We start from the raw sequence: 51665 nt of genomic DNA, 5'->3' as shown, positions 1-51665 counted from the left end.
ACAAACCTTGTCTAAATTCACTTGTTCGGATATCAAAGCTCCGCGTTCGCTTTATGAATTGATATCTGTGATGATGAATTAACCATTATCAAACCCTCCGCGTTCGCTTCCACAATTTGATAATAATTAATTCATGTTAAAACGGTGAATTTAGATTAGGAATTAAGGTAACATATAATTAGGGTTTAAGGCTTGGCTTGATCCGGATTACGTCATTAGACTTATCCAACGATCCCAAGACAAAGAAGTCTACTCACTCATGTTCATCGTAGACATGGGGGAAGTAGAGAGAATGCGATAAAGTAAATTGCGAGAAAAGAAAGTAAAAGGAAATAAAGACTTTATTGAAAATAATACTTAAAATATTCAAAGGAAAGGTGAATGTTTATGGTGGAGAGCTACTCTATTTATAGCTTTACAATCGACTTAGAAACTAAGCAACTAAAAGGGTAAAACAGTAAAGCTGCAACAGGGTAACTTGGGCCCGAAGAAAAAAATAGCAAAACAGGTTTCTGGAACGGGCACGGCCGTGCCACATGTTGGCACGGGCCGTGCCAAGCTTCTGGTAAGGGGGGAATGTATTTTTGCCCCGTATCTTCGTATTCTCGCACTGTATTTGCTCCAGTCCTCTTTCTTTTGCTCCAAGGCACCTTCCACCATATATTCGTTCCTAAAATATAATAAAAAGCAATTTAAAGTAAAATATTCTAAAAGGAAATAAAATGCAATAAAATCAAATCAAATCTTAAATAAAACTAAACTAAATAAAGCATTAAAATAGACTATTCTATGACTCATCAATATGCTATAATTATGTGCTTATATTGCTATGAACCTTTTTCTATGTTTTTCTCATCTCTTCTTTTTGGTTATTTCTTTTTGTTAATGACAAAAGGGGGAGTATATGTGATAGTATTTAAAGGCTCTGAGCCCCATTAATGTTATTTGAAAATTAATTTTGAAAAACTTCTATCATCTTTACCTGAAAGGTATAAGCTTTGAACGAAAGAAGGAGTATCAAATTTCAAATAAAATTAATTGAACCATTCTTCTTATCTATAATCTACTTTTCATTTTAAAGCTCTAATATTATTTCGCGCTAAATGAATTTAATTAACCTGGATAGAACTTAGGGGGAGCTTACAAACCTCACCTTAAAGACTATCAGACTCAGGGGGAGTTAGAGCTTACAAACCTCAGACTCTGAGCTTACAAACCTCAGAACCCCAAAGTCAACTTGTTAATTAGATTAACAACAATTGATCAAGTTTTAAATACTATTGTTTGTCATCATCAAAAAGGGGGAGATTGTTGGAACAAAATGTGTTTAACAATAAACCTTTAGAGTTTTGATGATAACAAGGTATTAAAAATTAACAATTGGAATTGCTAATATTTGTTCAACTGTACAGGACCATAGACAAAAAATTATATCATACAAAGGTTCTGAACGAGCAAATAAAGAGCAAAGGAATCAACAAAATAGAAGCTTAGAAGCTCCTGAAGGCAAAGCGCTCCTGAAGACGAGTGCTCCTGAACACTAGAAGCTCCTGAAGGCAAAGCGCTCCTGAAGACGAGTGCTCCTGAAGAAGCTCCTGAAGAGTAGTGCTCCTGAAGACTAGAGGTCCTGAAGTGCCACGTCATCAGAAGCTGCCTCATCAGAAGCTGCCTTATCAGAAGCTATTTTCACTAGAAGCTGAAGATCAACTGGATTTGCAGAATTCAAGAATTCAAGAGTTGTTTCATGGATTACAACAGTCTAAAGATGGCAGAAGACTAGTGGAAGTTTGCAACGGTCATTTCAAGAGTATTTGAAGGCATTTGTTTGCAAAAGGAACAAGAGCATTGACATTGTACTATGTATGAACTGTACAACCACCTTCTCCACAACTCTGTTTTGTGTCGCCACTACAAGACAAGACAGCAGCTCTGAATATACAACCAAGCCTGCAGAAATATTCCCTCTCAACTGGAATGGATTTCAAATTGGTTCTTCATAGGACAACAACCAAATCAGGCAAAAGATCATTGGTGAAAGATCAAGCTTCAACAACGACTCTTTTTGATGTGCTGGCAATTTCACAACGTCTCTTTCACACCTCTATATAAAGGAGTGAAGACTTAGAGTTTTACATACGACTCAACTACAATTTACAAGCGCCAAAACTCTGCTGAAATTGTTCTGCTTTCAAAGTCACTTAGAATTTATGTTTTCAAGTTCACATCTTAGAAATTCTTAAGTCTTAGAGTCTGTATCTGATTTGTATTGTGAGCACCTCTGATTGTATATAAAGTGTTCAACCTTAAACAATTCAACCCCCCCTTCTTGTGTTTTTCTCACCTTCACAGCCTGTAGATTTTTAGTGTTGAAAAGTGATGTGTTAGAAATGAATATTATTATTGAATCAAAAAATGTTGAGGTCTTTGAAAGTGTTTCCCTTGAAATCTAAACTAGAAAAATCAATAGTTGGACCTTTATGTGAATCTGATCCTTGTTCTAATGATTTTGAACTTGAACCTAGAAGGAGCACAAGAATTAGAAAAGAAACTAATTTAGGAGATGATTTTTTTTCCCTTTCTTAGTAGATGGAGATCCCTGACATATAGTGATGTTATTTCTTCCCCTGATGGTCCTCTTTGGAAAGAAGCTATTAACAATGAAATACAATCAATTATGAGTAATCATACATGGGAGATAGTAGACTTGCCCCAAGGAGCAAAACCAATAGGGTGTAAGTGGATCTTTAAAAGTAAGTTGAAACCTGATGGTTCAGTGGAAAAATATAAAGCTAGGTTGGTAGCTAAAGGGTACACACAGAAAAAGGATTTAGATTATTTTGATACATATTCACCCGTAGCTAGAATGACTTCAGTTAGAGTATTGATAGCTATTGCTTCAATTCATAATTTAGTGGTACATCAAATGGATGTAAAGACCGCTTTCTTAAATGGAGATTTAGAGGAAGAAATTTACATGGATCAACCTGAAGGTTTTGTAGTTCATGGTAATGAGAATAAGGTTTGTAGATTAGTTAAATCTCTTTATGGTCTTAAGCAAGCACCTAAGCAATGGCATGAGAAGTTTGATAAAGTTATGTTGCTAGATGGCTATAAGGTGAATGGTTCAGATAAGTGTGTTTATACTAAATTTGATGATAATTTATGTGGTGTTATTGTTTGTTTATATGTGGATGATATGCTTATATTGGGAACTAACATAGATGTGGTTAATGACACTAAACAATTTTTTCATCAAAATTTGATATGAAAGATTTGGGTGAGGCTGACTTGATTTTGGGAATTAAGTTAACAAAATTGAAAAAATGGTTTTAGAATGTCTCAAGAACATTTTGTTGAGAAAATTTTGAGAAAATTTGATTTTTATGACTCTAAACCAGTTAGTACTCCTTACGATGGTAATTTACATTTGAAAAGGAATAATGGGAGTAGTGTATCTCAAACTCAATATGCCCAAATAATTGGCAGCCTTATGTATTTAATGAATTGTTCAAGACCTGATATTGCATATGCTGTAAATAGGTTGAGTAGATATACTCATAATCCTGATAAGGATCATTGGAATGCTTTATGTAGAGTCTTGAAATATCTTCGAGGAACCATGAATCTTGGTTTATGCTATGTGGGATACCCCAGTGTACTTGAAGGGTACATTGATGCTAATTGGATATCAGATTCTGATGAAACTAAATCCACAAGTGGATTTATTTTTTCTCTTGGTGGGGCTGCCGTCACTTGGAAGTCATCCAAGCAGACCTGTATAGCCAGATCCACCATGGAGGCTGAGTTTATTGCTCTAGACTAGGCAAGCTCTGAGGCCTAGTGGCTAAGAAATCTCTTAGCAGATATTCCTTTATGGAAGAGACCAGTTCCTTCCATATCTAAAAATTGTGATTGCCAAGCGGCAATAGCAAGAGCAAATAATAATGTTTATAATGGGAAAATAAGACATATACGTATACGTCATAATTCTGTGAAGTAGCTGCTAAATGATGGGGTTATATCCCTAACCTTTGTGAGGTCAGAAATGAACCTAGCAGATCCGTTTACAAAACCACTAAATTGAAAGATAGTGGAAAGTACATCGAGGGGGATGGGATTTATGCCTACTACAAAAATTGAGAGTGATGGTAACCCAACATAGATTGTGAGAATTCACAAGGCTATGTTCATATGGGTAATAACAAGTCGCTTGTCAATTTGATGAGACTTTGTCCATTTTATTTTTGAAAGTTCATCCCTATGGTGTAGGATAGTGTATACTACAACGTTGAAGGTTGAGTTTTTACTCTTAATGAATCTATAGCTCATATATATGAGTGGTGTATTTGACTGTAGTGTACACCTGATAAAGTCACCTATATGAGTGTTGGAGGTGAGGCCGCCTCTATAAAAGCTTAGGCAGACTTTCTGGAGCCACTCATGAAATCCATGCATAGGTGCAAGGCCAAAATGCACCACACTGCGTTGAACAAACTTTGGACGAGAGATCAATGTGAGTGATGAGATCACTGATTCACAAACGATTTTTTTTTTTAACTATTATATGTTTTGCTCGAACATAATAGATGAAAACAAACAAGGAAAAATTTAATGTTGTTTTCTTGTACTTTTCGTCCTTTAAATTCTTCTTATTTTGAACCCAAAATACTAAAGTGGAGTGGCAATAACAGGCCAGCTAAGTCCAATTATGATGACTTTGTCTTAGAATTTCTTAATTTGATTCTATTAATGCCTAGTTAGTCAGTTTAGTTATTTATATTAAGCTACGTATCAGAAACTGTCCTGCCATTAATTTGATTCCAGAATTTTTCTGGATTTTTTCTTTGAAGGTGATGAATGAGGGGAAGGAAGAAGATGAAGAATGAGATATAAAGTTAGATGTTGTTCACAGTAAAATACAAAATACAGTAGACATGCACATCAAACGATTTATATTAAAAAAAGGATATATGGTGGATCACTCTTAAGATTGATCCACCGTAGACATTTGATGTTAAACTTAACTGTCATAATTTATTTGGCAAACCAAAGAAAAAGTAAGGAACCAAAACGTGAGTTTTATTAATTGTGGGACAAAAATAAAAACTTGAAATTATTTAGGGGACTAATAATTTCACACTTTAGGTGCAGTAAAAAAGCGAATAGATGTCCCTCCGCACGTTTTAGGTTGGAAACCAAGATCAGCGTGTCCTTGCATTCTTACCTAAACTGTGTTTAATGGGTGGCAGATCACTGATGGGTTTTCCGAAAGATGATTCAGACAACAATATTTAATCTCTTCTTTGTTTACCCTTATCCCTAAATGATTTGACATGAAGCTTTTGTTGGAATTTATAGGCTTATCAAATTCTCTGACATGAAGCTTGAATATAGACTCAAGTTTCATCTCGTTGTTGAAATATAGGGTCAAACTTCATATGGTTGTTGCTTCCAATCTCAAAGCTTACCAGATTCACACTCAAGAAGGTATAGGGTGCTTGACACTTGTCTGTAGTATTTTGTTCGAGACCTATTAGCAATTTTTCAAAGTGTAATTTGTCAAAATGTGGTGTGTTTTCCAAATTTTAAACATACGTCTACAAATATCGAAGTTGGAGAACACATGCATTCAGGTCAGATGGATGATTATCAAAGTAAGGGCAAAGTTCATGACTATCTACCGCATCAACTTCGCCTTTAACTTTATTGCAATTGTGGTGGCTAGACTAGTCATCACAAGGACAATTGAATCATTTTTTCTTGTCATGGTTGAAATTAATTGAAAAACAGAACAGAAACAAGTAAATAAAACACACACAAAGGAAATCATATTTGACATAGGCCAAACAAGAAAGCAAAAACAATAATTTTTTCGGCAACGAGAAATTGCATATTAACCAACAGCATGATATTACAAACTAATTAAATAGATGGTTCATTAACTCTTTGCAAGGAGCACACAAAGACAATCAAGGCAAATTGGATTGACGAAAGACATAGATTAAAAAATCATAATGAAATAATCATTGTTTTTTTTTAACCAAAATAAGAACTAAGAAACATAAAAAATACTAAAAAAATCAACATTTTTTCCAAGAAATAAAAACAAGCAAATTTATAGCTTGTGATTTAGCATAACCCATCCTTCATCAAGGCAGCAACAAAGGAGAATGGACACTTGTTCACTCATCTATCAAATCTTCATTTTCTTCAAGCAATTTAAAATTTGCACACATAAATAAAATAATATCAATATTCCGTAACAAATATATTCGGCGGACTCTTCCCCATCAGATGAAGAGGAAGATCTATTTTTCAAGTCATCGTAAATGTGAAGAACTTTTTCCAAGTCTCAGACAATCAGTTGAAATAAGGAAAGAACTTCATTTTCAAACCTACAAAAGTTAAAACAAAATTATAGATCAATGGTTAAATAATATTAGCTAAAACTGCAATTTGTAGGGCAAGAAGTATTCTTGAGAAACTATTTACAACTCAACAACTAAGGAATATCCAAAAACCGACATTACAACAACTATCCATTTTCTCATTCTCCATCTACAAACTGGTTTTGTGAGATTATTACCCAACCACATTTCTAATAGAAATTTATAAGATGTAGTTATTAACAAACAATTGTGTCAAAATGTATTTTTAAATTAATTGTCAGAGTCTAGATGTAATTAAAGGCAGTAGAAATTAGATATCGAAATGAACTAAATTATAACAAATTAAAACACCACAAAAATAGATTAGTTGCAAAAGCAATTGATGATAATAAATCACAACCTTAAGTGAGAAGAAGCATAGGTAACAACAAACATTCATTTCATCATTTTACCAAATAAAATGCCAAAAATGAAAATCAGCAACATACGAAATTCACACATGTCCATTTGAGTATTCGTCTTATGATTCAAATTAATTGTGATTTCAAAATAACATAAAATTTATTTATCCAATCAAAATAAAATATTAAAAGCAACATTCGTACCTTTCGAACCTTGAATATTTCAACACCTCAACATTATTTCCTTTCACAATATCTTTGAGTGATATTAAACTTGGAATATGTGGAATTATTTCATATTCTTTATATAACCAATGAATTCGAAAAACTTTGAACCCATAATTCTCTGGTTCAGGGTGTTTAACCAACCAACACAAACCACAACACCACGGATCTACAGGGCCCATAAGACCCAAAGGAGCGACTGAAGCATCAATGGTGTAAACCTTAGTCCATGATTCTCCAATGCCATATTCCTTCATAACCCACATTGTAACATTCTCGAAAGACGATCCATCACAAATGTAAAGAAATCCCTTCAATTCTCCCAATCTAATAGACATGTTAGCTTCCAACCTAGTAGACATGTTATCAGGAATTCTATTATCATGATTTCCAAACACATGTGGAGGAGAAGGAAATGACCGCAACCTCTCACTTTCAAAACAAAAACACAATATTGACTTTTGTTGAAGACCTTCATATATGATCCAATGAAGTGCACCGTTAACACATGTTGGATACATAAGACTCGAAAAAGAAATTTGAGGATCCACTTCAACATTTCTCCATGATGGTATTCCAAGCGTATGTATCTCAAGGACCACACGCTCAAACACCCAATAATTGGTCCGTTTAACATGTTTTTTCCACAATATTATCACCTTATATTCATTAGTTTTGGGTTGGAAACCAAAACCAGCTTGTACCTTACGTTGTACCCGAGGCGTGTTTAACCAGTCATAAGAACCTTCAGGAAGTCTTATGAACTCCCTCATTGCAGGGTTGCAGATCACTAAAGGGTTTTTGGAGTATGGTTCAGATAAACAAAGCAAGCCATTGCAAGAATTCACAATACTAAACTTGTGACGATCTGTGGTGCAATCAATATTGTCTGATCTTACGCCATTTATCTCCAAATATGATTTGGCACCACGGAGAGGAAACTTGAATGTAGGCTCAAGCTTCACATGATTGTTGCTTCCAAACTCAAACTTTTCAGGATCGCACTCAAGAAGGTATAGGTTTCTTGACATGCATAAGTTTCGAATCATGAGACTAATTGGTGCTCGCTCAAATTGCAATTTAGCAAAAGTTGGTTCTGTAATTAGTCTATTCCAAATTTTGCACACACATCTACATATGAGAAGAGATTTAATGGGAAGTTTAAGGAGAATGTGAGTAGTTAAGTGAGATGGAAGATTATCAAAGTAACGGCAAAGTTTATGACTTTCTGCATCATCGAATTTTGCATTCCCTTTTCCTTTATTGCATCTTTGGATAGTAGCACTTGCGGGGGTAATTGAATCCTTATTTCTTTTCATGGCTAAACTATATTGCAAAAAAGAATTAAAGCAAAATTAATAAATGAAAACACACAGAACACAAAAAAAACAAAAAAGGATTTATATTTGATAGTATCATACGAGCCAAACGACGAGAAAAAACAAGAACAAAACATATCCGACTAAAAAAACAGTTAAAGTATAAATAAAGTTTCATCTTATTAAAAACTACCTACAAAAGGTGGACAATAGTTTCGAACGGCCATAAACATGCTTTGGCCGAACCATGCCAAACAAAAATTAGGCGCGTGAAGAGCGAGTTAACGGGCTATCGGTTTCGTTTAATGGTTAAGGGCGCTTTACAACAGGTTCGGTCCATGAAAACTGGGACGACGGTGTCCTAGGACTAGTTCTTTGTTTTGTTTTTGTAATATAGTGTCTAAGCCCACTCTTCTGTCTCAGCCCAAGCATCAACCCACTTAACTAAGACTTCATCTCTGTCTTCTAAGCTGCCAGGCGAGTTAATTTTCCCCATCTCACTGATCCCATCAAATCCCTTTCGCACAAGAAATTAACCAAACTTAACATCGCCGTTACAGCCGTGAAACGCCGTTACGGCCGCGAAACGCCGTTACGGATTCAGTAATTTGAACACTTGATCACTCCTCTTGATCATTTCCACCGAGTCAATCAAATTTCGTGAACGCTGATCACTCCTCTTCCATAGCTTCGCGCAGACAGGGTGTGAGAAGAAGAAATGAAGAAGAAAGACATAACTGTGAGAAGAAGCAGGGAAGAAGATGCATTTGAGTTGAAAACACAGAAAGAAATGGAGTAAACATACAGCCGCCGCGGCTTCAATTTGAGAGAATATTGATAGAGATCTAGGGTTATGTAATGGAGGGAACGATGGGCTTAGGCCCATGTTTTTCATAACTTGTAGCCCACTTAGGTCTATTTTAATTTATATTATATTATATACTTTTTTTTTACAAATTGTATTTATATACTTTCTATTTTAAAGGATCAGTATTATGTCACTTTTAAATGCTTGCATACTACCATTTAAATTGTATTATATGCCTTTTTGCGGGGATTATATTAAATACTTAAATATATTAGTAATATGTTATTCTTTATACATGCGTTTATAAAAATATAATTTAGAAAAACCAATTAGGTAAAATATAATTTAGAAAATTGGGAATTTTAGAGATTGAGTCATCCGGTTCAATCCAATTTAATACCTACAAATTCAAAATAGAGACCGGGTTATTTAACCGAGTCATCCGATGACTCAATGCCCTTGCCGAGTCGATCACCGGTCCGGTTTTTAAAACTATGAAAAAAGTATTAATCTAAGTTATTATACATTATATGATAATATAAATAGTTTTAATACGTTTTGTGAAACGTTTTGATTAACTCACACCGCGAAGACCGTTACTTGTATCGCAACGTCCGTTACAGCCGAAATCGCGACAACCTTAACGCGACCGCTATTTAGAACCTTGGTTCTAACTTTATATATTTTTATTATTAAAAAAATAAACAATCATAAAAAACTGACAATCAAGATATAAACTTAAAACGAAGCATAATATAGTATTTTGGTCAGGGTCGAGTGATCGGCGGAGTGGGTACTTACCCGATCGCCAATCAAAGATCTGGCTGCAACGGATTTTTCATATATGTTGAAGTAACCGATGTAGATCTGTTAATCAATGGTTGTTTCAAGCCTTATCGTTGACTCAAATCCGATGTAACCCACCCGCTGGAACCGACATTTGCCGAAACCAAGCCTCAAAATGGTCGGAAACGGGCTAATGAGCCCTTTGGTTTCATTCGGTGGCCCGTTGGTGCCCAACCCAACCCATCCACCCCCAAGCTAAATCGTAAAAAAACTGACAATTAACAAGAAAGAAATCAATCGGAACAGTAATAGAGAAACGAGGAAAGTACCTTGAGTCGGAATTGAGAATCGCAAAAGCAGGGAGCGTGCGACGGTAGAACAAAGATTGAAATTAAAAAGTAGGGAGTGTGCGATAGTTATATTAAAAAGCAGGGACGTGCGATAGGTTTTATAAGCGAAAAATCATACTTAAAACATTTAACAAAAAGAAATACTATTTACACAAATATTTTGTAACAACTTTTGTTTTTATTTTTTCTTCAAAAAAATTTATGCTTTTTAGAACTCGAGTAGAGATTGGAGCTCAGACTCGATGTTGATATCGTTTTGCAGAAGAGGAACAGTAAAAAGTTTTTATTTTAGTCTTTTTAATCTCAGCCGTTCAATTTTATTTCGCCACGTGTCACTGAAACAGATCCAAACATCCCTAATTCATGGGTAGAAAATAAAAACAAGTTTTTTTGAAGAAAAAATAAAAACAAAAGTTGTTACAAAATATTTGTGTAAATAGTATTTCTTTTTGTTAAATGTTTTTAGTATGATTTTTCACTTATAAAACCTATCGCACGTCCCTGCTTTTTAATATAATTATCGCACGCTCCCTGCTTTTTAATTTCAATCTTTGTTCTACCGTCGCAGCTCCCTACTTTTGCGATTCTCAATTCCGACTCAAGGTACTTTCCTCGTTTCTCTATTACTGTTCCGATTGATTTCTTTCTTGTTAATTGTCAGTTTTTTTACGTTTTAGCTTGGGGGTGGATGGGTTGGGCACCAACGGGCCACCGAATGAAACCAAAGGGCTCATTAGCCCCGTTTCCGACCATTTTGAGGCTTGGTTCCGGCAGATGTCGGTTCCAGCGGGTGGGTTACATCGGATCTGAGTCAACGATAAGGCTTGAAACAACCATTGATAAACAGATCTACATCGGTTACTTCAACATATATGAAAAATCCGTTGCAGCCAGATCTTTGATTGGCGATCGGGTAAGTACCCACGCCGCCGATCACTCGACCCTGATCAAAATACTATATTATGCTTCGTTTTAAGTTTATATCTTGATTGTCAGTTTTTTATGATTGTTTATTTTTTTAATAATAAAAATATATAAAGTTAGAACTAAGGTTCTAAATAGCGGTCGCGGTCGCGTTAAGGTTGTCGCAATTTCGGCTGTAACGGACGTTGCGATACAAATAACGGTCTTCGCGGTGTGAATTAATCAAAACGTTTCACAAAACGTATTAAAACTATTTATATTATCATATAATGTATAATAACTTAGATTAATACTTTTTTCCATAGTTTTAAAAACCGGACCGGTGATCGACTCGGAAGGGCACTGGGTCATTGAGTCATTGGTTGAACCACCGAGTCATGAAACCGGATTAAATTGGATGACTCGGTTAAATAACTCGGTCTCTATTTTGAATTTGTAGGTATTAAATTGGATTGAACCGGATGACTCAATCTCTAAAATTCCCAATTTTCTAAATTATATTTTACCTAATTGGTTTTTCTAAATTATTTTTCTAGGACCATTTGCATTAGCCTTTCTCTTTTTTGATGGTTGAGTATTAGTTAGTTCAGGTCCAGCAACCTGAGTTGATGGTGCTGCACCAGCTTCATTATTCATAGTTTGAGTTGATGCTGCTGCACCAGCTTCATTATTTAAAAATTTATTAGGTGACTATAAAATATTTAAGGGTGTGTATTAATAGATATAAAGTGTGTTTATTAGATTTAAAGTGTGTTTATTAATCATTTACCCCAACTTTAGGACTGTAATAATGTTTAAGGGTGTGTAATAAAGTTTTACGTGTGTATAGTAATCATTTAGCCTGTCCTCGAGCATAAAAAACTCAGCAGCCATAGGCATTAAAAGTCATGCATAAATTCAACAAAGTGTGCATAAAGACATGTATAAAATCAGCAAACATGAGCATAAAACACTCAACAGTCATAGGCACTAAAAATCATTCATAAATTCAACAAAGTGACGATCAAAGACATTAATAAACAAAGCAAACATGAGCATAAAAAACTCAGCAGACATAGGATTTAAAAGTCATGAATAAATTCAACTAAGTGTTCATAGAGACATGGATAAAGTCAACAAACATGAGCATAAACGACTCAGCAGCCATAGGCATTAAAAATCATGCATAAATTTAACAAAGTGTGCATCAAAGTCATGAATAAACTCAACAAGCATGAGCATCAACAATTCAGCAGCCATACAATATACACAAATGACAAGGCAACATAATATACTTACAATGCTCTCCTTGCTCATTAACTCCTCCACTTGCTACAGTCCTTGCACCTGGGCTTTGAATGCTATTAGCCTTTTGATTCATCTTTTCTAGACATAATATCAAAAGATAAGTTAGCGGTGAAATAGAAGATACATAGAGATATCTTTATTAAGGACAAAAACTCAACAAAATATGCATCAAACCAATAATCATAAGCATCAACAAGTTAGAAGCCAAAGCAATTAATAATCATGCATAAACTCAACAAAATATGCATCAAACCAATAACTAAAAAGATTAGTAAGGACAAAAACTGAGAGAAAATGGAATTGAGTAGTAGATTAAAACTAAAGAATTCTATACCAAAATACTTGAATTCAAAAGTAATAAACGATAAGACCAATGAACTTCAGTTTAATCTCTTTATGTCATTGGAAATGTAGCAACACCAAGTAGGTTCACCCTGCGAACAGGATCTTGGGTTAACTACAACCTCAGACAAGCTGAATTGTTAAAAAACATCATGTACAAACAAAACCAGAACCACAATAGAACTATATGAGACAATTGATGCAAAACTATCAAGATCTTAACCATTCTAATCCAAATTACATTTTCCAAAAACAGTTTTCATAGTAAAACAGATAAATATAATAGCTTCAACATTCAAAGCCTCGTTCAAATATAATAATGTCACATGAATGTCCCTGCACCAGGTAGGTTCTCCCTAGTAAACAAGGGCTTGGATTAAAAACACCTCAAATAATACAAACGTAATATAATCATGGGTCAATCTGAAGCATAAAATTAAAATATGTCAAGAATGAAGATTACCTCAGATCTGGAAAAATATGCAGAGATGTGTAAGTTTCCCAAGCAAACAGAGAAAATGAACAAAAAAAAATTATGTTAGTATTCCTTTCAAAAAAAAAAAATTATGTTAGTAAGAAATCGACAACAGTAAACTGAGAATGAAGAAAAAAAACTATGTTGCCTTACCCTTGAAAGAGAAAGTCGCGAGAAGCGGCGGCGGTGAGGTGGTATGAGGATTTGAGTCGAGAGATTTATGTTATCAAGGTGATTCATGTTGCCATGAGGATTTGACGGTGAGGTGGTGGTTGTGAGAAGCGGCGGCGGCTCTGGGGTTTGTGGAGGAAGGTGGAAGAGTGTGAGTCGAGAGAGAGAAATTTTTAGAAGAGAAGAAATGTGAATGAGTGAGTGAGATAGATAGATCTAGGGTTAACGAGTCTTTCCTTCATACTGTCTAAAACGACGCCGTTTTGAAAAGTCCTGCACGGGCGGGTTCGGGTACCCGCGGGTCAAGCTCCTATACCCGCTTTAACCCATTCTGCCTGATCTCCTTCATCGCTTCACTCACGTGAACACTTGTCCCTCCCCCATTGAAGGTGCTTCTTGTCTTTAATCTTTTGGTGTCAATAATCTCTCAATTTAGCTCCTATCACTTCTAATATCAATTTTTTGTTTACTACAAAAGTTCAAGTTCCTCCTTTTTTTTTCTTGAAATTTCATGAAGCTTTATTGTGATTGTGTTAAGGTTAAGGGAGCATAAAAGAGATGATCTACACATCAATTGACACATTTTACCTCACGGATGAGCAACTAACAAATTCACCCTCCAGAAAAGATGGTATAGATGAAGCCACTGAAACAACCCTTAGAATCTATGGCTGTGATCTCATACAAGAAAGTGGAATTTTGCTTAGATTGTATCCTTTTTATTATCAGTATTATTTTCATTTTCAATTTAATCATCTGCAATTTATTCATTTTAGTTTGTTATGGCAGACTACAAGCGGTCATGGCCACTGGTCAGGTTCTATTTCATCGATTCTATTGCAAGAAGTCATTTGCGCGGTTCAATGTCAAGGTCTTGTGATATATTTATTATTTGCTCCTTTTCCTCTCGTGCATGGCAAATCAAAATACTCATTGAATCTCTTTCTGCAGAAAGTTGCTGCAAGCTGTGTGTGGCTGGCTTCAAAACTGGAGGAAAACACAAGAAAAGCCAGACAAGTACTCACTATTTTTCACAGGATGGAATGCAGGAGGGAGAACTTGCCCATCGATCATTTAGACTTGTATTCCAAGGTTTGAAGCTCCTGTTTTGCCCCTTTAATTTTTCTAGCACACATACTGATAGAATCATGGATTTAGGCTCAATCTATGAGAGTATGAAGCAGATGGCATGCCCATCATATGAAAGGTGTGTATGAACATAAGAAAAAGAAAAAAGCAGAAGGGAGAGAATTAGAAATCTGCTGACCCGGCAGTTAGTCTCGATGTTCCAATGAACTAATTAGGGGTAGTGGGATTGGCATTATTCAACCATTTTCTGTTGGGACCCTTGCAATTAGGCAGAGATAGTGTGTTTCCCCTTCTTTGAGGAGCTTGTATGAGAGTTCAGTCTCTTTTGGATAATCAATATTATCGTTTTCTGAATTTTTCCCATTAGTCATTTTGCTGTTCTGTGAGTTGGATAGAAATATGGTATATGATAAAACATTATAGCATCGTTTGATCCATGTAGCCGGCCCTACTTAGTGGGATAAGGCTTGGTTGTTGTTGTTATCATTTTGCTGCTCTATCACATACATGCAATGAGTATTATTTCTATAAATTTGTCATTTGTATGATTTTGTTTTCTTTTTTAATGAACAGAAATACGTTGATTTAAAAATGGAGCTGAGTAGAACTGAGAGACATATTTTGAAAGAAATGGGATTCATTTGTCATGTTGAACATCCTCACAAGTTTATTTCGAATTACCTTGCTACCCTTGAAACACCTCCAGAGTTGAGGCAAGAAGCTTGGAATCTGGCTAACGATAGGTACATACATAATTGTAGATATTATTATTATCATTATTGTGTATATTCGTGTGTTCCAGTTGACACTTTACGTACCCAGAGTCCCAAGAGATCCCTGAATTAGATTGTATCTTTTGTTTTGTTAGATTTTTAAGGTTTGCTTCTATAGAAATTTTAGTCTCCTGTTTGGATAGTTATCAACTGTTTGGATAGTTATCAACTGTTTGGATAGTTATCAAGGTCATTTATATTTGGAAGTCGGATGCAACATACAATGTCAAGTGATAGACTGATCCCCTTAGCACATTTAATGAAGTAAAAAAAATATTGACAAGTCTTTCCATGATATTTTTGTTCACAACCTGATAATGTAATATTGTCCTTTGTGGGCAGTGTTCAACTTTAAGTGAAAATCCTAAGAATCTTAGGCTAAGATACAAAACAAATGAATTGATGTTTTGAAGAATATTGCACAGGCTAGGCAGCAAGTATGATTGTATTATGGTACTAAGCTTTTACATTTTTGTGATATTGTTGATCTTGTGTTTGTTATCAAATGAGTGGATATTTTGAATATTTTACCTGCATAACAGCTCTAAAGCACCGGTACTTAAAATGCAAAATTTACCCGAGGTACCGGGTACTCCGCTGGTACGCGTACTGTACGCACCCATGATGCACCCTATTTTTTATTTTTTTTATGGTTGGTACAGTTACGGTGCGGCTCTGGTACTTGAGGGGGTACGCATATGCGTTTTGTTGGGAAAATGAGGCATGTATTTTTTTATAAAACTCAAACATTTCTAGAGCCAGACAACAACAATTATTATACTGTGGGACTGCTGCTGCCTGCTAAGTGCTCACCTTTTCCTGTCAGCCTTGTCAAACTTTTTGTTCTCACTTGATTATAATATAGTATACATGCATAGATGGGGAAGGAAATAGTGGTATTGACACTGTTAGAGTGTGATTTTTCCTATTCATGCATAGATATCAAGTTTTATCCAGTACCCTAGTTTTTCAATTTGGATGTTTTAGCATTGTAATTTTTTTTGGTTGAATTTTTGTAGTCATTTGAGCAATATAATTTCCTCATGCTATGTTATTTTAAATTACAAAAAATATTATCTTGATGTACCCGTACCTTAGTTTTTTAAGAAATGCCGTATCCTGTACCCGTACCGGGTACCGTACCCGTACCTATGCAACGTAGCATAACGGTATATTTATGCTGATTTGATATCGTAGTTATTATGTAATTTATGTTGTGATTCTATGTTGATTATTTCAGAGCCTATATAATAGTCTCCGTGTGTTGTGTAAACGCGTGTTTCACCATCTCTCATTCAACAACTTGTTACGATGTTGGACCTGTTTTACCTGTTGCTATAAGCAAACACTCGATGCTTCCTATAATCTTGTGTGACAAACATCTGATCATATCACAGCGTAGTGGAGTATACAATTTATCTACTCATTTAATTGCCGACCAAAAGTTGTGCTTGGATTTTTTACTACAACTTATATTCAATGTTTTTACTAGAACACCGCGCTTACTGTTTCTTAGTTATATGCCTACCTAACTATATTCTTATGCAGTTTGCGCACTACATTGTGTGTTAGATTTAAGAGCGAGGTTGTGGCTTGTGGCGTTGTATATGCTGCAGCCCGTAGATTTCAAGTACCCCTTCCTGAGAACCCACCACGGTGGAAGGCATTTGATGCAGAAAAGTCTGGGATTGATGAAGTCTGCAGGGTTTTGGCTCACCTTTATAGCCTTCCCAAGGCACAATAGTTACCAATTTGCAAGGAGTGGGACTCATTTACATTCTCCAACAGATCATTGGAATCAAAGTCTCAGTCAACTGCAAAGGTAATGGTCAATCTTGTTTTTATAAACCTGTATTATTGACAATTAAGATATGGTTTTGATCAAACAAATTTGAAATCATTGCCACTCTGTAGGATGCTGCACAAAGTAGCTCCCCGATGAATACTGAAACGTCAGCGCTAAAGGGAGCTCATGGAGAAGCTAATATTGACTTGACTGGTAGCAAGGGTGCTTTGGTAAAGCAAGCTAGCGATAAGCTGAACGATGCTAGGAAATCTGATGATGATTCCAAAGGCATGGCTGCTGAGAGAGATGTAAAAGATGAACCCACACTGAAGTCTAAACCAGACCGTAAAATGGATGCCAGTGGGGAGTTACACAGGGACCGGGACAGAGAGAGGGACAGATTAAAATCAAGGGACCGTGATCGGGGAAGGGATTCTGATAAAGAACGTGAGCGCGACGAAGCTGAGAGGGTCAGACTCAAGGATTGTGGTCATCGTTCTAGGGAGAGAGCAAAGGATTCAGGTACTTTTATAGATTTTATTTGTGATTATTGTTTTGTTGTTTGTTATTCAGGTTAAGATTTAGTTTTTGTATTGGATGCAGGACATTCAGATAAGTCAAAGCGCCATTCATCGCATGGTATGAATCTATTTGTCTTTGTGAGTTTGCAGTTTTTTCCTTTCCCCTTTTACTATGTCTTAACTCTTAACACGTTTTCATATTTCAGACCGTGGCCGTGATTACTACAGTTCGTCTTGCTCGTCAAGAGAGAAAGATCGGCATAGATATCATTGACGTAACTTAGAAGAGCTAAGATATACCCACATCGTTTCCATGATGCTTGTCAGAGTCAGTTATTTATATATTTTCTGTTGTGCCTTAATTGTTACCTCTATAGGTCAAATGTATGAACAAGTTTTTATGTATTTCTATATCCCTGTATCCCTGATATGAAATATTCATCCTTTTGTATTATTAATAGCTTATATATTTTTCCTATTATTTTATGTTAAATGTTCATTTTTGTGTAGTATGTTTTATATAATCAGTATTAGCTAATATGAAGATGCTAAATTATATAAGAAAATTCTTATTTGCTCCTGTAGAAAAATGAATAAGTTATTTAGGTGAGAGGATATAATGTGTAGGACTTTGTTGCACACAAATATAATGCAGTATAATATATCATTATAACAAAAATATATAATTTATGAGAATAATGATTTCTATCACTTAAAATCGTTGAATTGAAAACAACAATCGGTCTTTGTTATGACGAGAATGCCTGTGTTTGTTTTTTCGCTTTTTCGAATGAAGACTACAATCGGTCTTTGTTATGACCAAGTAACAGAGCCACCCCGAACATTCTCTTATGGTTGTTTAATTTGACAAATCTGAGTCATGCTGATTGCATATGAAAGAGCTTAGTTCCTGGGCAACAGCATGTGCAAAATGGAATCCAAGGGCCACCCCGAATGAACCAATAGTAGAAACTAATTTTAAATTTTGATGATGTTTATATCAACCATAAATTGTTAATAGTAAGATATATTACTTTTTCTTTTTGGCGGTATCAAATCAATATTTCTATAGTCTGCTTTTGAAGAAATAAAGAAGAAAAACTCAAAAGAAGTAGGTATATAAGAAGCATAATAAATAACAACATGAAAGAATCTCCACACTCCACAGACCATTCAATGTGTTCAGTTCACGAACATGAAGTAGTAACATACAGTAGTTCATAATTTACACATACATATGAATATATGATTTGGCCAAAATAGACACACACACACACAAAAAAAAAAAACAAGCACACATGCCGATGATGATGGATTAATTACTCCCTTGCCTTGAAAGGAATTGCTCGGATCACTATCTGGTGATATAATGCAGCAAGTGCAGCTCCAATGAAAGGTCCAACCCAGAAAATCCACTGTTTAATTTGCCACAAAATTCAAACATTAAATAAGTCACTTAAGCAGAACAAAAAATAAATTGAAGGCCACAACAGCATAACAAAGTGAAAGGACATACATGGTCATCCCAAGCATGGTCTCTGTTGTATATTATGGCAGCACCAAGAGTCCTAGCTGGGTTAATGCCAGTTCCAGTAATGGGAATTGTAGCCAAGTGAACCAAAAACACAGCAAACCCAATTGGAAGAGGTGCCAAAATCTACAATTACAAACATCACATTACTACTTAGTCCACAAAAATGAAGCATATATCATAGAGATGCTAGAAATACAACTCTTTAACACACTTTTTATTATAAACAAATATTCATCTTACGACACTATTTTATTAGTTGAAATTCATTTACACGTACCGGAACGTGAGAGTCTCTTGCATTTCTCTTGGCATCAGTGGCAGAGAAGACAGTGTAGACAAGAACAAAAGTACCAACAATCTCAGCTCCAAGACCATCACCCTTGGTGTAACCAGGAGTCACAACATTTGCTCCACCTTTATACAACTCATAACGAGCATTAGCCTCAAAACCTTTCACTACACCAGCACCACAGATAGCTCCAAGACACTGCATTATTATGTAGAATACTGCTCTTGTCAAGGACAGCTTCCTAGCCAAAAACAGACCGAATGTCACACCTGTTCCCAACCCAACATATTGTTAGTTTTTGTTAAAGCAAAATAATTAGTCCATCCCTATGAGTGTCATTTTAGCCAAAAAAAAATTGTTTCGAGATGAATGTCACTCTACATTTTCAATACACCTTTAATTTTTTTCTCCCAACTTTACCCTTAATAAATACTCCAACTTTTCTCTCACACAGTTTTCAATGCAACTTTAAGTTTGTCTGATTCTTATAAAATAAGGGCAGTTTCGTAAAATTGCTATGTCTAATGATTATTTCATTCAATTTCTTAATTTGTTTGCAATTGGCTAAAACGACACTCATTTTAAAACGGAAGGAGTAATTTATAGTGCATCACCATCTTGAAATTGTGGAGTCCCTAATTTAGTCCCTCACATCATATTAATCTCTTATTTTGACAAGTCATCATATTAATCTCTTAAATTTACAAAATATCATATACTATTTATAATATTTTATGATGAATCTACATACCAAACCAACATTTCAGATTAAAGACTTGGCAGGTGTTTATGTGACACATTAAAACATGTGATTACATTCAATTATTCAATCATTGTCCGAAGTTTTAGCTATAATGAATCAAAGATTTATTTGTTATGAGTATAAAAATGGTAAATACTATGGGTATTATTTTTTTGTAAGAAATAAAATTGAATTGCGAGAAAATTATGAGAAACTAAATTTGATCTTTTCTTGGCTAATAAAATAATTTTTTGTTTTTTTATCTTTTATCAAATATTACTTTTTCTTTCACTTTATTTTATACATTTTTTTATTCGTTTTGATCTATGTTTCACGATGTTATACACGTCCATCCTTTTACATATTTCGGTTAAATGAAAGTTGAGTAGTTAGCTTTCGCAAGTGGTGAACGTGACATTAAATCCCATGAATATTTATCTTTTTCCAAAACTCATAATTTTCTGATGAAACTCAGAATCCTACAAATTCTATCATTACCCATGAGAAAAGTCGTTTGTAACTAATAAAAGCCGTGGGTAGGTAATACTGAATATCATCGCATGGCTTCTATAATTTTCTCGAAAAACAAAGCAATGCTTAGCATCTAATTTTCTAGGAAAACAAAGTGACAAATGTGAAATTTCTAATGGGTCAGATTCAGTTTATGCAGAAAAATATGGAATTGGCTTTGGATATGTATCAACAATTAGCCATAGAGGATGTAATGACTTCAGACCTTAAGTTTGCAAGGGAATGGATTATACATCTCCTGACAAGTAGGGTGAGGCTAAGAAACAGTTTGCAAAGTACAATAAATTGTCTGTCAAACAATATCTTTTGAGCTCGGGTTCATCAAGCACCTTTAGTAAGATGCATTCTTGGAGCTATGCCCATAGCCATAAGCTCTTGGAAGAGCAGCTTACAAGCATAAGGAATAAGAACCTGCAAAGACAATCAAAAGCCAAAACAATAACAGAAGAATTCAGCACAAGGAGGAGAGAATAACTTGGACTTCAATAACGTCAGTTCTGTTCTTGCAGCACCTACATTCTAAAGAATGCCTATTCAAATTTGCAATAGCAATCAATCGACAATGCTCACAAACATGGATCCTATACTTATCACTCAGTTCGAACAACCTTTCTTTTAATATGCCCGCAGTTCCATGACCTATCAAACAATCACGTTCCATCTCTCCAAAACGAAGACCGCCATGCCGTGAGCGACCTTCAGTCGGTTGCCGTGTAAGTATCTGCACAGGACCTCGTCCTCGAGAATGAATCTTGTCCGCGACCATGTGTTTATGTCGTTGATAGTAGGTAGGGCCAATGAAAATCATTTCTTTGAGACGCCTCCCGGTATGACCACTGTACAGTCTCAAAACCATGCTTCTGGTAACCACATTTATGGAGAGCTTTGCTGATATTATCAACCTGGATTAAAATAGTAAATTTTTTATAAGAATCAATAATCTTAACAAGGGTAAAAAGTCCCCACTGTTGACTGGTGAATATTATACATTATTTTATTCAATTTATTTTGATTAAAAGAAATGCTGAATTTCCAAAAGCCATGAAAGGTGGGATAGCAACCAGATTTGCGGTGCCACCCTATATATGGTAGACTTTTGACTTTAGTAGAACAATGACAAAAGAAAGCTGCTTAATTACCCCCTGCTCTCACTCTGTTTTCTTCACTTCACAAATCTCACTCTCAATTCTCAGACGGTCAATTTCTTAAGTTGTTCAAAACAAAGAAAGTTTTAAAGTTGTAATTTACTTCACTTAGATGCCTTTGTTGATAAAAGAATTAAATGTGTTATTAAGAGAATTAGTTAAATGTGTGTTTAGAGAATTAATTAACATGTTACCTTCGTTGCAATTTTGTTTTTAAGAATTTTTGTATTCTCTTTCTGCCAATTTTTTGTGCTAAGACTAAATTTACTAAAAATTTGCATCTAATGCTTTGGTAAAAAAAAAAATATTAATAATAGATAACATATTGGAACTACAGGTGGTACATGTGCTCTCACACACACCATTCAATCAGTGTTCACAAGATGTTTAAAACCATGCTCAATGCAACACATTAGGACACATTTATGCAGTGTTCACAATTTTTTCTCTCCTTGATATAATAGGAAATATATTTTAATAGCTCAAAAGTAGAAACAATTGAGGTACTCTAATTAGATTAGTTTGAGGTAAGATGCTTCTATTGCATTCCATGTATAATTACTAGGCATTCTACTTAGTTATGTTCTAAAATAACTCTATCAATCCCAGTTTGTTGTATCGTTTTTCTAGGTTCAAGTTTGCTTCTCATATCGTTTTTCTGGTGCTCACCTCTTCTCTTTCAACTTCTTTTTCAATTTTCTGCATGATTTTACCACATCAAATTTATGAGTTTCAGTTTCTTTTTCTTTGTAGGAGAAGTATCTCAGATATGTTAGTGATCAACTATATATGTTTCATTCATTCATTGTTTCATTCTTTTAAAAACCATGCATAAATTTTGACATGTATATAAAATTAGAATTAGAATGCATATACCTGAAGATTTTTTCAAAAAAATTGAAACTGAAAAATATAAACTTGAAGTTGCTAAACAAAAGTGTGATTTAACCACTTCACTGCCTAAAGGAAAATTATCCAAAAATAGTTTTTTGAAAAGTAAAGTGTATATAGCTTTCTATTAAATTTTTTATACGTGTCTGATATCTTCATGCGGGTTTACCATCTATAATCTTCACAACTAAGGATAAAAAATTCCACTGTAGTTACCCTCAAATTGGTGTTTTCGATTTTTTAATTAACGGATTGATTTTCTAATAAGTATGTTAAACAGTAAAGTTGACGAATGAATGCTACTTACATTAACATTTGTAAAAGGAGTAGCATCTCCTTCTTTTCCTGTGAGGGCTGCTACCTTCCCCATTACACATTCAAACATCTGGCCCACTGTCATTCGAGAAGGTATAGCGTGTGGATTGATAATAATATCAGGGGTGATGCCTTCGTCAGTCCAGGGCATGTCTTCTATATAAGTCATGCCAACTGTCCCTTTCTGACCATGTCGGCTACTGAATTTATCACCAATCTCAGGTGTTTGAACAGATCTCACCCTTACTTTCACGAATCTCAACCCATCACCGTTGGTTGTCAACAAAACCTACAAAACATGAAAAACATAAATCCGGCAGAAAAATAAGTAATGCGAGGAAGAGGACTGTTAAGGGCAGTCGCTCAAACAAATGTTTTTGGCTACTTTCTCAACCATTGGTCCACGTCACTATTAAATATATATGACAGCTTACTTTATCAATAACTCCAGTCTCATTGTGGCGTAAACTTCTGCTCTGATCACACCTTGTGTAGGTAGGTAGATCCTTGAGTCTCCTGTGACAAGTGAGCTGTCTTTCCAATTATCACATCATCACCGGACACACTTGTCCCCTGTTTAATAAGAACAAATAACATTTTTAGTACATCATTTTACTCCGGAACATGTTATTCAGTATGTTGTCGAAGTATATACTTACAGGTGGAGCAAAACCATCAACGTCTAACTTGTCATACGAACCGTGTCTCATACCCTATAAAACAAAACTCAGTTATAAACTAATAGATTGCAAAACAACTTCAATAAAAACGAGCCTCACCATGGTATTAGCTCTATCCGGCCGACCAAAAGTCTCTTTGACAAGGGTGCCTTTTTTCTTCTCTTGATCTCTGCAGAAGTTAAAAAATGATATATGTCACGCAAAATTTATAAGCACAACAATAAAATTGTGTGAACTTACCTATAAGTTCGGAAAGATAACAACCGAAAAAGGCCACGGTCAATGGATGATTGGTTCATGATGACAGAATCTTCTTGATTATAACCAGAATAACATGCAATGGCCACAATGGCATTCTACGGCACAAGGGGTAAATATATTAGAGCATTTAATTATCAATATAATGACAAATATAATAAATAATGGAAACAGAAATTTACAATTCCAGCAGGGAGATCACGGAAATGAAGATGCTTCATGGCTCTTGTAGTCACCAGTGGCTTTTGAGGATAATCCAAAACATAAGCTAAAGAATCCTAAACAAATAAGCAAAAGTATCAAGTGTAATCTAGAATGGCACATTAGACACTTTGAATCATATAAACAGGTGAGTAACAATACCATTCTAGACTGGTAGTTGGTAACATATATTCCCATCGCTTGTTTTCCCATAGCGGACTGATACGTATTTCGAGGGGACTGATTGCACCACCATAGGTAAGATAGAGATTAATTGCATATATTAATCAAAATGAGTATACATACACCCAAAATACCATATTTACCTGATTGTGGTTTGGAAATGGTATGATGGACGCACATACACCCAAAATCAGCGATGGATGGATTTCACAATGAGTGTAAGTGTTAGAATATGCTTCTTCTGGATTGAGCCTTGCTTTTACAAGATCCTGTTATACACATTCATATTCATGTTCATAATTGCTTTACATATTCATGATTTTCATTTATCCACTAATAAAGGGCGTGAACTTCAGCAAATCTATAATTATAGTACTAACATTGATTGTCATGGAAATCATGGTAGTCTCTTCCTCTTCTGTGTCGATATATTCAATGAGGTTCTTGGAAATCAGATAATCCCATCTGCACATTCCCTCCAACTCCTGAAAGATGGAAAACAAGTTAAGCAATTGCAAACAACAATAACTCCTAAAGCTACTGCTTGCTACTTACCCCTTCTTGCAAAGAATGAATGTGCTTCTTCTTTATGAGAAGCCTTTGTTCCTTGACAGTGAATAAAGGACGGCTGCAGCGCCCATGATCTATATTTATGCGCACTTCATTAAGACCGATATCTCTGACAATCCCGATTTCATTAATACGACGAATAGCATCACGAGTAGCCTGCATGACATGATAGCCATCAGAAATGAACTACAATTAAAACATACCATGACATAACAAATCAATATATCAAGATGTGGGTGGCGCAATGAAGTCAGTAAAATCAACAAATAATGACTAGGATGGCGCAATAAAAATGTGATCAATATAGCAACTATTTGAAAATATTATGCTCTCCTAAAAATATAATGTGACAGATACTTCTATAAAAATATAATGTGATCAATTTAGCAACTTTTGCACATAATATTATGCTCTCCTCTTATACAAGTTACAAAGTCAAGCTCTTACAATGATCTGACACCTCTCCAAATATCTCACCCAAAATGATTTAAACAAAATTGCAATAAGAAAAGTAAAATTTAGTTACCTTAAGTCTCAGTTTTTTCAATGATCGTACCAATGCATCAAGGTTACAATGAATGCCAATCCAAATACCATTAAAAAAAACTTTTGTAGTTTGGTGAATCATATCTGAGCTGAGTTCCTACATGGGTGAAAATATGAAAATTTATACACAAGCCATACCGAGAAATAAACAGTTTAATTTTATGCAAGAAATCACAAGCACCTCAAAATTTAGAATTCCTTGGTCTTCTAAAAACTCTCTAACAGGATGTGCTTCTGTTCCAACTGTTATGTAGACCATCAAGGCCAGATTTTTCACAAGTCCACAGGCCTGAATAATAGCCCAGCCAATTCCATAAATACCACAGAAAAATGAATTTTATATAAAGTTGTAGTGATATAGGAAGCTTGAAAAAAATACTAACTTGTCCTGCTGGTGTCTCTACCGGACACATCATTCCCCATTGTGAATTATGCAGTTGTCTTGGTTTGGCCAGCTTCCCTTAAATAAAAGGAGAAGAAAAACAATAAAAACAATACAACTTATTTATTCCTAAAAAACTGAATCTATACAAAGAAAATAATCGAGAATATGTTACCATATTTAATTGATTGTTATTAATTTATACAAAAAATACACAAAGGGGGTGGAAAGATTGAAGGTAAGGTCAATCTTGAGTAGCCTTAGCCAAGCAATTACCTTCATGTTCCAAGGAGGAACTTACTCTTCGCAAATGAGATAGAGTGGACACATAAGCTAAACGATTTAGCACCTAAAAAAAGACAAAAAAAAAAGTGTAACTGCTCATTTCTTCTTTAGAAAACAAACAGCAGGACAGTAAAAGAATATAAATATTTCGTAACCATACTTGTGAAACTCCAACTCTAGTACCCGCGACATTTGCTTGCCCCCAGTTACCGGTGGAAAGTGAGTATTTCAATCCTTCGGTGATTATGTTTGCAGGGATAGCAAACTGTAGGTTGACCTCCTTCCCCTTACCAACACGCTGCACCAGTCATGGGGCAGGAGGGTATAGTCAATGCAAAAATATGTGGCAACAAATATGAATAATAGTAGAACAGACCTTTTCTGCATAACGCCTGACACTTTTAATCACCTTGCTTAAGAGCTGCATCACATATTTAGGAAAAGGAAATTACAAAATAAAAAAAAAATACCAAATAACAAGAGCAGTAAAGTAAAATCATAAATTAGTGAGAGGCTAACATGTCTGAAGAGACCGCCAAGTAATGGACCGGCAAGGTCTAGCCTCTTATTTTTATAATGATCCCTATCATCTTCAGCCACCCGCCCAAGTGCACGAAGAAGGAGCCGGTGTGTGATATATCTGTGGGGACATGATAAGCATAATTAATACTTAACATGGAAAAAACAAAATCAGACATGTAAATATCTCACCCAAGATAGTAGGCTTTCCTTGTCTCCAGATTCTCTTCAACACCAACATGTGGGAACATCTCATTTTTAAGGATGTCCTTAGCATATCTGCAGATTAGGATACAAGCGTCTAGTTGCTTAATAATGGATGCAAAAAAATAATGCTTGGGCTTTACATAAAAAAACTACTTAAAACTCACTTAATTCTCACCAACTGTTGCTCTTTTACCTATAAAGTCTAGTGCAACCTGGAGTGAAATAATAATATTAATAATAATAAGAAGAAGAAGAACAACAGCAACAACATCATCAACAACAACAACAATAATAGTTAAATCCACCTCTTGATTTTGGAATACAAAGGCTTCTTCTTGAGAGGGACGAAGTAACTCTATCATTTCAGTGTCTGATAAGCCATAGCAAATAAGTCCTAGAATCTCCCTCTCAGTGATGAATCCCAATGCCCGAAATATAATGAAAATAGGTATCTCCGTTTTTACGTATGGCAGAGTAGCCCTTATACATTGTCCTAAACCCTGGTAAGGAAAAAAAATATATAACCTTCAGCATTGCACAACACATAAAAGTATCTGCAAAATATGATTTGCATTTACCTTGGTTGGAGACAGCATGCGCACAAACATAGTGCTAGGTGGTCTGTTTTGTGACTCTGCCTCCGACTGAACTTCAGCAACAAAAGCGTACTTGTCGGGCTGCCTCTAGGAAAATATGTACATTGTTGGTCCTCTTCCGCTCTTGAGCAATATGAACTTTCTCACATCCATTCACAATAAAGTATCCCCCTTCGTCAAAGGGACACTCCTAGCTCGGTCCTTTCCTTCTCATTTTTATCAAATAAAGCGCAAGAACTAGATCGAACCATAATTGGAACCTAAACACAAGAAAATAATTTAAAATCTTATTTGCACCGTGACAATGCAGCAAAATAAGTGCAATAAAATAAGCTGAATTAAAAAGATGAAGGGCACCTTGCCAAAGGTAACCAAGGCGTGTTTCTCATAAACATCATCACCATTTTCTCCTTTCTCAGTGATTGTCATATAGACATCAACCTTCAACTGAGATGCATAGGTAAGATCTCTTGTCCTAGTATAATTAGGATACACATCATGTTCATCTCCATCAGCTTCTATCATCAAAGATTTACTCAAATGAACTTCACCAAACCGTATGTTGTGAATCGTCTGCAACAACAACAACAACAAAAAAAAAAAAAAAAAAAAAAAAAAAACAATATCAGGTTAAGTAAGGGCCTGTGCATCTATAAAAACACACTTTTGGTGTAGCCTTTTTATCATTCCAAGTTTACCCTTCAAAATACACAGTAGTTTTTTAAAGGAAAAAAGATACGGTTAATTCCTTTAATAAAAGGTACAGTTAGTCAAACAAAAGGAACAATGCATAACCGCATTTTTACGAACAAACGTCCATAACACATGTTTAAGTAACTGCATAAATTAGAGAACAGCGTGTGAATGCCAACTATGAATGATTCAGGAAAGAAGATAAAAACAATTAGTTGTTAATGATGCATTATAAGATATAGTAAAACTGCAAGATCAAATGTATCAATAGTTAAAATTAGAAATTAACGATTAGTTCAGGTACAAAATTGAATATGCAGATTCAGAAATAGCTATACAACTAGAAAACGGTAGTTCACTGTCTAGAACTGAGAAAATGAAGTGAAACCTTAATATTTTTCTGAGCAAAATTAGCTCATTAATCTTGGTCTTCTTGACATGAGTGCAAACCGAACTATCAATTTCCTTTCTCGGTTGTTTACGTAAAGATATGCATCCTTCTGAAATGACATATAGTTTGAGTCTAGTATATAAAACTATATGTCATTTAAGGCTTCATTTACTCTTGACGTGTAGAAGGTTCACATTCACACATTTAGGAGAATAGAGGTCTTCCGATCAAGATCAAACAACCAAAAAAGTTACAAATTTAAAATTTATTTTAAACTTCAAAACACCGATATTTGTACTTGAATCGGACGGCCACCAATGACCTGAATATGTTCCTAATTTGTACCAACAGGTTATCATACAGTAAACATATATATTTACATCAATTGGTTTATCAATTTTTTAGCCCTATAAATTGTGTAATCTATAAATAGTTAAATTGAAACCTATGAAGCATGGATACGGTCACCGTACACGACATGGATACGCCGACACTGCTAATATACATATGTCTGCATGCTAGTAATAAGTAAGTAAGGCATGTGCAAAAGTTTGAATGATATTGGTGGGGTGGAAGATGTTCATTTCTGATTATAATATCTGGAGTTTCCTCAAAAATGGCAGGTATAGTGATTTGTGTAAAACGATTGAAGGACTCAATTTGTTGGCTTACCAAGCCCCTTTTATCAAAGTAATCTGATATTACTTTCCAAGTGTCTTCTTCCGATATTTCTTCCTGTTCCATGATTCCAATACCTAATCACAAAATTCAAAATCTAAATCATACAACATATCCAAGTAAAACAAACACGACTAAAACACGATTGATTTAAAAATTAGGGTAAAAATTAATCCCAAAAATCGAAATCCAAGTGATAAAGAAAATTCACCAAAACCTAATCCCAAAAATAGAAATAGAAATCAAGTTCCAAATATGATTCTTGAATACCTATCCAAAATTTGAAATCTAAATCATACAGATACAAGTAAAACAACTACTATTAAAACACGATTGATTCAACAAATTAGGGTAAAAATTAATCCCAAAAATCGAAATCCAAATGATAAAAAACGCTATTAATGGTTGGATTTACGAAATTAGAGTAAACGATAGGAGTGGAAGAACTTACGATCACTGCGAGGCCTTGAGATTGGAACGAGTCGGCGAGATTTGGAACGAGTCGGTGAGATCAGAAAATATGTTGAAACAAGAGCGCGCGAATGGGTTTAGGAAGAAATGAATCTAAGATCGGTTGCGTTTAAAGAGGGAAAAGGAAAAATTTTGAACAATGAAAGGAAATGAATCTAATATCCTCTATCTTCATCCACAAAAAATATAATTTTAATTGATTCATTTAAAAAACAATTTTCCTAATACATATCTAAAATTGAATCATATACATCTCAATTGAAATTTCTCAACATTGTCTCACTTTTATACCCTTCATCTTTTATAAAATAATATATATCTAATAATTTATTATGTTATTTTTTACGGGACCCATTCTTGATCGCATTAAGTTGAAGTTGTCTAGTTGGAAAAGTAAACATCTTTCTCTCGGTGGTCGTCTGATCCTTCTGAAATATGTCATGTTCTCTCTTTCGGTCTACTTTCTTTCCTTCTTCAAGGCTCCATCACGTATAACCTCTTCTATTGAATCTATTTTTAAAAGATTTTTTTTGGGTTGGGGGGGGGGGGGGGGGGGGGGTGAGGGTCTTAGGAAAATTTCTTAGGAGAATAAGGAGGATGGAGGGCTAAGCGTTAGAAGGTTGAGGGAATTTAACTTATCATTACTAGGATAATGGTGTTGGAGGACGTTGGTTCATAAAGATGGGTTATGGTATAGAGTCCTTAAGGCTCGATACATGGAAGAAGGTGGGCACATTAAGGGGGAGGGAGGACAGGTTCAGCTTGGTGGAAGAGTATGGTGGGTATTCTTGATGGGATAGGCTTGGGAGTAGGGAGTTGTTTTGACGATAACATCCTTAAGAAGGTTGGAGATGGTAGTAGTACTTTTTTCTGGTCGCAGGTAAATGGATTGGGGATGTTCCTTTGAGTGTTAGGTTTAGCCGCCTTTTTAATATGGCGGAAAATCCATTGTGTACAGTGGCAGAGATGCATCTTTTAGGGTGGGATAAGGGAGGAGAGGCGTGGAAGTGGCAAAGAAGGTTGTTTGCGTGGGAGGAATACCTTCTTAGAAGCTTTTGTTTTTTCTTACATAACATTGTTTTGCAGGATGACATCCATGACCGTTGGATATGGTTACTTGACCCAATCAAAGGCTTCTCGGTTAGGGATGTTTAAAATTTGTTCACTACATCAGATCACATCAGTGAGAGGGTTTCTACGACCATTATTTGGCTCAAACATGTTCCTTTCAAAGTTACTCTATTTGCGTGGTGCCTCTTTCGCAACCGTCTTCCAACAAAGGATAGCCTTCTCTTGCGAAGCATCATTCCAGAAGAAACAACCATCTGTGTTGGCGGTTGTGGGGTTCAGGAGTCAGCAGATCATCTTCTCATCACTTGTAGTCATTTCAGTCAGCTTTGGATGCAAATTCGATGTTGGCTTGGCCTCTCATCGATAGATACTTACTGTGCTCAGGATCATTTTTATCAGTTTGCTTACTTATGAGGGTTTCCTTAACAAACTCACCCGTTTCTAAAACTTATTTGGCTCTCTTGTGGTTGGACGATTTGAAAAGAAAGAAACAATCGAATTTTCAACAACAAAATATTATCTTTATATCAGTTGCTCAATCAAGTTAAGTTACTTTCTTTTACTTGGCTAAGGACTAAAACACTCAATTTCGCCTACACCTACCATGAGTGGTGGTGTCATCCTCTATCTTGTATGGGCATTTATATGTAATTCTCTTGCTTTTTGCGCCAGCCTCCTATTTAGTTTCGACTTTGGTGACATTGTACAACCACTAGTTGGCCTCCTTTAGCACATCTTGTGCCGGGGGGTTACTCTCGGTGTGTTAATATAAATTTCATTTTGGCTTGTTAAAAAAAACAAATTTTCAGGAAAGATCATTTTCGTAAATAAAAAATTAGATAATATTTTTTTGATAATAATAAATGAACATATAATTAATTTATTCAAATTAATCTGGGACAATTAATATACAAAAAAGACAAATTAGCCCATGAAACCAATGTTTTAGTTATATTATTTTAGGCAGCCTAAGCAAGCTTATGCGCAGCCTCTTTAACCAATGCCACATGGATATTAGTTAGCATGACCCTAAAAAGTATAACAAATTTGACAACCCATAACTTCCCTTTCAAGGGCAAAACAAGATTTATTTTTTCCATAAATTACTTTAGGTCTTACATTCTTGGTTATTACTCCCTCCGTCCCGGTTTAATTGACCTACTTTGGTTTTTCACACAGATTAAGAAAAGTGTATAAATAAAGGGGAAAATGGAATATATTGTATTGGGAATGATAAAAGTAGTATTATTTAGTGTTATATTGTATTGGGAATGATGAAAGTTGTATTGAAAATTGAAATGGGTCAGTTATTTTGGGACACTTTTTTTTAGAAAATGAGTCAGTTATTCCGGGACGGAGGGAGTATTATTTTTAACCGGACACATCCTCCAAATTTAAGCATTTTTTTAATCAAATTTTGGTTGTTAGTATATTGTTAAAGAGAAAGGATAAATATTAGGAGAGGATTGAATCTTTTTTATGAAATTAAACTAATCTAATGACATTACCATCAAGAAAACTAAATTAGATCGAACCGATCCATACGAGTTATTGGAGGATTGAATCTTAAACCTCCTTCTCAGACTTTTTTCCAACCCTTTACATATTCTACAACATTTGAATGTACTTTTGAAAAATTTCACACAATTGATCAAAGCATAGTTTTAAAACTCGGTTCCGATTGGTCGGTCAAACCAGTCCGACTGTGAACCAGTGATTAGACCGGGTCGAGTCACCTTTTAGATCAGTCATGTAATTAGACCGGTGTGAACCGATGAGACTCGCTGAAAACCGATCAGAAGCAATAACTCGGTCGGTTTGTGAGTCAATCCAGTCTAACATTAAATGCATAGTTTTCTAGAAAAATCATGAATTTTAAAAAGTTGGAGCCTATAGGGATCAAACCATGTACACCAAAGAGCATCGCAGGATGCTTGACTTGACCACTACAACCTTAACATTTTGGTGCGAACTAGTGCAATATAATATGAGCATTGCTAAATGGTACGGACGCTTGCATACGGAATATGAGCATTGCTAAATGGTACGGACACTTGCATACGGGATTTGACGAATACATACAACTACAACATTTTTTAAATAATAATAAAATTAATATAAGTTCTACTTTCCACGATATAGGTTAGCTAATAATAAATATTTAATCTCTCAAAAAAAATTAATAAAAAATAATAATATAAAATTTGCACTTATTGGAATACAAGAGGTGGTTGCAGTTAAAACAAGCGGTTCGTAAACAAATTTGTGGATTTGCGTATTGTATTTACTACTGGGCTGGACACATTGGGCCGACCCGTCCAAAACCGGCCGGCCCGTGAGCAAAAAACGAGAAACGGGCGGGGCAAACCGGGTTGGCGGGTCCACACGGGTTAATGGTTCGGTTAAAAGCAGTTAGTAATGGACGGAGACGGGTGTAAAGATTTGAACCATTGGAACCCGCAAACCGACCGAATGGTGCAATCACTTTACTGCTACGCGTATTAGATACGCTCAAAGACTTGTCAACTTAAGACCCACGTGCATATGTTTCCTTGAAAAGTGGAAACCACTTTCAAAACCATAAAATTTCTCTCTCCCCAAAACCACCGTACAGCAGAAACAAGGGGCTGGCTTTTGGTTTCCTCTTTTCTTTATCAAGTTCTTTTTTTGGTTTTCTTTATCAAGTTCACCATATCTTACAAGCTGATTTTTTTTCTTCATAAAATTTTGTTCTCTTCATATTCTTGAATCATGAAGGTCAAAGTACACTAGCAGAGAATGTTACAAACTTTCAAGGCCACAATCTCAATGGATTCTTCTTATTTCTTTGATTTTTTTTATTTAAATTCTCCACTTACATCTTGTTGTATCACTTCTTCCATCTTCTTCAACAAGAGATCTTCATTTGTTTCTGGATTTGTGCTTATGTTGATACTTCTTTGTTGAAGTTTTTGGAGATTTTTAGTGCTTAAGTTCTGGATTTGAGGAAAAAAAATAGAACAAATTTCGTTTACTGCAAAACCGATGCAATCCGACCGCTTGTCCGTTTAAACCGCCAAAACCGCAACCGTTGAAACCGAAAACCTTGATGGACGGGAACGGATGGTGATATTTCAACCGTCGGTTCCGGCGGTTCCGAGTTTTGAGCCCGAAAACCGGCCGAAACCGTCCGCTGTCCACCCTACTAAGCATTTCCCATATAATATATATGTACGAATACTATTTTGCATTTTTTTTTCCTTTTTCATCATTTTTTTAAAGAGCACATCATTTTTAATATTAAAAAATAGCTGGAACCTTAACCACTACAACAACTACTTATATGTTCTTTCAAAAAAAAAAAAACTACTTATATGTGTTATCTTTTTTTTTTTTTTTGGTAATGTTACAATGTAACGAGGCAAAAAGAAAAAGAAAAAAAGAGAGGCGAAATTAAGTTCCAAGCTTATCTATCAGGATGAGAGATTTCATGCCAGGCGGAAGGCAGTTCCAGTGAGCAGAACACCTTGCATGTGATCCTTCCTTAGCCATAAAATCTGCACACATGTTTTGTTCCCTAAGAACATGCACCAATGTTGTATTTCCATTTTCATGTAAAACATCTCTAATATGAAGGATGTCAGTATCATAAGTGTGCAAGGGATGATCATGACCATCAATAATCAGGTCAACTGCTTCCAAACAATCGCTCTCACAAATAATGTCGACATAACCTTTTGTACTACAAAAAACAAGATCTATTTGGATAGCACGTAACTCAGCTAATAACGCATCACCTCCAACTTCATAGTGGAAAAAACCAGTTATCCAATCTCCATCGTGGTTGCGAACAATACCACCAACACCTAAACAACCAGAATCTTCTAGAAAGCTGCCATCAATATTGAGTTTGAGTGTACCTTCTGGAGGGGGGATCCAATGAGCTAAGAGGCACGATGAGTGTGGGTCCAAACCGGGATTGGGATAGTAAGAAATGCATTCATCATGTAACAAAAAAGTCTTGTGCACCACATCTTGAATACGCCAGTGTTGATCCTCAAAAATAGCATTGTTTCTCCAACACCAAGCATACCATACTCCCGTAACAAATAAAATAGAGGAAGTACCCTTTGTCATCTCATGAAGCCAAACCTTGACATCAAATTCAGAGAAAAAATTATTATATTGCCCCATATTCAAGCGGAGCCAAAGCTCTTTAGAGTGCGGGCAATCACGTAAACAGTGAAGAATATCCTCTATGGGTGAAGAGCAACGGGTGCAGCTTGGAGAAGCTACCATGTTGCAATGATGCCGACGGGCATTAATAGGGAGAGCATTGTGAAAGCAAAGTCATAGAAAGTGTTGAAGTTTTGCTGGTACTTTAAGGCGCCAAAGCCAATTCATGTTACAATTCACATTCCAATCTCTATTTTGTTGAAGAAGCCAATAATATCCACTCGAGCAAGTATATTCACCTTTCTTTGCATGCTTCCAAGTCCACGCATCTTGAAGTCGAACATCCAAGCTGTTAGGAGCTGGAAACTAATGAATATAGTGAACAATATCAGTTGGTATCATAGTGGCAAGTTCTTGCAAGTTCCACCTACCATCCTCCCACACATCCTTCAAACACATAACTGAATCACTTATGTTGACAAATGGGATCAATTGACAGAGGGGACCGAGTTGTGTCCAGTTAATATTCCAAATCGATGAGTTTCCGGAGCCTACACGAAAACTAAACCCTGCAGCAAAAAATTTAATGGCATGTTGAATACCACGCCAAGTGATTTATGATTTATTATGTTTCTTATTCATCCATAAAGACGTGTTGCCCATGTATTTATGGGAAAGAACTTTCACCCACAATTTATCTTTATTATGAAGCATGTTCCACACTAACTTACCAAGCAGAACTTTATTAGTATACATTAATTTTTTGCATATATACATGTATTATTATAAACTATAATAGAAATATGATACAGTATATAGTCGAATTCCCTAAAACCTCGTGTTGATCATGTAAAGAGAGTTTAATTTAATTGAACTATTAGTTCGCTAGTCCATTTAAACTTAGATCACATTAACATTAACATGGTACCAAAGGATCTCTTCCTGTCTCAAAACATCATTATATTCTTTTTGACGTGATGCCTCAGTCATGGTGAGGTGGGTTGAATCCACCGTTTCTAACTTGTGTTGCATCTGCTTTAATTTCTCCGCAAGAATACTCTTCCTTTTATGAATGTCACCAAACACCTCTTTGTTGAATGTAGTCGCATCTAACCGAACATGCTCAAGACTCGCGGATACAATATGTTCACCTTTATTCCAATGATATATATATATATATATATATATATATATATATATATATATATATATATATATATATATATATATATATATATATAAGAATTAAACAACTCCCTTAAAAGGCAAAATTTCAGCCCTTCTCAAGAAAAAATATGTGATCTAGCTTATTCGATATATTTAAGGGAGTTGAAATCAAAACGTTTAATATATATTAGAAGGGTTAAATAGGTTTTTGATCCCTATAAATATGTTAATTTTTCGTTTTAGTTTCTCTAAAAAAATTCTTCAACTTTTAGTCCTCCAAAAATTATGGTATAGCATATTAGTGGTTATGACCCTATTTTTGTACAAGAATACTATAAGTGTTTATCAATTATGTATGTATAGTTTGTGATACATTGATGTTGTACTTTAAGTATTTGGTGTAATTCAAAATTGTAAATATACGCGGAGCAAAAGGTGTATGATGTAAACCTCATTAGACTCATATTATTGTGCCTTAATGAATTTATTTGTTGTCTTATTCAAAAAAACTTTAAAAGAAATAACAAGTTTGATTGTATAAAGATAGACGTGGAATAAACTGTCAGGAAAGCATAAATTTTCAAATTGAGACCTTTATGTTTAACCCAAATTAAGGAGATCTTTCTATCAAGTAAAATTTAAACCTAAAAATAAAAATTGGAGACCTTATTTAACATCAACTTCTTATTTTATTTTTATGATATACTTTATACAATACAGACTGTATTATACAGTCAATATGACCCGTGCGGTGCACGAGTCGGCGTTCTAGTTAATAAATAAGGAAAGGATTAGGGTAGAAAATATTTGCTTCAAAAAAAAAAAGCAAGAGGATATGAATAAAATTGGTGCGATGCAATTTTTTAGATGGAATTTGTTAGGTTAAATAATTGCAAACCTAAAAGTGTAGAAAATATTTGCTTCAAAAAAAAAAAGGCAAGAGGATATGAATGAAATTGATGCGATGCATTTTTTTAGATGGAATTTGTTAGATTAAATAATTGCAAACCTAATTTGCAAATGAGCGGGAAAAATTTAGGTATATTTGCTTCAAAAAAAAAAGGCAAGAGGATAGGAATGAAATTGGTGCGATGCATTTCTTTAGATGGAATTTGTTAGGTTAAATAATTGCAAACCTAATTTGCAAATGAGCGGGAAAAAATTAGGTTAAGTTGCAGACTTAACAAAATTAATAAATAAGGATAAATAAAAAAACAAAAATCAGCCCTCACGGGAATCGAACAAAAATACACAAGTTCAACATCTCCGCATTTTACCACTAGGGCCATAACTTCCGTGTTTTAAACTTTTCAATGCTATTGGTATATATTAAAATATTCAGTGCATTATATATAAAAAAAAAAAAAAAAAATTGGGCCACAAAATTGGAAAGGCCAAGCTCAATAGAGTTGTTTGCACCTCCCCAGAAACGGCCCTGCTCGCAACTCACCACCATACACTTCCTCTAAGCTTCACTTAATTAGACCCATTTCCTCTAAAAATAAGCAACATTTTGTGATTCAGGCTTTGACGCCAATTCTCTCTCCTTTTTTATTATCAGAATTCACAACTTTTTTCTTTGTTGAATGTTGAGTACGCATTAGGTAAGGATTTGTTAGATATATATATATATATATATATATATATATATATATATATATATATATATATATATATATCTAACAAATCCTTACCTAATGCGTACTCAACATTCAACAAAGAAAAAAGTACAGTTAAAACTTTATAAATTAATAATGTCAGGACCGGAGAAATTTATTAATTTAGAGAGTTATTAATTTATCGATAAATTAATAATTATTAATTTAAAGAGTTTTTAAGTAATTATACTGTACATACCAAACAAAAAGGCAAATTAGTCTATGCCTCTTAGAATTACGTTGCAGCGAACCTTGGGACTCAACGTAAATTAGTAACTATTGTGTTCATATGCATTGGAAATCAATAATTACTTTTGAAGTACAGTAAATGTAAACAAGAGGAACAAATGTGTTCAATGTATTCTTAATATATTTTTTTTTCAGTTTCTATGAATTATTAATTTATGATTTTCTTGGGACCGAAAATTATAAAGGGATCTCCCGAAAAATTATTATCTTATTATTTTATCGAGTTTTTCAATTTTTTACATTGGCCCAAGTTGGGACCGGACAAATTTATTATTTTAGAGAGTTTATTAATTTACCGAGTATTAAATTAAAGAGTTTCTACTATATATATATATATATATATATATATATATATATATATATATATATATTTCAAGATTTGTTAGATATTTTACTTTATCTTTGGATACATTTGGATTGGTAATTTTTGTTATACTTAAAATTTTTAGTTTAATGTTAAAAGTCACACATAAGATATTACATTAAAGTAAGATTATAAATGGTGGACAATGATCAACATTTGTAATCTCGTAGACTATGATCCATATTTAACCAAGAGTAATGCTATTCTTCTTGACGAGATTTATCCTGAGCTGATCCCAACAGGCCTTTTAGCCAATCACATTTCATCGAGTTCGAAAAACAAGGGAAACTATGAATGAAATTTAAGAATGATATTAAAAAATACAAGATTGTGAATTCATCATGATATAATCTCTGAGAAACACTTGCATAGACACAGGCCTAACACCTGTCTCTTGGTCACAGCCAATAGAATTTTGACAATTCATGTTTATGAGTTTTTAAATCGGTTAAAGGATTAACTGTTTTCATATAAGATTCTACTAAGTCGGTTGAGTAAAAGAGCGACTTTGATAAGTTTTTGTCTTTTTTGAAAATATAATATTTTTATTTTCATTTTTATCTTCATCCCTTAAGATTGTAATACTGGCTCTGATACCAGGTTGTGCGCAGGGTCGCCAGCGGAATTTTCTCGAACTTGATTTAACATTTGTTCGATTTTAATTAAACCTTGAAATGGTTTTAAGAGTGTTTTAGCTCTTTCTCTTTGTGTATTTGTAAGATTTTCTAAATCTTCTATTTCTCTTAGAAAGTCTTCGATATATTCTATATGGTATTGTACTAATTCTTTGGAATGAAAAAGAATTTGTCTTAAGACAATTCTTCTATGGTAGAATTCTATATCAGAGACTATGTTCTCTAATCTTTCTTTAAAGAGTTTTACTTCTGTTATAAGACCTAAACCAGGCATTATATAATCTTTTCTAAAGATTGTTCAAATTCAGTTAATTTTTGGGATGGCCATAATAGAGTTGTGGCTCTTTCTTTTTGTGTAACAGAAATATTTCCTGTTTCTTCTAATTCTTTTATCATTTCATCTATGTATGAGATTTGTAAGATCATTAGATCATGGATTCCCCAAATTGTGTTTTTCATTTCTATTCTAAAGAAATTTTCTTCTATTTTGTTAACTAGGGTGTCTAGTTTTATTCTGAATAATTTTAGTTCATTTTTTATTGTTATTCCTGGCATTATAATTTTTTATTAATACCTGAAAGTTCAGTTTTTATTTCTGATAAAGCTTTATTAAGCTTTCTTTTTTCATAACTATCTAATGAATTTCTTGCGGGTAGAAATTTTGGTTCACTTGTGCTTTCTTCTTGTTCTAGAAGAGGTGTTCTTTCTATAGTCATAATAGATTTTGACCTCTTTAATGGTTTTAGAATTGGTGATTCTAATTTTATTAGTGGGGCAAATAGTTCATCTATTTGTATTTTTTCTTTTCCACTAAATTCTATACTGTAATGAGAATTACTTAATGCATAATTCATTTTATAACTTATGCTAAAAGGATGGTTTCCTGGTCTCATAAGGGTTTGGTCCTTAAGTTTATAATGAATTACTAAGGATCTGTCTAGATCTATATCATTTAGACTTAAACCTATCTGTAGGTTTATATCAAATTTTAATTTTCCACACTTTAGATTTCCCTCACCTTGGGTTATTAGTGAATGTTTTTCATTCATTCTAGCATCTTCGATAAGAAGTTCTAGTTCTGCATCTATTCCTTTCATAAAAGTACTTTTTTTGATTATTTGGATAGTTGATATATGAATATATCCTATCTTCTGTCTTTTTTCTAACGATAGATGTTTTAATCTACTATTAATTTGTTCACTATCAATTAAGGATATTACAACAGATCCATTTGTTGATTCCATTGGTATGGCAACTTCTCCTACCATCATTCCATATTTTAGTATGTTTTCTCTGGATAATTTTTCTTTTATCAAGGAAAAAATACTTTTTTGTTTGAAATTTTCTTCAGGTTTTAAGGTAAAATCTACCTTTTCTATATGATCTATTAATACATCTGCTACAAAACCAGATGAATTTTCTTTTATCATACTATATTCCATTATGAAATGTAAAAATTATAAAATATTTAAAATCATACCTGACTTTGTCTTGGATTTTTGTTGATTCTGATCTTTCGATCCTTTGAAATTTGAAATAATCTTTCGATTATTGATATTGAAAATAAAAATCTTTCGATTTGGTTATGACAACCTTAAATCCTGCGAAGTCCTTTCCCACAACGTTTTTCAAACTAAAGGTACTTACTTCATTGATTTTAGTTGTCCCTTACAAGTGAGCATCGAGGCTCTTATTTATAGAAGGAAAGGACTTACAAGTGGTTCACCTGTCCTTATCCATGACAGCAAAAAAGAAAAACAATTGAAACACGCAAAGAAAAAGAAAACGCATTATCACCTAAAGTGATAAGATTCTTATCTCTAAGTGGACCCCATCTGACTCAGATGATAAGGTTCCACTATTACATCACGATTTTTACATGACGCGTGTCTAGGCTTTTTCTGTAGCCTTATCTCTTGCTGCTGAAGTTGTCGGTATTTTGGTTTCTTCTGCCGACACTTTGTCTTTTGCACACCATTTACAGATATGCCCTTTGTAGGTTGAGAAGTATTGACAACATTCCTGTTGCACTTCGTCTGGAATTCTATGGAGACCATTTTCGAATCCTGAGAATAATTCTTCGAATTGAAGTGTTTGTTTGAGGTGCTCTGTAGAGACCTTTTTCTTTGAGTCACAGACCATGAAACAATAATCTGAGACATATAAGACTTTGTAATTGGTAATGGATGACCCATATTTGATTAGATAGTCATAAAAACGCTTCATTTGTTGAACAAATGAGATTAATGTCCATCCAACACTTGATGCATTTGGTTCTAGATAGGTTTTGTTTGAAATACCTATCTTTATGATTGTTCTTGGTTTTACAGCCATCTGATTATTTTCTTCTTCGAACCATGGATATGTTTGTTCGAATTGGAGAAATATTTCTCTTCCTTTGGCAAGGAAATCATTAAATCTTTTTGCTGTATCACCAATCTCTTTTGGAAGATCAGAGAGTTCTTGAAATCTATAACCTTCTTTTTCCTCAAGATATACAGTCTTGAGCATTCCATAATCATAGAATTCTTTAAGTAATTCCTTGGATATTCCTGGAACTGTATTAGCTTTTACCCCATGTTTGGTATTAACTGGATAAAAACATTCAATTGCTAGTTCTTCCTTGAAGTTGGCTAGCCATCTCCATTTTCCCATGAAATCATCAATGGTTTTTATCTTGTTTTTTTCTTTTTGGAGGTTTATAATTGATCCTACTGAAACCTTCTTTTTAGATTCCATTTTTGATGGTTGGCCAATATCCTTTGCTATGGCCATTTCCTTGTAGGAAGCCTTGTAAGCTTCTTTTGCTTCTTCCATTGTTGGATAAGCTTTGTGTCTGACATTTTTGCCATTAATGTGGAGGCTTGCAATTGCCCAATTGTTGTAGATACCTTTCATTGGACCATCAAAGATGACATACACCTTCTTTGCTGGTTGTTGATCGACAACATCGCTTGGTTGGTCTGAACCATTTTTTGACTCTTCCTCTTCTTGTTCGACCTTGTCAGCCCATGACTTTTTTATATCTTCCTCTGGCATAGAGCCTGCTGAAGATGTTGATGAAAAACTTTGTTGTTCATTCAAAGTCTTTTTTGTTGGTTCTTCTGTTGTTGTTGGAGTTTCAACATTTATGATCTTAGTTAGACTTTCGATCATTTTAACCATCTCCCCCCTCTCTGAAGAGAGTTGTTTTAGCTTTTGGCTATGAATTTCAATCTGTTCATCTTTTTGCTTCAAGCTATTGTAGAGAACTTTTAGAGCTTGCTCCATTCTCTTGTCAGAGTATCTGCAAAACAATTGTTTTCTGATTTTATTAGTTGAATATAAGGATAGAATTGTTGGATGCGCATTTGCCATCTAACAAGTCTTCCTTGTTTATGATCAACTTTTAAATTGTAGCGCCAAAATCCGCTAGCATAAGTTGAATCAGTTCGTAATAAAAATCTTGATGGAATTAAATCCATTCTCCATTTTTCTAAAACATTTAAACAAGAAAGAGTTTCTTTCTCATTGATATGATATCTTGTTTCAGCATCTTTAAAAGAACCTGAAACATACTTGCATAAAACAAGATCTTTATCCTTAATTCGGATGTTATTACTTGAATAATCAAGTTTTGAATCAGTTGAAACTGATGTTTTATCTGATCGCCCGTTAGGGATATCTGATTTTAACTGTGGGGTTGCGCCCACAATGGTATAGGATTGTTGTGGGGTTTCATCCTCAACATATCCATTGAGATTTAATCCCAATTTTTGTTTACCATTAGGTAGAGCTCTCATAACTCCAGCCCATGTAAACTGATTTGCATCAACATTTACAACCAAAAAATCATTTTCTGTTGGGTTGTATAGTTGTGGTAAAACTTTCAATTTTTCTTTTAAAGATTTTACAGCCTCAGTATCTTTTTGTGTCCATGACCATGGCACTTTTTCAGATATCTTCTTCTGTAAAACTTTTCTATCATTTGCTAAATCTTGAAGAAATCCTTCATTAGCAATATAATTTAAACATCCCAAGAATCTTTGGATTTGTTTTCTATCCGTCAATTGATCAGGAAAAAGTGAAATTTTTTCTTGAACATGCGGTGATAAATCGAGTTTTCCTCCTTCTCTTATAATAAGACCAAGGAATTCGATTTCTTGTTTCAAAAGTATTGACTTTTTTCTAGATAGAACAATTCCTCTATCTTTTATTCTGTTTAAAACAGTAGTAACATCTTTGATATGTTGTTCTTTACTTCCTTTAGTAAAGATTAATATGTCATCAATATATACAAAACAAATATGATCAAGACCTTTAAGAGTATTGTCCATAAATCTTTGATATATTGATGGTGCTTGTTTTAAACCAAATGGTAAAACATTCCATTCAAAATGCCCTTCTGGACAACTAAAAGCTGTTAAAGGTTTAGTTTCTTCTGACAATCTTAACTGCCAGTATCCAGATTTTGCATCTAAAGATGAAAACCAATTACATCCTCTTATTTTTTCAAAAACGTAATCTTTTCTTGGTAACTTATATGAGTCACTTATAGTTGCCTCATTAAGTTTTTTATAATTGATCACCATTCGAGCTTTTCCTCTTTTTATCTCATTATGTTTTCTGACATAAAAAGCTGGCGCTGAATGTGGACTAATAGAAGGACTTATTAATCCTTTCTCTAATAGTTCTGCTATTTCTTTTTTAAATTCATCCTTATCTTCTCCTGAATAAGGGATTTTGTAAAGGGCTTTGACTTCCTTTTTAGGGTCTTTAAGTTTTACAACAATTAAATCTTGGATTTTGTTTACTATAGTATCCAATGGATTTTCAGAACAAACTTGATCTAGATGATGTTCTAAATTTTGTTCAGTTGTTAAGTAAAACTTTCTTTTATCCCACATACATCTAAGTATATTAAGATTTTCTGAAATTGCCTTTAAGATTTCATTTTTTGTTATAATATTTGTTGTAACAAATTCACTTTCTTTTGGGTTATTTATATCAAACCAATTTAATGTTATAGTATCAGTTTTTTGAATAAAAGGATTATATAACTTTAAAAAGTTATTCCCTATTATCAGATCTATTCCAGAATCATGTTCATAGATTGATTTTACATAGAAGTATCTATGTTCAATTTTTATAAAAACATGTTTTAGAACAAACCAGATTTGGTGTTTTTTCTTATCAGCAAAGATAATTTCTTTTGGTTTTTGTAGTCTAATCCATCCTTCCTTAATTATGGATCTCCTACCAAAACATAACGTAGCACCCGTATCAATGTAACCCATAATTTTCTTTTTATTCAGTGTTACCTGGATAAATGTTGCATTAGGATTTCCATTTTTTAAAATTTTTCTACTCATTCTTCAATTTCTTCTTCAGTAGTATATTCAAAAATACTACTCTCATCAGAATCTATATCTGATTCTATTGGTTCAAAACCTACTTCCCAAATTAATTTCAAGGTTTCTTTTTTAGAATCTTTCTTTTTAGGACATTCATTTGCATAATGTCCTTCTTCATTACACAACCAACATGTGCATGTTTTCTTTCCTTTAGGACATGAATTCTTTTTAGGATATTTTTTATTTCTCCTAAAGTATTTTTGTTTATTAAATTTCTTAGGAAATTTTCTTTTTCTTTTATATTCAGAGTGGTCTATTTTTCTAAAAACTTTTTTCTTTTTCTTTCTTCTAGGTTTATTACAACCATAGTTTCCTACTTTGTTTTGAATTTTATCACAGCAAACATTTATTTTTGCTTCTCTTTTAGCAGTTTTTTCCATGCATTTTTCGGATATCCACTTCCTCAAAGCAGTTATTCTTGTTCCTAAAGTATCTTCTAATCCTACAATTACTTCTAAATGTTCTTGGATTATTTTTTCCATTATTGTTCCTACAGATGATGGAAGTTTATTGTAGAATAATCCTAAAAGATTATATTGTAATCTCTTTTGTGGAGATATTGCATAATAATATTTGCTAAATTCACATATAAATGGTTCAACATAACACATATCACAGATTCTTAGATTAAAGATTCTATGGATGTTTGTATTCATTAGGTCTGCTTCTGCTTCTGGCGCATCAAAACCTACGAATTCTTTTTTCAGAATTGAATAAACATGATTTATAACCTCTTCGGTTGTTGATGGAAGTTCTGAGTCTGATTGTTCAGACATAAAGCTCCAAGCATTTCCTATGGTTTTTGTTTTTAAATAATTGAAAATACTTTTTGGACTTAGTTTTCCTAGTGTAGGATCTAATTGGATTGTTACCATGTGATCATGATACCAACTCCTTAGTTCCTTTTTAGTATCTTCACTACAATCAATGTTTAAAACATTATCTTCTTTGTGACGATTTATTGTAGGTATATATTTAGATGGTATTTGTTTGAATTTTCTTTCATCCATTTTATTTTGAATGATTTGTTGGTCGATAAATTCTTCTTTACCCTCTTGACGTCCTCTTTTTCGTCCTTGTTCTGATGATTCTGGTTGCTCATCAGTTTTTACAAGTCCTACTTGTGGTTCTTCTTCCATACTAAAAGAACTATCTGAATCAAAGTCGTAGACAAATTTGTATCCGTCATCAGATTCTTCGGTCATTTGGTTTTTTCTATTAATGTCTAAAGAAGCCATTAATGTTTGCAATTCATTTAGCTGATTAGCTATTTCTTCTTCTGTTTCGTCCATTTTTAGGGTAATGGCGCGAAAAAGTTAATTTCTTTTTCTGATTTTTCAATGTTTTTTGGAATTTCTACCATATCCCCCCCTTCTTTTTTGACAAAAGTTTGTAATTCTTCTAGGGTTAGACATTTATCTCTTATAGGTAAGAGTTTTAATAGATCGATTAAATCATCTATTTTAACGCAAAGTTTTTCATCTAACAATTTTTGATTTTCTTCTAAGTTAGATAATTTCTCATTGAGTTTTTCTTCAAACTCTTTTTCTAGTAGAACTTCTACTATTTTATCTAACTGTTTCTGAAGTACTGTTAGGTTTTCAAAAATATCTTCTATATTTTCACTTACACCTTTACTAGCCATGTATAAACTTTTGTATTTTAAGGCTTAAAAGATTTGCAAAATTTTCATACTCCCAGTATGTAGTGTAATTATCTTCAAATATTAGAAACCAATATGCCGTTTCTCTTAACCAATTAATTTGGTTTCTCATTCTAATTATATTATTATAATTAGGTTCTAATATAAATGGTTGGGGTATTATTTTCCCAAATGGGTTTACTAATCCATCCATTACTTATCTTGCTAGTTTTTTAAGACTGTTTCTGAGTTGTTCAGCTTTAACTACGTATCTTGAAAAAAGATGATAGTCAAAATTTTCTTTCAGATAATAAGTAGCTGTTTCATCGCACCATTTAATCTGTGCTTTTGCTAGACATATTTCTTGGTAATTAGGATTCAAAATGAATGGCAACAAGACTATTTTTCCTTTTGGATTTTTAAAATATTTTCTTTGAGACTTTTTAAGCCGATCTTTGCAAGAACTGGCTTTAGAAGTTTTTGACATGTGTCAAATTTTTACTTGTTGTGTCCAAGGATGACGTGTTGGGGTTGTGTGCAAGGAAGATTTTCTCATAATCTCTCGCGATACTTATCATTTCCCTTTAACCAATTACTATCAAGTCACTTATGTCATGTTTCAAACAAATACTCCCTCCGTCCCTGTACGTAAGCTCCCTTTGTATTTTTTTACATTTCTTAAGAAAAGTTGTCAGTGTAATTAATGTGTCTGTTTTGTGTGTTAATATTACCAAATTGTCTTTTATTTGTATGTGTATTGAGAAACTTTTAACAAAGACAGGGACTAGTTTGAAATATTAATAAAGTCGGGGACTATTTAAGAGTGGCAAACGAAAACAAAGACTAATTTGATGGTTTACTCTATATATAAATATTTGGAGGGGTAAAAATATTTCTTTATCGTATATGTATATTGATGAAGTAGTTTTGCATCAAACAAGATAAGTATTTGTGTATCGTCTCCACAGGGAATAGTGCGTTATCAAGGATAGTTTAACATTAGTTATCATTCCAAGTATTAAGAGTACTTGTTTGTTTGAAAAGTAACTAGCTAGACTAATTGCAAAAAGTAAAAGTTGAGATAAATAAGGCTTGAAACTTGTTAGGAGTAGCGTTCCTTAACCAAGCGTCACACACAATCTAATGATCCATACGAATTCTAGCTTTATAACCAATATTATCACAATCAATTCTACACTATCCTTCGTGTCCAAAGCGATATAATTAACTCTAAGGTATCATTTAAACATTCGTGTCCAAATCCCTTAAACGATAACAAAGTCGATCGGATAACTTAATCGATCGTGTCCAGCCTGATTAAGTATCCGAAAGCATTAAACTCTTGATTATGGTGATTATCAAAGATTAACAAAGATGTCAAGTAAGTTTAACCTAAGATATATTGCTACTCTAGCTCTAGATTCAAGAGTTTGTGTCCAAATCATCTTGAATCTCATTGAAAGCATTAACACAAGAATAACAACAATATTGAATATAAATTGCTAGAACCATATGTCTATAGAGATCAAAAGATTACATGTTTAGCAAGGATCAAGTACCTCTCATCCCAACAAAGGGTATTTAGCTACACATCATGGAAACCTTGCAAGGATAGATTAAAAAGGAAGGATTCATTACCCTTGTGATGTCTCAACAAAGGAATAAAGATCCAACTTCCAAAACCACTCTCACTCTATATGATCTACCATATTTCTCTCTATAAAATATCTAAAACTAAAACCTAAGAGAAAAACTAAGAAAATATCAAGCTAAGATCCTTTCCAAAGAGTAGCAAGTGGCTATTTAAAGACTTCTGCCCTGCCTGAACTCGCAACTGCGAGCTACATCACTCGCAAATGCGAGTGATTCTTCTAGTCCAATGAGATGCTGCCACGTCATAAATGAGGAGGTCAAACCGCCCTAACTCGCAACTGCGAGCTAAGGAACTCGCAACTGCGAGTGACTAGCAACTGCTACTCGCAATTGCGAGTTAAGTGCGAGCACACACTCCTCCTGGATCAGCTTCTGCCCAATTGCACTTCTTCATGATTTTTGGTCTTTGATCAGTGTCTTGGGGCTAATTCCTGCACAAAAGAGTAGAGTAAGATATATAAAACGTAATAAGGCATTTCACACTTATTTCTCAGCTTTTCCTTCAATAACTTGCAAAACAAGTAACAAAAAGTGCATAAAATACAACATGAAATTAACACTTCTTGGCATTTATCAAACTCTCCCCAACTTAACTCTTTGTTTGTCCTCAAACAAAAGATTGAAAATCAAACAAGTAAATGACAAGACACAAGTACAACAGGCTTTGAAAACATCTTCAGATGAATGATTTAAAAGTGAATGCGCGGGCAAGTCTAAGTTTCCAACTAATCTAAAATTCTACTACTAACATGAGATGAATCCTAAGTACAAAATTCATGTCAAATATTTCAAAACAATAATACATTTATTTACGAACCACACCTAACACACTTCTTTGCAAGTAGATAAACAATTGAAAACATATAAATGAGGGTTATGAACACACATCCGGCAATCAAGTTAACATTCCAATCAAGTTATGTGTCCATCCAAATATCATTTCAAAAGGCATAAAAAACATGGATCAAAAGGTCTTTGAGGGTTATAACTTGGCTTGGTTACAAAAGAAATGTCATATGTGGGGCAATTGAAATCAAAAAGCCTATCAAAGAGGAACATTCCTTGTATCAACCATTAAAATTCACAACCTTCCCTACCAATTATTACAACCCTTGGTGTTCACAAAAGATACACTTTGATCTTGACAACTTATTCTATTTTTGGATTTTTCTTTCTTTTTCTCTTTTTCTTTTTCTTTTCATGTACACATTGTTTTTCTTTTCTTTTTGTATTTACAACAACATGTTGTCTTGATCAAAGATAAAATTACACCATTGTACTTGACATAAGATTTACATCTACCTTCTCTCCCCAACTTGAATAAAAAAAAATACCCTATTTGAATGTTCCTCTACTCTAAGGCAAAAGGGACAAATAAACAATGAAATTTTAGGGTTCAACAATTAAAAACATATCAGAGTCTTAAAGTGCGTCAAAAATGAACTGAATTTTGAAAAATTTAAAGGCAACTTCATCAAGCATTGTGCTTATGAATTGACAGTTCATAATTGATGACTCCGATTCATTTGGCTCAAGTGGGTTAGCAAGTACTCGCTCTTCTCACAAGGTAGGCTATTTGTGGTCAAGTATGTTTCACTCAATAACAAAAATGTGCCTTAATCATTTCCATGCCTTCACACAATTTAAAACAATTATTGGATTTAAAATAACACAATCGAGTTAAACAATGAATACCTGTCTCCTTGCATATGTACAAACACTTGAGATTTCCTCACTTTTAGGCTAGAACTAAGTGGTTCACAAACAAATATATTATTGCGAAGAACTAAATGAAATGAAATTTGTACAAAGTACTCGTTCCATATTCGAGTAAAAACCTAGAAAAACTGGAAACTTGTACCTTGGCTTTGCGCTTTAATCACAACTATGAATCATTATCAATCATCTGAGAGTTGAAAATTAAGCAAGAGTGATACGCAAGAAACTTCCACAATTTTTAAATTAAAACCAAATTAAGTACTTGAAAAACGCTAACACATTATTTTACTACAAAATAAAATTAAACAATACTAATATAAATACGAACATCACAATACTAATTAAAACGAAATAAAAGTTACCATACATCAATATCCAAAATACTTAAACAAAATACTGATAAAACAAAGTATGAGTCCATGTGCTAAAATGAAATAACCAAAACAAAATATTGTTCACAAAGTAGCAAAAGAGAAAGCAAAATAAAAACAAGGAAGACAGCAAGAATAGACTGAAAGCTTGATAAAAATATCACTCAAAAAGGACTAGCTTTCAAGTCTTTTCTTCCTCCTCAAGACTGCATATCATCATCATCTGACCCATGGGGGGTTGAAGTAGCACTATGGACCAGCTCTGGATCATCCTGCTCATTACCATCACCACCAACATCCTCCTCCATGTTCGCATCCTCCTGACCTGTAAAGAAACTACCCCCTCCATAGGGACCTGGCATGCCCTCAGGCCAATTCACATAACTCTGAAAAGCAGGAGGGGTCATAAACTGGTCCATGATCTCTGGAGGGTACCCTGACTGCTGCTGCATCAGATACTGAGACTGCTGGAAGTACATATTGGCACGGTTGGTGGCTTCCAGCATCTTCTAAGTGTGCATGTTGCTCTGATGTTGCCACTGAGCAAAGCTGGCAAAGTCAAAATCAGCAGAGGGCTGCTCGGAGTGTGAGGGAGGTGCCCTAGAAGATGAAGCTTGCTTACCCTTACCCTTATCCTTCTTAGATTCACCCATGATTTAACGGGTAATGAAGGCATCATCAATGGGGTTTTTGATTATTTCATGGTAATCAGATGGCATCCGCATATGGGTGTCTTTGATAAGACCCATGATTAAACCGGGAAAGGATAGGCGGGTTTTTGGCTCACCATGGCCTTGAAGCACGACCAACTTCAGTTGCCAAGCAATGGTTCGGGCTATGTCTACCTTGATGCCTTTGAGAATGTAATAAATTAGAGGGCAGACATCAACGGTGCAATCGGCCATATGGCTATTAGGCTTGACATTGTGTAATAGGAACCGAAAGATAAGTTTGGCCGGTGGTTTCATGAGTTTGTATTGGGCAATGTTCTCTCTCCCCGCATCACTTTTGTCATAGGTTTCCCCCTCTAACATTATGAACTTTTTAATTTCATCGTGGTGCTCATCAAGGAGAAAGTGACCTAGGTTTTGCTTGTTATGAAAATCATCAATCCCATTCTCAGTCTCAACATCTAGGTCGAAAGGATTTCCTAGGAATGTGTTTATGGCATCACGATCAAACTTAATTGTCCTACCCCTCACAAAGGTTTCAAAAGTGAATGGGTCGGTTTGGGGGTTTTGAGGAAGGGCATTGGCATAGAATTCTCTCACCAATTCAGCATTGATTTTTGTTATTGGGTTGAGAAGTCTGGTCCACCCTTGCTCAAGGAAAAGTTTGTGAAAGTGGCCATATGGTCCCTCGGGTTTAATTTGAACAACTCTCTCCATCCACAAGGACTGTTTAAGCAAGGCATTGTACCTATTCTGATGGTACCTAGACATGAATTTCTCCCTATCATAGAACTGGTTTTGGGTTGGGGGTTGAGGTACAGATGACTCGCCTTGCTTTCTCTTACCCGTATTAACTCTTTTAGGTGCCATGCCTGCAAAACAACCAGAAAAATACCATACAACATAGAATATACAATTAAAATCAGTATGGAACAAAATAAAACAAATGCAGGTTGAATCACAGAAACATGCATCAGGTTCTGCTATAACTCGCAGTTGCGAGCAGTGTCACTCGCAGTTGCGAGTTCAGTGAATGCTCGCAGATGCGAGTTGATTCACTCGCAGTTGCGAGTGCCCAGAAAAATGCAGAACGCAACCCTTTTCAAAAAGTTTTTCAAAATTCAGTGCTTCCTAACCCTTGACACAACTATTTCGACCTTGGTG

The 51665-nt window shown here is 34.3% G+C and overlaps 2 protein-coding genes, 1 non-coding gene and 2 pseudogenes across 5 annotated transcripts; 1 reads left to right on the top strand and 4 right to left on the bottom strand.

Moving 5' to 3' along the window:
- Window positions 1-5984: 5984 nt before the first annotated feature.
- Window positions 5985-12569, bottom strand: LOC146934940 (F-box protein At3g07870-like). Its single transcript, XM_085750183.1, has 3 exons — window positions 12481-12569; window positions 6995-8341; window positions 5985-6395 (listed from the first exon to the last, which is right to left on the bottom strand). Exons 2-3 carry the CDS (start codon window positions 8332-8334, stop codon window positions 6353-6355), a joined length of 1383 nt encoding a protein of 460 aa, XP_085606309.1. The 5' UTR covers window positions 8335-8341; window positions 12481-12569; the 3' UTR covers window positions 5985-6352.
- A 297-nt stretch (window positions 12570-12866) lies between these two features.
- LOC146934939 (small nucleolar RNA Z278) lies at window positions 12867-12980 on the bottom strand. The gene has a single exon (XR_015033840.1). It is a non-coding gene; the product is annotated as a small nucleolar RNA Z278 (small nucleolar RNA).
- A 731-nt stretch (window positions 12981-13711) lies between these two features.
- Window positions 13712-18212, top strand: LOC146934938 (cyclin-L1-1-like; annotated as a pseudogene). The gene is made up of 9 exons (XR_015030081.1): window positions 13712-13866; window positions 14016-14108; window positions 14267-14348; window positions 14429-14569; window positions 15140-15309; window positions 16888-17161; window positions 17254-17647; window positions 17729-17764; window positions 17853-18212. The product of XR_015030081.1 is annotated as a cyclin-L1-1-like (transcript).
- Window positions 18213-18738: 526 nt separating this feature from the next.
- LOC146934937 (putative aquaporin PIP1-2) lies at window positions 18739-19735 on the bottom strand. Its single transcript, XM_085750184.1, has 3 exons — window positions 19458-19735; window positions 19163-19303; window positions 18739-19061 (listed from the first exon to the last, which is right to left on the bottom strand). Exons 1-3 carry the CDS (start codon window positions 19671-19673, stop codon window positions 18966-18968), a joined length of 453 nt encoding a protein of 150 aa, XP_085606310.1. The 5' UTR covers window positions 19674-19735; the 3' UTR covers window positions 18739-18965.
- A 1153-nt stretch (window positions 19736-20888) lies between these two features.
- Window positions 20889-29891, bottom strand: LOC146934936 (DNA-directed RNA polymerase II subunit RPB2-like; annotated as a pseudogene). Its single transcript, XR_015030080.1, has 26 exons — window positions 29734-29891; window positions 29161-29359; window positions 27878-28103; window positions 27503-27780; window positions 27230-27424; window positions 27078-27136; window positions 26910-26996; window positions 26718-26838; window positions 26575-26619; window positions 26359-26496; window positions 26190-26262; window positions 25915-25991; window positions 25713-25820; window positions 25512-25628; window positions 24971-25141; window positions 24796-24900; window positions 24559-24684; window positions 24395-24472; window positions 24214-24309; window positions 24014-24129; window positions 23873-23942; window positions 23753-23806; window positions 23528-23666; window positions 23086-23382; window positions 21224-21644; window positions 20889-21153 (listed from the first exon to the last, which is right to left on the bottom strand). The product of XR_015030080.1 is annotated as a DNA-directed RNA polymerase II subunit RPB2-like (transcript).
- Between the last annotated feature and the right edge of the window lie 21774 nt (window positions 29892-51665).

Source organism: Medicago sativa, chromosome 3, assembly GCF_051527215.1.
Source record: "Medicago sativa cultivar Bolivia chromosome 3, Bolivia_mono, whole genome shotgun sequence".
Taxonomy (NCBI): domain Eukaryota; kingdom Viridiplantae; phylum Streptophyta; class Magnoliopsida; order Fabales; family Fabaceae; genus Medicago; species Medicago sativa.
Note: the sequence above shows the minus strand (reverse complement) of the source record. Positions and strands in the feature narration are given on the sequence as shown.

Excerpts from the sequence above, each read along its gene's own strand:
- LOC146934940 (XM_085750183.1), bottom strand. The coding sequence starts at position 8,334 with ATGAAAAGAAATAAGGATTCAATTACCCCCGCAAGTGCTACTATCCAA. Across the intron at positions 6,396-6,994 it reads AAATATTCAAGGTTCGAAAG|GTTTGAAAATGAAGTTCTTT; the intron begins GTACGAATGTTG and ends TAACTTTTGTAG.
- LOC146934937 (XM_085750184.1), bottom strand. The coding sequence starts at position 19,673 with ATGCAGTGTCTTGGAGCTATCTGTGGTGCTGGTGTAGTGAAAGGTTTT. Across the intron at positions 19,304-19,457 it reads CAAGAGACTCTCACGTTCCG|ATTTTGGCACCTCTTCCAAT; the intron begins GTACGTGTAAAT and ends TTGTAATTGTAG. Across the intron at positions 19,062-19,162 it reads ACCATGCTTGGGATGACCAT|TGGATTTTCTGGGTTGGACC; the intron begins GTATGTCCTTTC and ends CAAATTAAACAG.